At 38.4% G+C, this 72,089-nt stretch overlaps 1 protein-coding gene across 1 annotated transcript; it reads left to right on the forward strand.

The window, feature by feature from the left end:
• Positions 1-10,765: 10,765 nt before the first annotated feature.
• On the forward strand, positions 10,766-20,754 carry LOC125109757 (peptidyl-prolyl cis-trans isomerase FKBP3-like). The gene is made up of 3 exons (XM_047746915.1): positions 10,766-10,785; positions 19,637-20,277; positions 20,508-20,754. Exons 1-2 carry the CDS (start codon positions 10,766-10,768, stop codon positions 20,229-20,231), a joined length of 615 nt encoding a protein of 204 aa, XP_047602871.1. The 3' UTR covers positions 20,232-20,277; positions 20,508-20,754.
• Positions 20,755-72,089: the final 51,335 nt, after the last annotated feature.

The raw sequence follows: 72,089 nt of genomic DNA on the forward strand, positions 1-72,089 counted from the left end.
GAAGTTAACAGGCATGTGAAACTAATGAAATATATAAACAGAAATCACTTTTAAAAAATCTACAAGGCAATAAAACCTGCAGAGAGTAATATGGGAGACATCTACATTACTCAATTCTCCCAGAAAATTAGTCAGTAAATCATTAAATCATGCAGATCATGGTCTGCCTAATTCTAAGTATTTGAATATTTATATCATTCATAGCAAATGATTGTTTGACATGACCCAATGGACATTTTGTACATTCTCGATACTGTATTATCATGCAAATATCACTATACACTGGGGAGTGCCCTAGAATAAAAATCAAGGCAGTGGTGTAAAGTCACACAGGGTGTCCACTACTTGCTTCCAGAGGCATGATTTGCACAGACTATGAAGAGATCACACATATGGGTCCCTAGGAGTTGTGCAATGTAGCAGTCTTAAAACATTTGCAATACAATGACAAAGAAAAATTTATTTCATAAAGATTGGTATATGGTTGCATTATGAAAACAGAAAAAATTTTCAAAGTTACAACTTTATTAATTGACCAATGCCAGCATTACTACTTGTGACAATGTATTTGAAATACCAAGTATCACTGACCCCAAAATTACACAGGACAAGACACTGAATCTATATCCTATCTGAGGACTCCTAGGTTTTCAATTACATTTTCCTGTAGACACAAATGTTTTGTATATTTCTGAGATATCTTTGTTCTTCCTTCCATCCATATTTATAACCTCCATAGCTTTATTTGTATTATTTATATGTCTTCCCAAATGTTTTTAATGCCTTCAATTTAACATCACTGAAAAAGGCATTATTGTGCTTTGTGCTGCTTCCTGATCATTAATGAAGACATTACATTTTTAAAAAAATTCCACCCTTGTTAAACACAATTTTGCAACTTCAAATTGTATAAAGCCTAAAATATGAATAATTTGAAGACATTGCCACATATTATTATTCGTTGCTTACCATCTTTTAGCTCATTTTCAGTTCTTGAGGCTGAATTTTTCTGGTTTGATTTGAATCAATTTTGCCAGCAAAGTCTCACTGATGTTATATCAATTACTGTAAGAGGAGAATATAGGATGAGCACCATACATAATCCTCTCTTATTCAGCTCTGAATTTAGTTATTCTAACAAGAATGCTATTTAGGGCTGTGTGTGTGTGTGTGTGTGTGTGTGTGTGTGCGTGTGTGTGTGTGTGTATAGGGATAGTGGTATTGAGAGATGGAGAGTGCTTTTTAAAAATACACAATTCACAAAAATAGATTTACTATTCTGGGTGAAACAGAATTAAAGAAAGAAAGAAAGGAGCTCTGGCTCTGATCATCAGGTAAACTGACAGAAGAAAAAAATGTGGACATTAGAATGGTATTCCCCTTAGACCTAGGTAAGCATGGCCCTTGCTTCAGAGGGCCCGATGCTTTGAAGCTCCTTTCTCAAATTTTTCTAATTTCAGCTCTCATCACACCGTGGTCCCTAAGACTGGCTGGAGTTGGCAGTGCCCCGGAGTAGAGCACCCTGAGCCCTAACCGAGCCCACATGGGCTCCAGTCTGTTTCTCTCCTTTAGAGCATTCTCTCCTCTCCTTTGCACCTACCCCTCACTGCAGGGGGCCAACCAGTTGCCCAAATATGCTCAGGGATTGTAGAATATATGAGGTCATTTCAGGCCCCATGGCTGGATCTCAGTTCCAGGAAGGTGACTTGTTAAATTAGTTGTTCCCATTTGTGAGTTTTAGTATTTCTTTCACAGATTTGTGAAAGACTGAACTGAAAGAATGGAGCTGACATGATTATTTGGGGTGATGCAAATTGTTTATTATAGACAAGTGTCTTGAAAAAGCAGTATTCCTAGAGGTGGCATACTCTAAAGGATGCCCTGTATGATAATGCTTGGATGACAGAAAGCCCCTGTTAGTCACAGAGAATTCTACACAGGTCACTGGAAATCCTATACAGAAAACTTTGCTTTTCACAAATTTTAAGAGAACCTGGCTACAGAGTATCTATACTTGATTCAAAATCATAATATGAAGTCTTGGCACTGACTGGTTATATAAAAAAGGCTCCCAAACATTTTCCTTTCTTTGAAGAAGTTTGGAAATGCCCAAGCAGTTGACACCTGATAAGCAAGTTCAAGTGTATGTGTGTTTAACATGTATGATAAGTTGAATTCAAAAGGAAATTAAAAGGACAACATTGTTTCCAGTAATCTGGGTGAGCCTCATCTAAGCAGTTGAAGGACCCAAAAACAAAAGGAAGATTTTTCTTGACACAGAAGAAATTCTGCCTCTGAACTTCAGCAGGAGTCCACTCACGCCTGAGGTTTTCCAGTTTGCCATCTGCCTTCTAGATTTTAGACTTATCAGTCCCCACAACTATGTAGGCCAATTTCTTGAAATCTGTCCCTCCATCCATTCATCCATCTATCCATCCATCCATCCATCCTGCTGGTTTTCTTTCTCTGATAGGCACCTCAGTGATACATATCAAATGTATCCCTCCAAAATGTTCAAATCCATTTTCTGACATTGAGTCTCTTTGGGCTAATGATGAAGATGCCCTGCCTTTACTCAACCAGTCACTGTGCCCAGAGGAAGTGGAATACTCTGATGGCTCACAGGCCCATCCAACAGCCAGTGGTTAAGGCATCTCCCTCAACAGCATGACAGAAAATCAGGGAAAACAACTCAGCAAAGAAATTATGGATTCTTTTACCAAGGAAAGCAATGCTGGAAAGACATTCACACCAAATGTCCAACAAAGAGAACTTACATACCTTCTGTGTGTCAATACAGACATTAACAGGTGCCAAGCAGATTCAGGTTGAGTAAAACTTCTATTTTGAGATATTACTAACCTGGATTATATGTCCTGGTGGGAGTCAGATTTTCCTCCTAGAATGCAGTTTACTCATGTGTTAGATAACTTACAGTGGATACACCAGAGTCTTTCAATGTGTTCCTTGATTTTTTTTTTCTTTTTTCAACAAACCAATATAGAGCCATGATGGCTGAAGTTTACCTGCAGTTTTGCTGACACTGTTTTCAGCATCTGGCTTTATTTTCTATTTTACGCATTGACACATTGACCTTTGCTGTCTCATATCGGCACTGTGTTTTTTTCTCTTGCTCTTGAACCAGTTAGGACCAGCAGCTGGCAAATTAGCATTGTATTGGTGGGCTTGATTCTGTTCACAATGGAGTTACACTAGCTAGGAAAAGAAGAATCTGGCTCAGGGAAAGGGGGTGGGATTGGGAAATATAGCATGGCTGAGGAGCCATCTGGAAATGATTTTGCCGTTGAAGACACCACTGACCTAAATACAGTGTAGTCCCAGAAATCAAGAGGCTTCCCAGGCCCTGCATTTCAGAGGTCAAATTTTATCAAGGAGAGAGGTACTAGGGCCATAGTAAGGCCCCAAGGCCTGAGTAGGAGCTTGGGTTTGAGTTGGACCCTGTCCAGTGGGTTCAATTGGTTATGGAAAAGGTGAAATACAGGCATTTGAGGAAAGATCAGCATAATCAAAGGTACCATTGAGAATAATCTCTTCCCATATGGGATTGTGGGCTGCTCAGCCCAGCTAAAAAAAGGGGGTGTATTCTAAAATTGAGAGACAAGTATGGAAATAAAGGCTGGAGCCAAACCATGAAGGACTCTGGCTGTCACTCATATTAATATAAGACGAGGAAAGAGGAACAACCTTTTTAATCCAGGAAGGAACATGAGGAAATGGATGTTTTTTAGATTGTTTAGTGTCTCTGTTAGAGAGACAGCCTGGAACCAGGAGGAGCTTGCAGAACATTCTAACAAATGCAGCTTAAAATCGAAACAAATAATCATTACCATTCATTGGGGATTTGTGCTACTTTACAATGCTCAAAGAATCCTTTCAAAAATATGGGATCATAATGGAAAAATAATGGGAAAATTGAAATATATTATGAAAGCATCAGAAACATGCACAGATTTTCAGCACAGTAATGCTAGTGCAGTTACATGTATTGATTCCTCATTCAAATACAATTAAGCTTTGAAATCAACTGCATATGGATTCAGACAGTTGAAAATGATATATTTCTTCAGTACTTAATAGGTGTCCAAACTGGGTCTAGGAATGATAGAAAAATGGGTGAGTAAATTGCTCTATTTTACTGGTAGGCTAAATTAACTCTTTCTGGTTTCAGCAGTCTTTAGTTTGTACTCTTAGTTCTCACTGCCTGCTCACTCTGTGAATCTGTGGATCTTCCAGCTATTCGGTTTTACAGATAAGAAAACTGAAGTCCAGAAGAGGCAAGTCATTTATTTCACATATCATTTGCTCTTTAGTGGTAGAGCTCCAGAGAGCTTGGGCCTCTCGTCACCATTCAGTACAGAATGAGTTACCTGTCTGGGAGGAAACCAAGAGCTCAGCGGAAGGCAAATCAAGAGGAAGATGAACAGGTCATGAGGGCTGGGCAATGAGCACCTGAGCTAAGGGAGAACACCGAGCTGATGTAGGTTTGGAAATGGGCAGAATTGACTATCCAGATACTGCCAATTTTTTCCCCACATTCAGTGTACTTTCCAGCCAGTACAGATAGCTAGCTGACAATCCCCGGGGCAGGGGGAAGCAGTTCCCCTTTGCTCTGGTTACTCAGCACCAAGTCATGGTCAGATTCCCTGGATCAGTGCCTTGCACCTGGAAGGAGGATGTGGCACCATCAGAGGAGCCCAATGCAGCAGTGTGGCTACCTCTTACTCCATTTATTTGGGGAGGGGTGACATCAGCTTGCAGAGTACAGGACAGCTGGGGCTTCCACTATGCTTGTATGGGTTAGATCCTGCAGCGTGTCCAGCTGTTGGCTGAACAGGCTAATATCCAATCTGTGTGCTTCTCCCCAAGCCAGGCTTGCCTGCAGAGCTGTGTCTTCCCTTTTTCTAATGTGCATTAAGATGCCATCTGGGCTTAAAGTGACCCTGATATAAGGTAATTCCTGTAAGAGGCCTGGCCATAGTCTACTGTAGTACTGGACTCCAGTAAGCTAGTATCATGTATATGCGTGTATGTGTTCTGTGAACAGGAGAGAATAGAAGATAATCAGATGGGTAAAGCAAGGATTCAAATCTATAAAAAAAAAAATACATTATCCTTTTACAGAATAAAGTTTACTCATTTTACTGAAAAAAAATCTATAAGTGTATATGGTGAATTTATTTGTTTTACACAGAGACCCAGTGGGAAGACCAAGAGAAGAGAAACAAGTATCTCAGTGTATTTATTAACTTTCTTTCCATCCTGTGGTTGGGGCTACCAAAACATTTATAGGTTCTAGAATCTAAGATAATTATAGCTGGTTCTTCTACCTGCTCTCTGAATCTGCCTACTCTAGTTTGAATCCACCACTCAATCTCTTGCACTCTTCTTGGTCACTTTGCACCAGCTAATTCTTAACTCTGGGATCGTTCCTGGACACTGCTTAATGGGATTGCATTTGGACTAATATCTCAGGCTTACAAAGCAGCTTCATTCCTTTCCTGCATCCAGCCTGTACTCGGAATCCCTGCAAAAGAGACAGAGAACTGGCATTGCCCTTCTGAGTGCAGGCTGTGACAGTGAGCATTTTCCCACAGGAGGCCACTAGACTTGACCCAGATTAGATGTCTGAAGGTGTGTTTTGAGCACACATTTCTTCTTATATTTGGAAAACTAGTAAGCTGCCATTATGGGAATAAGATTACTAACATAGAAGGACAGCAACAGTAGAATATTTCAGAGGAAAAGCTCCCCATCAAACCAAAGCCCTCCCCTCATCACCTTGCCTGGGAGATCTGGCCACCCATGTGTGTGGACTATGAATGGTAATTATTTGAATGAGTGTGCACAGTTTGTGAGAGTCAATAAATGTCCACTTCGGTACACCTTGTCAGTTGCAATTTGCATCAAACCCTCCTTTCTCATCACAGAATGATCTAGGTTGAGAGGTAAGGAGAGGCTAAGGAATATCCAAGATTAATTAACAAGTATTTGAATGGAAGATGCTGTGTGCCAAGGGCAAGAGGTACATGAATGGGAGTCAAGAAATCAATTGAGGGAAATCAACAAGACATGTAATTAAATGAAAGACAGACTTCAGGACAGATGCCTGGGATGGTCTGACTTAATTCTAGGGAATGACAGTCAAGCTTAAAGCTAAAATTTAAAGGGCAGAAAATAGATCTGCCCACTCACTTGGTGCTTTGCATTGCTAGACGTGTGAGCTCAAGTGGTAATAATAGCAAAGTGACACTTATTACCTCCCAGGTAGTTTTAAATGCTTTCCATACTTTAGCTCTCATATCCTGTAAGGAGGATACCATTATTTCTTCTCCCTATCTTAAAGACTGAAAAATTGTGCTACAAAGTGGTTTAGTAAGTTTGTCTAAGACTACCTCACAAGGAAATGGCATAGTGAGCATTTAGCTCCAAAGTGTATGGTCTTAACTACTACAATATGTTACTCAGTTAGGAGGCATATATTTTTCCTTTGAAAAGCATGATAAACATATCAGAGATAGAGAAGGCTAACAATGTGAGAGTCCCAAAAAGCTGACACAAGGAAATGAAAGTAGACAGAAGTTAAACTTAACTATGGATAATATCTTGAGGGATACTGCCCCCTCCCACCCTTAAAATTTATTCTCTCTGCTCTTTCTGCCTGGAGTAACTCCACTGATTTATTGTCCAGGTGAAACCTTATCACCTCTGTGTTTTCTTTTACATCTTAGTTGGCTCCAACATGGATTATAAGGTTCAACCATCCAAATAGAGTCTCCTTATTCAGAGAAGGACCTGGCATCAGGAAAGAGAGATTTTGGAAGGCACAGGCAGAGTACCAGAGAAGGCAGAAAGACCTGGAAGAAAAGGGGAGGATCCTAGTTATAAAGTCTGTACAATAAAGAAAGTAGAAGCTGTTTTTTTTTTTTTTTTTTCATTTAAATTGGAGTCATGACACTGTGAGTCCAGAAATAAATTGGCTTACATCCTGAAAAGCATAGAATGAATCCCTAGATGGAGAAATAGTGATATCTATGTTTGAAATGCAAAAGAGAAAGTGTATGTTTGAGTGTAATGATTTTCCATAATTAGTATTTTTTCACCTTAAAATACCAAGGCAATAGGCAACATAAAGAATAATAATGGATAAATACTATTGCTCTCCAGATTCTATGGGTCAGGAAACTGAAGTTCAGAGAGATTAAGTAACTTACCCAAAGGCACTGAACGAGGGAGTGGCCGAGCCTTGGTGTGGACTCAGGCAGGATAATTCCAAAGTCGATTCTCAAAGGTCTACACTACACTCCCTTTTATGCGAAACAAGTGGGCAAAATGCTGGCTAGGTGAAGCCCAAAAACCATGATTGGGACTATAGCACATTATTTGGCTCAGGTTAAACTCAACACAATTAGAACAGAGCAACCCACATTTTCAACCCAATGCATACCCACGTATTTCAGCACTTCTTTGCATACTCCTGGGAAACAAATGTTAAGACTCAGCCCTTAATACAGGAAACACTCAGCATCTCAGACCAGGGGAAGAAACACAGCAGCAGTAGTACACAAATCACACAATATCCAGAGGGTCTAGACAATCCCTCTGGTTTTAGGGTCAAGTAGAATTAGTGAGTAGGAGAATTTACCCTGGGTCTAAAAGAACCTGTCAGGTGAAGGTGACTAGGGAAGGGCTATTTCTGGCAAAGGCAGGAGATCAAACAAAGGTGCACAGAATAGCCTATAGCTGGGTGTGTGTGTAGGAATCACTGCTCTGTCTTTCTAGAACATGGAGGCAAGGAGGAGGATAGGATATTCTGGAAGAGATTATGCTGAGTGAAATAAGTCAAGCAGAGAAAGTCAATTATATGGTTTCACTTACTTGTAGAACATAAAAATAACATGGAAGACATTAGGAGAAGGAAAGAAAAAGTGAAGGGTGGTGGGGAATTGGAGGGGGAGATGGACCGTGAGAGACTGTGGACTCTGAGAAACAAACTGAAGGTTTTAGAGTGGTTCGGTGAGACTGGTGATGGGTATTAAGGAGGAAACGGATTGCATGGAGCACTGGGTGTTATACATAAACAATGAATCTTAGAACACTACATTAAAAACTAATGATGTATTGTATGGTGACTAACATGACAATAAAAGAAAAAAAATTTAAAAAAAGAAGATGAAGATAGGAGATGCAACTGCAGATTATATTTAAAATTCTATACAAATGAGTATACACAGGTGAGTGAGGCAATGGCAGGTGATATAATGAAGTAAGAGCAAGAGTCAGACCCCAGCCCAAGCTGATAAGGGGAGAAGGTTTTATTCAGGTCAGAATTCAGATCAGTAGAGAAGCTAATAGTATGCAGTTTTATTCAATGCAAAAACTGTGATCTCCAAGTGCAAGTGTCCTTTCATGGCTGTTAGTAGAACCCCTGAAGAGTCACTCATGTAAAAAAGTGCTTCATTGCCATTGTTATCAGGCTCATAAGTTTGCACAGCCAGATAAGTAGACACATGCTCCATTGCATCTTGTGAATATCATAGCTTTTGTTCAAGTATCACATTGAAATCCTAGGACTATGTCATTTACCTTACCATATATTTTTTTTACTCAATTTAAAAATACAACACAAAAGAAATGCATAGTGGGAAAGCAACAACTCCCAAAGATTACAATTTAGTTTAAAAATGGAAATTGGGAGGTACCTGATATTTTCAGTTGATACCCACCATATGAAATGTGAAATACATAATAATTTTGAATTAAATATTCACAAATTGAAAGTTTTGTAGATTGTTCCTTTTTTCTTCACCCAGGTGAAGTAAAAATCAATAAATTCACACCTCTTTGTTAGATGACTTGGGAAATATATGTCAAGCAGAAAATATGTATTTTTGTCTCCAAGGACTTCATAACTTCCTTGGAAAGGTGAGTCTTAGACTACAGAACTGTAAGTTATAGCTCTATATTGTTGGATAGAAAGTGGAGTCACCAGTTTCACAGAGTTATATACTTATTGGGCAAATAGATACTTCTAAAATGCTTTAAAAATAGCTTTATTCAATAAAGAGATTTCCCTGAATGTATTTTTTGAGTGTCTGGTACGTCTTAGATACTGTGGAAACAGAGAAGACTAAGAACGGCTTCTGCCCTTAACAGTCCATCAACTTAAAAAAAAAAAAAAAAAAAAAGACACCACAATTCAAGTACCACATAAAGCCACATACAAGAGAGGGATGAACCATGTGCTGCTGACCTCTCTCTTTACCATGTATGATTTTATTACTCAAAAAATTTCTTCCACTAAGACTAATGCCAGGAATTTCCTGTCTTGCGTTTGCGGCCGTGATCACAAAATCCGTATGAGAAAAGTAACCCCGCTGACTATATTTGAATGAACAACATATCCAGTACTTGTCATTAATTTTAGCCTAAGATGTATTAGAGGGTAAAAATCATGTCCAGTTTCAATTTAATTCCTGAATAATTCTGATGACCGTTAGACATGATGATTTATCTAACCATAAAAGCACACAGCAAAATCAAAGCCCAGACTTCTGAGACTTAGATTCTTGTGGTTATGAGAATCTGGGTAAGGAATAATGGGACATAAGCAGGACAGCCAGGGTGCAAAATTTAGAGAAGTTCTCACTCTCCCCTGAACAATCCTGACAGTGGGCACCTCCTTAAAAATGTGTGCCTTTAGTACCTAGCTGGCCTCACTTAGCCCTGGAATGAATATTTTCAAAGGAGAACAAAATAAAAGGAAATATTAAAAGAAGCTATAGCAGGAGCACCTGGGTGGCTCAGTGGGTTAAGCCTCTGCCTTTGGCCCAGGTCATGATGTCAGGGTCCTGGAATCAAACCCCATATCGGGCTCTCTGCTCAGCGGGGAGCCTTGCTTCCGCCTCTCTCTCTGCCTGCCTCTCTGCCTACTTGTGATCTCCCTCTCTCTGTCAAATAAATAAATAAAATCTTAAAAAAAAAAAAAAAGGAAGAAGAAGAAGAAGCTATAGCAGCTAGAGAAAAAGACCCAGACCACCCATTTCAGAAAGGCCTTTCTGCATGCCGCATTGCCCCCTTCGGAAGAGCACCACAATAAGCCTCAGTGACTTCCTGTTGCAGACACAAGGCTCAGAATACATGCTGGGTGTCTTTCTTCTTTTCACTAAGCCTGGTCAAAGTCATCCTTGACCAAGTTCTTGACTTAGCTACTATAATCAATGAAGGCTACCACAAAACTGATTAGATCAGAGCTGCTTTTGAGAGATTCTTTACATACTCTAAAATGCACTTGGGGTTGCTGGAGGGGAGCAGGGTGGGAGGAACAGGGTGGCTGGGTGATGGACATTGGAGAGGGTATGTGCTATGGTGAGTGCTGTGAATTGTGTAAGACTGATGAATCACAGACCTGTACCCCTGAAACAAATAATACATTATATGTTAATTTAAAAAAATAAATAAAGGGGCACCTGGGTAGCTCAGTGGGTTAAGCCTCTGCCTTCAGCTCAGGTCATGATCTCAGGGTCCTGGGATCGAGCCCTACATCGGGATCTCTGCTAAGCGGGGAGCCTGCTTCCCCCTCTCTCTCTGCCTGCTTCTCTGCCTACTTGTGATCACTCTCTCTCTGTCAAATAAATAAATAAATACCTTTAAAAAAATAAAATGAAATTTAAAAAATGCACTTGGGATTTATTTTAATCAGATATGGTAACACATTCAGACACATGAAGGAATAAGTTTTTACATCATGGGTCCTAGAAACAGGAGGTAAGGCATGCCATCCAGGGCACCAGAGTTGGTCAGAAGGCAGAAACAGCAAGAGGAAAATAAAGGAAAGAGGCTTTATGGTGGTTTTTCATAGGTAGAAATGGGCAAGGCAGAGTAAGCAGGTTACATAAACTTAGGATGGGTGAGTTTGAGTAATTTCAGTAGGCTCCAGCACATCAGGGAAGCCTCTGGTTATCTGATACCTGGCTCTGGGGTGATTAGGGCAGGGAATAGTGGCTCCTAGGGTGAGAGCTTGATAAAGGAAGTATGAACTCTGGATTGGTTCCCGATAGCAAGTTGATTGCTATATCTAGGATGAGCTAACCTTGAGAGGGAAGTCTGTCCCTTCTAATGTCAGCAAGATTCCAAGAAGTCAAAGCATCAGAATTAAAGACATGCTAAAATATACCCATATTTTAACAATCACTGTCCAGTAAATTTCTAGAATTCCCAAGGCCTGTAAGAGAGTTAAGCTTTCTTCTCTTTCTTAGAAATGATGTAGAAGCATTAATGCAGCCAAGTTTGGGAAAATATACAATATCACTGCAGGAGCTATAATCAGAGGGCCTTGGCTTCCCAGAGTTTTCAATCCAGCATTATTCACAACTCTGAAACTCTTTTTAAAAAATACACAGAGAGAAAGCTCTTACTGGACTCTAGGTACATATTTTAACATTTACACTAACTCAACTCCCTAGGGTTTTAATCACCAAAAAGCATATATAAAAGGTGCAAAAACCATGGGCTTCTTTCCATGTTATGTTTGTGAAAGAGATGGAAAGACAAAGTATTCAATGCAAGGAAGAGCTAAGAAGACAACATTTGGGTTCCTGCAGCAGCTGGACACCAGGTTGCTGATGGCTTCCTGATGAAATTAAATGTGTCAGAAGTCCCTTCACAGATAATACAGGGGGCCACATCTTCATTCCCACTATGTGAGGTACATGGTGAGATATTTAGTGCTAGGAAAACTGCCAGCTGAGGAGAAAACTGAAGAAAAGAGCAGCTTACAATTATAGGAGTGCTGGAGGATCTGACTAACCAGAAAGGCCTAGAAGAAGGAAATTTTGCTCAGCTTGTGTTAACAATGTTGAAAGTGTGAGAAATGGAAATGAACTTAGTTTCAAGATATTTGAAAGGTGCAAACATCAAAGGGGCATAATTAGAAGCAAGTGTTTAGACTGAAAAAAAAAAAAAAACTGGTGAGAGATTCATGGCTGATAATCAAGAATTAACTTCAGGTCTCAATTTCTCTGAAGCTACAGAGATAGTTTGCCTGAACAATCCTTTTTTCTTCCCAGGAGACCTCCCTGATAATATCAGCATTCTTATTTGTAAACATTACCCGAGAAACAGCCCATTCTGAGTGTGGCTTGTATCCCACTCAGTGTATCAATGCTATGGGTTGAATTGCATCCTCTAAATAAAGATGCATTGAAGTCTTAAGCCCCAGAACCTCAAACTGTGACTTCATTTAAAAAGAGGCCATTGCAGATGTTTAGGTAAGATGAGGTAGTACTAGAACAAGGGCAGACCCCTAATCCATTATGACCAGTACCCTTTTAAGAAAATGGCCACATGAAGACACAGAAACACAGGACAAGGTCATGTGATGGTGAAGCCAGAGGTTGGAGTGACACAGCTGCAAGCCAAGGAACATCAAGGATTATGGGCAAAGCACCAGAAACTAGGAAGAAGAAGGAAAGAATTCCTCTACAAATTTCAGAGGCTACATGGCCCTGTGGACACTTTGATTTCAGACTTCTAGGCTCCAGAACTGTGAAACAATAAACTTGTGCTTAAAACGAAGTCACTCTGTTTTAGTACTTGGATGTGGCAGCCCTAGGAAACAAATACACAGGCTCTAACTACTGACCAGGAGTCTTGTAGTACATCCTCAAACCTTAATTTTGAACACAGAATCCAACCCTTTTTTTGCTATTTTTGAGAAGGAAAGCACTTTCTAGCTCTGATTTTGTTAGATATTATTGTAGCATCATGAATCAATTCCTAAAGAGCAGAGAGTTACTCAACACAGTAATGCTAAAAATTTGTTCTTTGAGAATCTGAGGTCTGGGCACTTCAGAGACTATTCAAGACCTCCAGCATCAACAAAGGGTTACCAAGGCTGAGCTTCTATAAGATAAGAATGCCAGAGCAGAATCATGAATGGCCAAGGAGTAAGATATGACATCAAAAGACTATTGAGGTGAATATGAAATCAATAAAGCAACCCTAACATCCTAGAGAATGTAATGATCCCCTAGCATTGGGAAAGAAAAATGATGAAAAAAATTCATCCAACTACCCACTAAAAATAGAGCAAAACAGAGCAGAACCAATTTGTATGTTGAGAACCACAAAGTGAGAATTTGAGCAATATTTGTATGTGATGAACAATAAATATTACTCAGTGTTCACAAGGTTTGGAGGAAAAGGCCATCTCCTATTTGCTGCCCACAGGAGTACAAATTAGGTAAGCTTTCTGGAACACAACCTAATAATGTGTACAAAAAATCTTTAAAACATGCATGCATTTCTCATCAGCCTAATGCAGCTCCTATCTTATTTCAGGGGTCTAGTCTACGGCCAAGACACTTCGCAGTGTATTCAGGTCTCCTAGTGCTCCAGAAAGTCTGAGGGCTGGCATTTTCTTTTTCCTCACCCCAAGCAGGCCCATGACCAATGAGAAAGTGCTCTTTCTTATAGAAGACTCCAAACACACTTTAAAGAGATCAAAACACATCACACACCAAATAATGGTAACTAACACCTCACTACTCACAGTGTGTGAGCAGTCATGTCATTTGCCTACCAGAAGTAAGAGACATCCCAGCCTATTCTGAAGTGTGTCCCAGAGCCAGAATTATATCAGTGGGGGCCCATCAAGACCAGGCACCCTACTGGGCATATTTCTTTCAGTGACAGCATATCATAAACATAATCACAGTGGTCTTTCCAGGGCAATCAGAACACCTATGAAATTTAGGGTCATTAATAAAATAATCAGCAAGAATAAAAGCTTACTCAAGGAAACAAATTCAGATGGGCAATTAGCCACACCCAGACAGTTGTGTCTCTTCCTCCATCATCAGCCATGATCCTGTTATGATGATGACACTTTAGTGCCACTGTATACATTTACTCAAATCCTACTCTTATCCTGAAATATCTTTACACCTTCTACTTTGAAAAGTTCTACCTACCTTTCAAAAACAACTACTGTGTGGCTCATCAATGTCACTCATACAAATGAATATACATGACCCCAAATTCTTGTATAAGAATGTTAATATCCTGAGTTTAATATTGTCTGTAATATATATATTTTATTTTTCTGTTAATATCAATGCTGTAACTCCTGGCATTTATTACTTATAAATTATAATTTATAACTCACTTTCTTAATCTTCAATTTTAGTAAAATAAATCTTGCAGGAAGAACAGTAAAAAAAAAAAAAAAAAAAAAAAAGAATGTTAATATCCACTAGATTCATAACAGCCAAAATTGAAAATAATTCATATGTCCATCAACAATGAAATACCATGCAGTAGTAAGATGGGACAAACAACTGATAAACTTATAAAAATGTGAATTAATCTAAAAAAATTACAGTGAACAAGAGAAGCCATATGTGATTTAATCTATATAAAGTCCTAGAACAGACATAAATAATCTAAGGTAAAAGAAATCAGAATTGGGGCGCCTGGGTGGCTCAGTGGGTTAAGCCGCTGCCTTCAGCTCAGGTCATGATCCCGGAGTCCTGGGATCGAGCCCCACATCGGGCTCTCTGCTCAGCAGGGAGCCTGCTTCCTCCTCTCTCTCTGCCTGCCTCTCTGCCTGCTTGTGATCTCTCTGTCAAATAAATGAATAAAATCTTTAAAAAAAAAAAAAAAAAAAAAAAGAAATCAGAATAGTAGTTGTGTCCTGTGGGGAGGAGTTCAGGATTGTCCAAGAAGGGGAATATAAACGTTCACTATATTGATGGGGTGTGGATGCACAGGGTATGTATTTGTCAAAGCGAACAAACTGCACTTAAAATGTCTACTTTCAATGCAGAAAAATTATATATCAATAAAAAATCAATAAATGAAAATCCTACTTCAAGTCCCTATTCTAGAAATATATACAGAGATTTTAATAAAATAGAGAATACCTTCTAGGTCAGGAAGAGAGAGAAGGATCCTTGACTATGTGTAAAAAAACAGTACAGTGATTTCACTGTCTCCCATCAGTTCTGGCCCAAGTATAATTAAGTAGAATGAAAACAGAAGGGCCTTTCTTGCTACTGGCCAGCTCTCAAGACCCAAAATTCAGACTTGCATTGATGAAGAGGTTGGCTGACCAGGGTACACAGCAAGGAGGACCTGTGATGATTACAGGGCTCCATATCCCCAATAAGGACAGGCATGTACTACTTCCCCATATCTCCTATCAGTATTAGATAATTATCAGATAATGCCCTTTAATATCTTTGAGAGGAGGTGGCCTGTAGAACTCATCTCTTGGAGACACAAGATACTAGATGGGTTCCTGCACTTTCTTACAGTGGCCATAGTGTCCAATTAAATGCAGAAAACAATTTCAGGAGGGGGTTAAACAGAAGCAAACATGAGTGAGGCCATTATAAATGCATTGGTGGCTTCAGGCCAAGAGGTTGTGTTGACATAGATTCAAACAAATGAGCCAATGAAGTTACAGGAAGGGCAGTATTTGATAGAGGAAGTTGTATTGTCCTAAGGGTCCCCCTTCACTCCACAGTTGACCAATAGTTATAATGGTCTCATAAGGCCCTTTATAGCATTTAATCATTATTTAGGAAAGGGGTAGTAGCAACTCCTATGTCCACACTGAGAAGGGGTATCTTGTCTCCAAGATCACTGGAAATGCATTATAGCTAAGTAGTCAGGAGTCCAGACCAAAGTCAGAAGGCTTAAGTCTCAGCTTGACCATTTCCAGCTGTTTTAACTTGGATAATTAACTTAATTTCTCCTTCAGTTTTCTCATCTGTAAAAAACGGAGATAATGTTTATATATAGGGCTGCTGGGAGAATTAAATGGGTTAATTAAATGGGTAGAGTGCTCAGAAAAATGTTGGGCAAATGGTCAGCGCACAATAAATACTCATGATTATTATTATTAAAGCTTGTCTTCTTATTGTGCATTTGTGCACAAATGTATCAATTCTGCTACAAGTAACATAGATTTTCAGACACTCAGAGATCTAGAAAGACTAAGAATCAAAGAGGCCCCTCAGGAAAGTCAGTTCTTAATTTCCTGATCCCACAGGATACTCTGCTAGGACTTCTGGCATTCCAAATACATGGGTCTGATTTCCAGACAACCATAGCCATGATTTGAAAACTCGAACCTACACCTAACACTCCCACCCCAACACTCACCCCCACTTATAACTTACAATGTTACCTAGTTATATGCAGATCCATATTATCCAGAATGTTCCACAAAGCATTTCCCTCTGCAGGAAGCCTATGCTAAAGAATTCTTCTTTTAATGCATGCTTCCATTTTTGTTGTTGTTGTTAAAGTTGTCAGAGTCTGAATTTTTTCCCTAAAGAATATTCTTTCTTTCTTAATTTTTGGGTTTGTTTACTTACAAGTTTCATTGACTTTAGCAAGTCCAATATACAACAGCTATGTTAGGATGAAATCTGTCTCACTGATTAAAAGTCTGCATCCTTCTCTCCAGATGAACAAAAGCAGTGCAGGATTAAAGCAAATAGCATTAAAAACATAATTAAAGGAAAGAGGTGAGAAAGTTTCAAAAAATCTATAATTTTAACTATAGTTGGGATTATTCCCTGCACTTTGCATTTAATTCTGTGTAGTCATTAAAAATCTGAAACTCAATTCTTTTGGCTCTCATTTTTACATGTTTATCCAGGAGCAAAGATATAAAAGTGGAGAATTTGCTTGGCCAAGAGACTGATTTCATTTACAAAATTTTATTTCTATGCTTCCCTGTTTCTCTTTTATAAACCATGAGGTGATCTGGTCCATGTTTTCATGAATGGTGAAGTTATAAGTGGACCACTCAATCCTGACAGTCATAATAATTTCTGCTCTATAGATTCAGCCTGATAAGACATAAAAATTCTAGACATTTTATTTTAGTGACAAACTAAACTGGATGCATGACTTTTGGCCTGCTGCTATGGCCTCCATAGTTTGTGTTGCTTTCCCAGAACTAATAATTTAATTATGATAAGTACAGGGTTCTTTTGATTTCATTCAAATGGTGCATGTGTACACACTTGCTAACTGCTTCTGCAATGTTATTAATAACTATGTGCTAATTATGTCAATAAATTAATTGGAACTGTACCCCTATTGGTACGGCCTCTACATCCCTCTGCTGTTACTCCTCCTGTGGACTTTTAACCTCAGCTCTCACAAACTGCCAGTTTATTCCTCGTGTAGAAGGTGCATTTTCCTGGATTATTATATTTTAATGCATGCTCTGTTCAGCATTAAATGACTTCTCCTTTAATTCATTTATTGACTGCTAGATGTTTTGCAAGAAACACTGCAGTGGTTTAGAAATTTATTTGATAAATCATTGATTGACCCTCTCAATCACCTAATTAACCACAAATGAAAGATTTAAATAGGTTTACTTTTCTTTTTAAATAAAAGTCCGTATAAATTACAAACCAGAGTCCTACAAATTAGCAATGTGGCTCTGTTATTACTGAATCAGCACCACTGGAATCATCAAATATCAGGAAATGAGGCAGAGGTTTGGCACCTTTTTCTAACATATATGTAATATTAAGCTCTTTTCCCTCAAATAGCTTTCAGATCATTGCACACACAGAATGCAATTACTGAAAAGCAGTAAAGGCATGACTTTTAAAGGACTATGATGCCCCGAGCAATCAGTCACTATATGAGATGGAATGAAATGCTACGCCTGCCAGTTCAACTTTGGGAACGAAGGAGAAATTTCTACAAAAGGCGCCATGTTCCTCTTACAAGGATATTTTCTTTAGCATCAAGTTGTAAGGTGTTACTGTCAGAGAACTTTTCGGTTTCCTCACTTTTTACATGCATTACATATAATGTCTATTATGTATCTTTACTAAAGTGGCTTATAAAGGAAATAGCAGTAGTTTGCTTTGTGCTGAAAGGCAGGCACTTAAGGAGCAAAGCATCCTTTTCACTTCCTCTAGCCTTCTCACCCTGGAACAATGAACTTGGCAAAAGAGCACTTTCCTTTGCCCCTTTCCTTCCCCTGAAATAGCCCTGCAACAGTAGAATTGCCCAAAGATGACTTCCTAAGCCTAAGGCAGAATTCCAACCTGTCAACCTTAACTGTTGAGCTGCTTCTGGGAGCAAACAAGGAAAGAAAGACAGCAAGGAATTCTGAGACCACGTGTCCCCACACAGAGTTTATGGTCTAGCGAGAGCATTGCTAGCCAATACCCCTTATGCATCCAGGGCAGAAATCCACTAAATAGTCTAGAGGGTCCAAAGGATTGAAATACAATACACCTTTTCTTATTTTTGCTTTCATTAGTGAATTTTCCATGATTCTGGTAAAAGTACCACTCAGGAAAGAAGACATATAGCTTGGAAGTCACAGACTGGTAATCCCAGGAGGACCAGAGGAGGGTTTCGTGAGTTTGTAGAGGCAGAGATTGACCGAAAATGGGAAGAGAGAAGATTCTTGCCAAAGTCCCAGGCTCTTACACCAGCTTCAACACTCCTGCCAAATGAAACATTTCTAAGATTGTCTGTCTGTAATGTAAAGCAACCATTTCTCTTGGTTATCATTCACATTTAAAGAAAAGACATTCGATAAGTACCAACTATTATTTTAAGTGTGTGATCACTTTAACCATTAAGATACCTTATGTCCTTCTAAAAGTACTTATAGAAGAATTATTCTTAAAATTTTTTTCAAAGCTTCCAAGTTTGGATCCTCCCACCCCATTCTCTGACCTATGAATCCAATAATGAAGATATATGCACTAGCTAGGAAATTAAAAACTCTACTAGATATTTAAAGACTCATAACTCTACATTAAAAACTTTACACTAGAACAAATACTATTATGTGTTCTCTAATCATATATATGTCCTAAATCCAAAAGATTTAAAAAATACTATAGGTTATTTATGTTTTTCATAGTAGTGTCTAACCTATAATTATCATTTGAACATATACATAAACATGACTGTTTTTGCTTTTATTTTCAACAGAGATTGTCACACAATAAATTCTATCCATCAGGCATTTAAAACACTTAATGGCTAAATCTGGGAATATTTTTTACAGCATCATAATTTCAAATGGCACGAGAAAACTTTCAGATTCTAAATTTAGAGGTTGGCTTTCTGGCACACAGTAACTTGAAGAGAGTTTACAAGGCAACATGGTATAATCTCTTGAATGAGGGAGGTCCCTTTGTTACAGTTATTTAAAAATATTTTTCCATAATATAAAGAGATACTTTTATCCACCATTGAAAATTATGGTATAACAGGGGCTACATGTGATTTATGTACATGATTATATACATCAAAAATATCCCAAAGGCAAAGTTAAGATTAAAATAAACTTCAGAATTCCAATTTCAATAGGTTCAGTTTGGGAATTATCAGACAAGAACTCTCAAATAACTGTGATTGTTAAGAGCTCTAATGGAAAATTAAACAAGGTACAAAATCACTTTGATAATATAATAAGAGAGATGGGAACTCCAAGGATGAATAAAAATAAATACATGCCCAGACTTTTCCTAGTGAAACTTCAGAAGCTCCTGGATAAAGAGAAAATATTAAAAGATATCACAGAGAACAGTCTTTAAACTTAATGGAAAAATAGAGTGACAGTAGACGTCAGCCACCCTAGTTGCCAGCACACAAGGACATCTGAAAGAAGTAACCTGAATGTGGCCCAGACAGCTAACAAGGACCATTTGGTTATAGCCTACAACCATCTTTTTGAAAGTAAGCATTTCAAGGGTATGGAAAGTATAAGTAAAGTGTCTAAGCAGGTGAAAAACATGAAGCTTAATGAAGATAAACCCAAAGAAACCAAGTCTGAAGAGACTCTGGATGAGGGTCCAACAAAATATATAAAATCTGTTCTTAAAAAAGGAGATAAAACCAACTTTCCCAAAAAGGGTGATGTTGTTCACTGCTGGTATATAGGAACACTACAGGATGGGACTGTTTTTGATACTAATATTCAAACAAGTTCAAAGAAGAAGAAAAATGCCAAGCCTTTAAGTTTTAAGGTTGGAATAGGCAAAGTTATCAGAGGATGGGATGAAGCACTCTTAACTATGAGTAAAGGAGAAAAGGCTCGACTAGAGATTGAACCAGAATGGGCTTATGGAAAGGAAGGACAGCCTGATGCCAAAATTCCACCAAATGCAAAACTCATTTTTGAAGTAGAATTCGTGGATATTGACTGAAATAGCAGCAATGCTTCAGATATAATGACATCAACAACAATAAAACATTGCAATTGGAAGGGGAGGTGAACCACGAGAGACTATGGACTCTGAAAAACAATCTGAGGGTTTCGAAGGGGCGGGGGGTGGGAGGTTGGGGGAACCAGGTGGTGGGTATTGGAGAGGGTACAGATTGCATAGAGCACTGGGTGTGGTGCAAAAACAATGAATACTGTTACACTGAAAATAAATTTAAAAATTTAAAAAATTAAAACAAACAAACAAACAAAAAAACACATTGCCTTGAAGAAACTTATATAACTAATTAGAGCTGGTTACTATTGTAAGGGAAGAGTCAACTGGAAAATTCAAGAGCTCAGATATTGTTTACCCAATCCCCAACTTTTAATATATGTAATCCATTATAATTCCCTAAAGTTTGAAATATTTTACTACAGCTATGTAAAATACTGGTTAAGGAGAAATGACTTTCCTTTACCTCATGTTGTAAACTAAAAGGCTCAATAAAAACATATTCAGTGTCTTGGAAAAAAAAAAAAAAGAAGTAACCTGAAGAAAAATAATAATCAATCTAAAATTTCATGTCTAGCCAAACCTTTATGCACGAGTTGAGATTAAAGAAGAACTTGCTGATACATACAAATACAAAAGGAAATTTTCCAACCACAGAGTCTCACAGAAACTACAATTAATTGAAGCTTTTTAATAAAAAGAAAAACAAACACAGAAGTAGAGTAAAGATAAAAGAAATAATGACTAGCACATAAATCAGTAAAATATATAAGTAATCCTAGTTAATATTTGAGGGTAAATGTAATAGTACTTTATGATAAAAATGGAATATTGTAATATTCTGCACTGCAATGATAAGAATAATGAGGGCTATTCAGTAGGTAAAAAGTACTAAGTTTCTGCCTTGTTTGGAGGAGGATGGAGACACATACTTAGACATCATTTTTAAAAAGTTATAGTGAATTGGGGTAAATTGGAGGGGGAGACGAAGCATGAGAGGTTATGGACTCTGAGAAACAAACTGAGGGTTTTGGAAGGGATGGGGCGGGGGGGCGATGGGTTATGGTGGTGGGTATTAAGGACGGCATGTATTGCATGGAGCACTGGGTATGCTGCATAAACAATGAATCTTGGAACACTGAAAAAAATAATAAATAAATAAATAAACAAATAAAAGAGTTATAGTTAGGAATGTATACTAGACATTTAAAGATAACAGGAAAAGTTGGGGAAACAGTACATTTAAATTGGAAAAGAAAAAATGAAAAAATAAAGTAAAAAGTCTGGTTAAGAAAAAAAGAAAAAATGTGAAAGGAATGATTGAAATAAATGGAAATATACATATTTAGTTGCAATTAATAAAAAAATTGTTAGGTTATTTAAGACAATAGATCACTAAGACACAAACATTTTTCTAAAACAAAATGACACAGAAAGATTGAAAATAAATGGATAGAGATAAATGTATTGAAAAATGCTGACTAAAATAAGATTTCTGTGGCATTTTATGTCAAAGAGAATTTAAGGAAAACATTAGTAGAGATGAGGAAGAACACTAATTCATAAGTGAAAGACACAAAACTATTTAATAATAAAGAACTTAGGTGCTCTTTGCAGCAACTCTTAAATATTTATAAGGCAAATACTAACAGAATTAAAAACTGAAATTGACAAAAAATACTGTGGCAGATTTTCTACATTTCTATTAGAAATTTTTCACCATAAAGGGTCTCAGTTGGTAAAAGCCTCTGCCTTCGGCTCAGGTCATGATCTCAGGGTCCTGGGATTGAGCCCCGCATCAGGCTCTCTGCTTAGCGGGGAGCCTGCTTCCCTCTCTCTCTGCCTGCCTCTCTGCCTACTTGTGATCTCTGTCTGTCAAATAAATCTTTAAAAAAAAAAAGAAATTTTTCACCAATAGACCAGAAATAAAGAAAAGAAGAACAGAATTGGTAAGACTGAATTACAAAGAAACTTGATATACAATATATATTTAAAATTTGATAGTCAAAATTTGAATAAGTACTAGACCATAAAATAATTCTTGAAACATTTCAAATAATTGATATCATATACTACATGATTTCTGTCCATGATATAAAAAATGAAGAATCAGTAGTATGTGATAGTTTCTCCCAAACCTTATATACTCCTGAATAACTAATGGATTTAAGAGGAAGACACAATGGAATTATAAAATATTTATAGAATGCAATGACAATAAATGAACTATATACTAACACTTGCAGAATGTAGCATGAGTGGAACTAGAGATCCATTATAGTAGTAAAAGCATTTTTAAAACAGGGCTATTAAAAATAAATGAGTTAAGTATTCAATTCAAGAAGCTTGAAAAAATAGTAACCAAAGGAATGAGGAAGAAAGGAAATAATATAGATAAAAGCATAAGTTAACAACTATAGAGAACACCAGAGATAATCAGCAAAATTAAAGCTGATTCTTTGAAAATAATCACAAGACAGACTATCCTGAATACAGGTGTGGGGGTGACAAATCAGAAATGAAAAAAAGCAGGATATGACTATATATAAGATCTTTTTAAAGTCTTGTGAAATTAGTTTGAATAACAATTGCCAATAAATTTCACAACTTAGAAGAGTGACAATATCATGAAAAAGTATAAATCACCAGAATTGACTGATGAAGGAAAACAAAATCTTTTTCTAGGATGCTAATAAGCTTTATTTTTTAAGGTATACAATGTGGTGATTTAATAGAAGTATGCATTGTAAAATTATTACCACCAAGTTAATTAACACCCTCATCACTTTGTATGTTCACCATGCTTGCATGTGTGGCAAGAACACTTAAGATCTACTATCAGAGCAAAATTTCAAGTATACACAACAGTATTATTAACTATAATCACCATGTTGTATGTTGAATCCCCAAAAGTTACTCATCTTAAAACTGAGAGCTTGACCAGTATCTCCCCATTTCCCTCATTCCCCAGCTCCTGGCATCATCTTTGTACTCTCTGGTTCTATGAGTTTAACTTTTTCAGTTTCCACATATAAAGGAGATTATACAGTATTCGCCTATGACTGACTTATTTCACTTAGAATAACATCCTCCAGATTCATCTTTGTCACAGATAGCAGGATTTCCTTTTTTTTATGACTGGATCATATTCAATTGTGTGTGGATATATACATATATATCACATTTTCTTTATCCATTCATCTACCTACATACACTGAGGTTGTTTCCCTATCTTGGCTATTGTGAGTAAAACTGTAATGAACATGGGACTGCAGGTATCTCTGAGATACCGCATTGTTCTTTTTGAGGGAACTCCACGCTGTTTTTCAGAATGGTTATACCAAATCACATTCCCACCAACAGTACTTAAGGGTTCCCTTTTTTCCAAACCCTTAGCAACACTTGTTATTCCTTCTCTTTTTTATAATAACCATCCTAACTGGTGTGAAGTGATAGCCCATTGCGGTTTGGTTGCATTTCTCTGATGATCAGTGACATTGAGCATTTTTTCATACACCTGTTGTGCACTTGTATGTTTTCTTTGGAAAGAAAGCTATTCAAATTTTTTGTTCAATTTTAAATAATTGGGTTATCTTATTTGATTGATGGATGGATAGATTGTTACTGAAGTTTTATGAGTTCCTTATATATTGTGGACATTAACTTTTTTTCAGATTTATGGCTTACAAATATTTTCTCACATTCCATAGGTCATTTTGTTGATTTTCCTCCTCTGCTACTGAAGGTTTTAGTTTGATGTAGTCCCACTTATTTATTGTTGCATTGTTGCCTGAGCTTTTAGTATCATATCCAAAAGAATCATTGCCAAGACCAATGTTAACAAGCTTTTACCATGCGTTTTTTCTAAGAGTTTCGTGGTTTCATGTCTTACATTTAAGTCTTTAATCCATTTTGAGTTAATTTTTGTGTTTCCTATAGGACAAGGGTCAATTTCATTTTTGCATGTGGATAACAAATTTTGCCAACACCATTTATCAAAGAGAATCCTTTCCCCATTGTGTAAAATCTAAATTGTTAAAAAGCAAAAACCAATTAGGAAATTAGATTGGTGGTTATAAAAATTCCATCCCCTCTGTTTCCTCTAAGGTCAGTAGCATATTTATTCAACAAATCATTCATTCCACAAATATTTATTGAGACCCTACTATGTATCAGACACTGTCCTAGGCACTTGGGCTCATCGATGAATAAAACACAACAAAAAAGTATATTGTCTTTGTGGAGCTGAAATTCTAGTGAGGGGAGCCAACAATAAACTATGAAAAAAACGAAAATTACATTATATTTTAGAAGGTGATAAAGACTGGAAAAAAATCGAACAGGGTAAAAGGGAGATAGAAGTATAGGATGGACATGGAAAAAAGCAAAGTGGGTGTGATGGAGGGGCTTTCCTGATATTATTTTTTTTTTGTCTTAAATAAATGGCTCTTTAACCCAGTTCAATAATAACCCAATAGTGAAAGAAACTCTCTCTGAGGAAACAGGACATAAAAAGTGCTAGAGAAAGTAACTGAGCTCCAACAGTCTGGAAACAAACTCCTGTCCTCCCTTTGCTGCCCCACTCATTACTGGCCCAAAAGGTATATCAGCTTTGTGGAGAAACCACCAGATTATTTGCAACGACTCTCTGTGGGCTGCTGGTGATTTGAGACAGACATTATTTTGCCTGATATTTTAAGTTGAAGGTCAAAGTAACCTGAGAAGGCAGGTTCAGAAGCTAAGAAATCAGCCATGTTGGTATTTGGGAGAACATTCCAAGCAGAGAAAAGAGAGAAGAATGTCCGTGCAAACAGGTTTCTGGCATGTTTCAGGTACAGTGACACTGCATCAGAAGGAATTGAAGGGGAGGAGGGAGTAGAAGTGGTCAGATTGTTAAAAGAATTTTACTGGTCAATTTTCTATAAGTCTCAATGAAGAGATAATCCTCAAAGCAGTCTCAAAGAACAGAAAAAGGTTTAAAAAAAAAACCCAACTTCTTTTATGAGACTGATTTAATCTTGACACCAAAATTAGATAAGTAGGGAACTAGATAATTATAGACCTATCATACTTATGAACATAGATGGAAAAATCCTAATACAATATTGGCAAATCAAATCTAGTAACGTGTCTAGATTTAATCTTGCCCAAAGAAAGATTTTCTTAAGAATGTAAGGCTGGTACAGCACCAGAAAAATTTATCAATGCCTATATGCATATCAGTGCTTAATATTTTAATAAGTTAAGGAATAAAAAAATAGAATCATCTTAACTGACTATCCATAGTGGCCAGGATAGCTGTCATACACATACTGAACAATGTGGATTTGCCTTCATCTTTGCTGGGATTGCTCCTGTCCTACTTGAATGCCTGCATTTGCAAGCAGCACTGATAAACAGACCTGCATAAATTACCAACCATCAAAGGGCAGGCTGATCATATGGCACTCTTGTGTAATGGAAGAGGGATGCGTCTTCACTCGAATAGGGTTTATTTATTTACTATTACTTATTTACTTATTACTTATTTACTATTTCATAGGGTTTACTTATATACAATTTGTCTTCACTCGAAGTTCATTCACAGTGAATGCCATGGTGAGCTGACTGAGGCCTCCTTTCCCCAGCTGAGGGTCAGCTCACAACAAATGATCTTTCTGGAAATTACTCCCAGCCAAAAGATATGCCTTGTCCAAGCTTATATCTCTTCCCCAGTGACACCTCAACAACAGGTTGAGGCAAGGCTACAAAGGCCCAGCTATCCTCTTGTCTTTGGGAAAAGCCACCCTAGCTCTGGAGCTCCCTGAAGGATAGGCTGAGGCCTCTAATTACAACTGCTTTTTGGTTGAATTTCTCCCCGTATGTAATCCTCCTCCCTCCCTCGTCACGCGTGTTCTAGAGAACATGCTCCAAGAAAACTTCTGCACAAAACCTGCTGTCTCAATATCTGTCTCCCAGGAGACTTGATCATATAAAAATGCCCCCTTTTGCCGTCTTAGCACTTCATATTATAGTGTCTCTGACCAAGGATTCTATTTTATGGAAGGCAAGGTAAGGTGACAGGCTAGAGCTCACGGCATTCACTGGGTCTGCTATGTGTCTCATCTTGCACTAGAAATTGGGCTTAAAAAACAGCGGGCTTGGGCCGCCTGTGTGGCTCAGTGAGTTAAAGCCTCTGCCTTCAGCTCAGGTCATGATCCCAGGGTCCTGGGATTGAGCCCCGCATCAGGCTCTCTGCTCAGCAGGGAGCCTGTTTCCTCCTCTCTCTCTGCGTGCCTCTCTGCCTACTTGTGATCTCTGTCTGTCAAATAAATAAATAAAATATTTTTAAAAACAAGCAAACAAACAAACAAACAAAAAAAAAAAACAGTGGGCTGGCCAATTGAACACTCAGTTACATTATCAGCTGAAGAACGTCACCTTGTAAAAGAATCTCTTTCTCCTACAGGATTTTTTTTTTTTTTTAAATGGTGCTGCTTCTCCCACAGGGAGAACACAGGAGTCTGAGAACTAGGGATAGAAATGTGAGTGACACCTGTCATTACTGTACCTAGTGATCAGGCACAATATTTTTACTTTTCATTTAATGATTCTAGGTGCTTCAGTTTTAGAGAACTTAGTACCTAAGAGAGGAATGCTTTGCAAGGGGGCCCAGTGATTTTTCCAGGGCATAGAAGCTGGGCATATCATCTTACTTATTTAGATTCTTATATCATTGGGTGAATAAGAAAGAAAAAAAAGTGGAAGCACTGACTGGGTTGAGTAACCTTGATTTATCAAGGTAAAATAAGGTTGCTGCCTATCGTAGGCATTACGTAAGCTCTTCCCAAATATGATCCTTCTCCTTCCAGGCACATGGTAAGACTGAACTTCCCTGTATGTGTGAATTTAGTCCTGGCCTTGTTTTGGCAATTTCTAGACAATGAACTCACAAATAGGAAGCCCACATCTGAGTGCTCTTTGGAAGTTGTACAACTTTGATCAGATTAACCTTTTTGATTAGCTGTGTAGTTATCTAAATTGAGGAGGTACCACGGGGTTATCCTGAAGAAAACTGGGTGATAAGAATGTAAATATTTGTAAATACAACAAAAACAGCTGACATTTACCGATTGATCGTTATATGCTAAGTGTTTTATGTGCATTTCTGAACTTTACCCTCATGCTATCTTTATGAAACTGTCGGCACTACAAGCAATACCCTATTTCACAGATGAGGTAACTGAGAAGTTAAGTCCTTTGCCCACATTCCCAGAATTAGGTGGCAAATGAGGATGCACATCCGGTTGGACTCCAAGCACAAGATCTAAACAGTGGGTTGTATATTTACACAGTGTAGGGCAATGTAAAAGTATCCGGGGGTGCTATGCAAGCCTAAGTGTCCTTTCAGAGTTTCTATGGGAAGTTCCATTGGAGGTCCTCCCGCCCTTGCTGTCTTCCCTGTCTCATTCTGGTTCTAGTGCATTCACGCAGAGGTTCTGAGCCTTAAGAAGCCAACAGAAGAGTCCGAGCTCCATTGTTCTTTTCTGGGTTCCTCATCATCAGTAATCTTGGGCAGCCTCTTCCTGCCTCTCCTCTTTCTTCTTTCTTTTGTACTGAAGCCTCTGCACTTTTCCTTCCTCCTTTCCCTCAGGGGATTTTATCTTCTAATTTCATTCATGATTTAAGAAGCTACGCTTTCCTTAAAGAAAACTCTGAAATTTCTAAAGAGAAGACAACTTTCTCACAGTATCCCCAGAAAGATAATGCTCTGAAGAGTACTCATCCCTCACACACTCTTGTTCTTGGGGGACAGGTTTTAGCAGGTCACTTTGTTTTAAGTTCAGCTACAGTTTTGTCACAGGGAACTAAGACTAAAACAAAAACCAGCACCAGAACTGATGATTCCTCTTAAACCAAGCCAGTACTGTCCACATTTTGAATACATGTTTGTAAAGTCTGTATGAATGTAAATAACAGTCTCTTGAATTTAGTAGACTCATAATTTTTACTTGAAGTGTCCCATGCCAGCTGAAATCCTACAAGGGATATATGTGGAAAGGAGCTTCTAAACCACACTGGTGACACTTTTTCTTTTATCAGAAAGGTGTGGTCCATGATCCTAGATGGCTCAGAGAAGGTATCTCAGCTTCTGCCAGTGTTGGCAGTCTGAGAGAGGTTGGCTACCTTCCAGGTCAGGGAGTGAGCACAGTTCTGAGAAGAGGGCAGGATTAGCATGATGGATACTTTTAGCTCATTGCAAGCCAGAGTATGTTTCACCTAGTAAAGCATCACGGCTTCATTATTTGGCTCAAAGCAGCATTGCACAGCCTATATTATGCAGAATATATTGATCCCATTACATATTCTGTGGGAAAGGAGTTGTCTCTTAGAGACACGCAATGTTGAATAGCATATACAAAACCATAAAAACCCTCCCTTAAAATCTATTCAGCTTGGGTTATGTAGTATTCCCCAAACTTATTTGATCTAGGAATTTATCCTCTTATTCCACTTTTTTTTTGCATTCCCAAAGGAAGTATTTTGGAAATCCCAATAGCTCTCAGTGCCCAGATATCAGACAGTCATATTAAAATATAAAATTAAAAAATTACTTCTTTCTCACTAAGCTACTCACTAATTATACGTATCTCAGATTCTATTCATGAATAACTAAACAATATCACAATTATGCAGCTATGTACATGGCTACATAATTATGCATTATCTCCTTATAAAACATTTTATGTCTGTGCCTAATTTTTATCTTTCCTCTTTGGATATACACTTAGGCAGACTCCCTTTGCCTCTTTGGATATAGTCTTTGGCAGATTCACTTCCTTAAAATGATATGACATTGATTATGGAGACTTGTGAAATGTTCATTTGAATTACAATAAAAGCTAAGCTGCTTTTACTTTTTAAAATTTTCTATAAAGAGACACCAAAATTATTGTCTCAAGTGAGGCAGTTTCTCTCCACACCCCCACCTTTCTCTCTTTTTCTCCCTCTCTCTCTCTTGTAACTATCCAGGGCAGGTAGGTCGTTTCTGCACTATTATGTCATATATTATGACATATATTATGTCATATAGGTATCCAGATGAGAGAGGCAGCTCTACTATCCTGAGCTGTGGGTTTCCATATTTGTTCTGGTCATCTCATTCCAGTTATAAGGAAGGAAAGGCGGTGGAAAATCCAGGACAACGGCCTCTGCAAAAGTAACACGAATGTTACCTTTAGTATTTAGCCTCACATCCCATTAGCAGAAACTTAGTCACGTGGCCACTCCTGGCCAAAAAACCTGGAAAATGTAATATTTTGCTGGTGCCCATGGGACAAAGAATAGAGAATGGGACTGTAAGTGGCTGCAAACTGCAGTCTGCTATAGCCGGCCACACAATAATCTGCACTGTCCTCCCCAAATATAGACTCGTTGCCTCAAGGGAGGCAAGGCCCCTCTAGTTATTGCCTCTATTTCAAAATCCTAGACCTTTAGGCGAAGCTTGGTCCTCTTCATCAGGTCTAGAGATATCCCTTATTGTATATAACATTGTGATCTAAAAGATAATTTGCCCCTTTTCCCTCCATAATATGCAATTGTGGAGTAACAAGAGGAAAACCCCAATAAAATCTCCCATTCAGAAAAGGAAATAATTGCAAACACAGATAGTCACTGATTATAACAATGAGTAAATTACTGCTGGATAGGAACTGGAGAGGCTCCCTGTCCTGGGAGGTAGAGTATGTTAGTAGGTTAGATATGGTCTCTGGTTCTGGGATGAACTGCCTTGTCCACTGTCCTTCATGAGTCTTAGCCATGCCCTCTGGGAGGTTCTCCCTAGTCTGTGTTCTTGCACGACATCTGAAATGGGTGCTAGAGGGCATGCTCTCCTTGGGAACTGCATAGTTTCCTTTGCACACTTTCCACTAATGCAGTTTAGAAAGCCTGGAAGTTTTTGTAGACCAGCCCTGTGGCCTGCAACTCCCTACAAATTCAGTAGCTTTTTGATCTATTTGACACCAGTCAGTTTCATGTTCAAGTAACCTCACCCAAGTTCTTTTTTTTTTTTTAATCTATTTTCAGCGTAACGGTATTCATTGTTTTTGCACCACACCCAGTGCTCCATGCCATCCGTGCCCTCTCTAATACCCACCACCTGATTCCCCCAACCTTCCACCCCCCGCCCCTTCAAAACCGTCAAATTGTTTTTCAGAGTCCATAGTCTCTCATGGTTCACCTCCCCTTCCAATGTCCCTTTCTGGACATCTTCTGAAGTCTATCTTATATGTCAGCACTGGTGTTGAGCCCATTTCTTTCTCCCTTGTTTTAATGAGAATGCCTTACAGAAATATGAACCAAAAGGTCTTAGTGAGATACCAATATTAATCTGGCTTTCTGGCACACACAAGGCTATATCCTTTAATTTGGTTGAAAGTCTTAATAGCAGGGCTTTGTGAAAGGCTTTACATAGTCTTATTTCTTGTTTTTTTTGTGATATGGAAGCACTTCTATTTTCAAACACTGCTTACAACTTCCCCACTTTTGTTTGCATTCTTTGTTTTCTTGCTATGCCTTACTAAAGGCAGCAAGGTATATATATCAATATAATGTAACAGCTCTCCCCAACTGCTTCCCACACAGTTATCATCTCCACAGGCACATGGTTGGCTTTCTAAGTTGGTAAGAATGACAGTTTTATCAAGAATTTTTAATGGCATAATAAGTCCCAGCAGCTTCCAGCATGCAATATCTACTTCTTCACCACCAATACCTAGCCTCTGGGCCAATAACACATGTTTTAGGTTTTTGTTATGTCGGAACCCTACTTTTAGGTACTAATTTTTTTATTTTAGTTAAGGTCAAGTTAAAGCTTCTATCTCAAAACTAAATGGCTCAAACAAGTTTATTTCACGTCCATAAAAAAAATCAGTATTGATAGGCAGTCTGCTCTATGAGGTGATCCAGGTATTACTGGGACAGTTCTGCCTCGGCACGTGTGTCTAAGGTTTGTACAGTGGCTGCCACATCTATCCAGCAAAAAGGAAAGAAGACCACCAATAGAGAAATATTGGTAAGTGTATCCATCAAAGTGCCCATGTGCCCAGGAAGAGTCAACAGATTCAAGAGGAAGACCTTCAATCTGTATGCACCTCAACATGCCAAAAAAAAAAAAAAAAAAAAAAAAGAAAAATTTCTCCCAATTAATGGGAGAAATTATGAACAGACATTAAATAGACATCTCTCCAAAGGAGACATCTAGATGGCCAACAGACACATGAAGATGTTCAACATCACTCTTCCTCAGTGAAATGCAAATCAAAACTACAATGCGATATCACCTCACACCTGTCAGAATGGCTACAATCAAATCTACAAGAAGCAAGTGTTGGTGAGAAAAAAGGAACAAGTGTTGGTGGACAGAAAGGAACCCTCTTGCACTGTTGGTGGGAATGCAAACTGATGTAGCCACTGTGGAAAAACAGTAGGAGTTTCCTCAAAAGTTAAAAATAGAACGACCCTATGTTCCAACAATCACACTACTAGATGTACCCAAAGAACATAAAACACTAATTCAAGGGGATACCTGTACTCCAATGTTTATAGCACCATTATTTACAATAGCCAGACTATGGAAACAGCCCAAGTGTCCATCTATAGATGAATGGATAAAGAAGATGTTTGTGTATACACACACACACACACACACACACACAGACAATGAAATATTGTTCAGCCATTAAAAAAGAATGAAATCTCACTATTTGCAACACCATGGATGGAGCTGGAGGATATAGTGCTAAGCAAAATGAGTCAGAGAAAAACAAATAGCATATGATTTCACTAATATTTATAATTTGAGACACAAAACAAAGGAGCGAAGGGGGAAAAAAAGGAGAGAGACAAAGAAACAGACTTTTAACTACAGAGAACAAACTGATGGTTCCCAGAGGGAAAGTGAGTGGTGGGATGGGTGAAATAGGTGATGGGGATTAAGAGTACACTTACTGTGATGATCACCGAGTAATGTGTGGAATTGTTGAATCACTATATTATATACCTGAAACTAATATACCACTGTATGTTAATGGTACTGGAATTAGGGGGCCTGGGTGGCTCAGTGGATTGGGCCTCTGCCTTCTGCCTAGGTCATGATCTCAGGATCTTGGGATCAAGCCCCACATCAGGCTCTCTGCTCAGCAGGGAGCCTGTTTCCCTCTATCTCCCTCTCTCTCTGCCTGCCTCTTTGCCTACTTGTGATCTCTCTGTCAAATAGATGAATAAAATCTTTATAAAAAAATACTGGAATTGAAAGAAACAAAGAAAGAGAGAATAAACAAACACTAGTATAAGAAAAAAGAAGAAAGAAAACCTGTAGTCTACTATAGCTTTAGAGCATATGATCAAAATCATATACATAGAAACAATGTGATTTAATATATGATATGCTATATCAAACAATGACATAATAAGCTATGATATGTTCAGATGAACTGCTATAAGCCCTACTAAGATTTAACAGATTAATAAATTCATGTCTATATCCCAGATGTTTAGTTCTTTGATGTTACAAATAGTACTGTGGCATTTAAAAATAGAGCACTACTTAGCCTGAATAACCCATAAAACTGTGTTTTTGGACACCAATACAGGTAAACAGTAATAGCTTAACCTTGAAATAAAATCAGTAACTTCATTCACTTATGAAAGTTTCTACATTATAGACATAGAAAAAAAAAACAATGAAAAAATGAGATATTTTGGCATTATTTCAGAAAACATTGGTTTGGATGCTTGTCATATGACCCAACAATAGACCTATATAGTAACTTTGGCTAATATGAGTTGAAAAAATTAATCAAAATTTAATAAAAATTAATCAAAATTTAAAAAAAGTTAATGATGTCATTGGCTTTCCAAAGCACTCAAACTTCTGGTTTTAGTACTACTTGGAAAACTTTGGTAAGATTTTGGTGACTAACAAACCATACTTTACTGAATCAACATAAAAACTTACATGATTAGGTTATTTTAAGTAATTCATTTAACTGATATTATCTGCATCTTCACATATCTTTTCTTTCCTCCTCCACCCTTTGAGTAACCAATCCTCTAGCTCTGTTGGGGTTCCTTTCACCAAAGGAATGTTGAAGTGTTTCTTCTTTCATATGCCTTTCCTCAGCCTTTCCTCTCCTGGGGGCCCTCCCATCTGCAACTCCAGCTACTGCTAGAGAAGTTCTCTTCTTCCAATCACTGACAAAGTTCTCAAAAGAGTAGTCTTTATTTCCTGAAATTCCTTCATTTCTATTCTCCCCTCACCTTTCTACAAGGTTGCCTCCATCCATAGCACTCCCTGAATTTTCTCCCACATGGTCAACAGAAAGTGCCATTTCCTTTAGTCCTGACCATACTTTATTTGTTCTCATCTTACCCAACTCCTGAGAAACTCTGACTATGGTCAACCCATGACCTATTCATTGGCTGCTATGATACCTCATTTTCCTTCTTTTTCTTCCTACTTTCTGATCATTTCTCCCCAGTTTCTTTTGCTGGCCCATCTTTATCTACTTTTGGATGCCAACTTCCCTCATGAACTAGTCCTTGGCCATTTTGAATTCTCATGCAGTTCATTCTCTCTAGTCAATCCTATCCTTCCCCATTGTTTCCATTTCTTTCTGTGTCTGGATGACTAAAAAGTGTATATATCGGGTCCAAGCCTCTTCTGAGCTTCCAGGTCTTGTATCCATCTGCCCACATGATACCTTCTTATGGACCTTTCTATGACACCTCAGACTCAATATGTCCCAACAATATGGGCATCTCACCCAAGCTTGATTCTTTTTCAGCATTCCTTATCTCAGGAAATGGCAACCTTCTCTATCAAGGGGCTCACCTCATAAAACTAGAAATGAGCAAAATTTTGTGGCACTGTATCCAGGATATTTGACACCTGGAATAACACCACATTTCTCAACACAACAAAATTATTTTCAGTAATAATCATGAAATGGAATAAATAATAATCAAGATTACAACAGAAACTCAGACAGTGAAAACTGTTTTTCTTGAACTTTGCATATACACAGTCATGCTAGAAATTAAATAATGTATATGATTAAAATTAAATTACATTTATAGTAAAAAAAAAAGGAAAAAAGTAATTGCTTCATACATTTAAAGTACCTTAATTTATTTTTTTGTAAAAATGGGGAAAACTTCACCTATATATTGGTTGTTGCAGCAATGAATAATAATGTAGATTCTGTTGCTGAGCCTTAAATTCTGCAAATTTGTCAAAGCAAAAATGATCCTCATGTATTCCTGCTTAATAGACAGTACAGCAGATTTGCCGATCTTTCTTCACTCAGGGTTAAGGAACCTTTTAATTAATTTTAATTTTCAAACTTTTCTTTGACATGAAGCAACAGATATACAAATAAGTTGAGGGAAGTCTTAAAGGACAAATTTGGTGGAGATTCACAAAGAAACTCACATTTTACATACACAGAAAAATGCAGTTCTGCCTGTGTCACTGTTTCTTCAGAATCTATATGAGCAGGGCGCCTGGGTGGCTCAGTGGGTTAAGCCGCTGCCTTCGGCTCAGGTCATGATCTCAGGGTCCTGGGATCGAGTCCCACATCGGGCTCTCTGCTCAGCAGGGAGCCTGCTTCCCTCTCTCTCTCTCTCTCTCTCTGCCTGCCTCTCCGTCTACTTGTGATCTCTCTCTGTCAAATAAATAAATAAAATCTTAAAAAAAAAAAAAAAAAGGAATCTATATGAGCAGATTTCAATTGTTCCATAGTCAAAAAACTTTAAAGACAAGTGAAAACTCCAAGTGGTCACTTAGAATAACAGAATTGAAATAATTCAAGTTCTTTTTTTCTTTATCTTTACAGTCACTGTGCCGTCATTCTTTATTTCACATCCATTGTGTAAAGGCAGGCACATGTAGTGTGGTTGGGATTGGAAATACAAAATGAGCCCAAAATGAACAAAACGGATTATGAACCTTTAGGAACTTACTGCCAAATGAACTCATATAATTGTATTTAAACATGTGAGGTGCAGGAGCCAGCCTTGTAACTGGGAGAATTCCAAATTAACCTTCTCTTAGACAGACTATAAAGGACAAAGTATAAACATGTGCAAACTTAAAGTTACATATACACTATCATCAACTCAACAATAACTACAGGAATTGCTAGAACTTAGGCCAATAAAAGATTTCTCTGGAAAAATGTTTTATCACAAACATTGATTTTTGGTATGATGGAACTATTTGTATCCTGATTATAGTGATGCTCCCTGACTTGATATGGATCTAACAGTTCATAGAATTGTATCCCAAACAAAAACAGACATAAAACCCTATGAGAAACTTATATATATATATATATATTTCTCATATAATATATATATATATTACACATGTTAAATTACATATATGTGTGTGTGTGTGTGTGTGTGTGTATAATAGAGATCATTACACAAGTGTAATGCATTTGTTAAAACTCATGGAACACTTAAAATAAGTGAATTTTGGAGGGAGGAGCAAGATGTCAGAGGAGTAGGAGACCTAAATATCATCAGGTCCCAGGAGTTCAGCTAGATAGCAACCATTCTCAACAGCTACAAAGTCAATAGGAAAGCGAAGAGGAGAAGAAATTCTATGAACAGAAAAACAACCACTTTCCAGAAGATAGGTCATGTGGAGAAGTGAATCTGAGGTAACATTTGGGAAGACAGACAGTGGGGGGAGGGGCCAGCTCCCAGTAAGTGATAGAGCAGCAGAGCACAAAATCAGAAAGCGCTTTTTTTAGAAGCATTTTAGAAGTTTTAGAAGAACTTTTAGAAGCCTGCACCACTGAGGCCATTGCTCCAGAGGCTATGTGGGGGTGTGGGGGGAAAGTCCTCACGGGGACAGTATGGTCTCAAGACTCGCAGGGTCACAAAAACACCAGGAGTGTCTGGGTGTGGCAGAGCTCCCAGGTATTGGAGCAGGGAAGCCAGCTACAGAGATGGAGACAACCAGTGAGCTCTCAGCTCGGGGTTACCTTAAACCATAATCCACAGCACAGTCAGCCCACCGCTCTTTGGGCAGGGACCCAACAAGAAGTAGATACAGGAGATTCACCTTCCTTCACCAGGAGGAGTGACGTGGAATAGTGCTGTAGAAATCTGCTGGGTTTGGAGACTACAAATAAAGCCATGGGCCAGAGATAGAAATGCTCAGTCACAGGCCGGGTGAGCTTGGAGCAGGGCCATAGACCAGAAAATCGGGAGGGATTGACTGCTTTTCTTCGAGGGTGCACCGAGGAGTGGGGCCTGAGCTCTTGGCTCCTCTGAGCCAGAGATTGGGAGGCCACCATTTTCATTCCCATCTTCCAAAGCTCTACAAAAAGTGTTCAGGGAACAAAAGCTATTGAGAGCAAAACCAAGCAGATTACTTAGCCTGGCCCCTGGCAAGGGTCATGCAATTCTGCATTGGGCAAAAACATATGAGAATCACTGCAACATGCCCCTCCCCGAGAAGATCAGCAAGAACATCCAGCCAAGACCAAGTTCACCAATCAATGAGAACTCTGGAACTCCAGAGCTAGGGTAAAGCAACACATAGAATTCATGGTTTATTTCTCATGATTCTTTAGTTCTTCAAAGTTAATTTTTTAAATTTTATTAATTTTTTTAAAATTTTTTATTAAAATTTATTTAAAAAATTTATTTTTTTCTTATTCTATTTTTTAAAATTTTCCCCTTTCCTATTTTAATGCTTTTTAACTATTTTATCTTATCAATACTTTAAAAAATATTTTTTTAATGATTTTATTTATTTATTTGACAGACAGAGGTCACAAGTAGGCAGAGAGGCAGGCAGAGAGAGAGGGGGAAGCAGGCTCCCCGCTGAGCCCAAAGCCTGATGCGGGGCTCAATCCTAGGACTCTGGGATCATGACCTGAGCCGAAGGCAGAGGCTTTAACCCACTGAGCCACCCAAGCACCCCTAAAAAATTCTTTTTTAATATTAATTGCTATACTCATATTTTATCCCCATTGGACTTAACCTTATTTTTTGTATACATGTATGGTTTTTTTTTTTTCTTTAAAATTTAGGGATACAATTTTTTTGATAAATCTATTAGAAATCTAATAGAAATCTAAATCTAGCACATGATTTTGTTCTACTCTCCAGCCTGATCACATTCTTTCCTCCTTTTTTTTCTCTTTTTTGAACCAACTTCTTACCTTACCAATTCCTCTTTTAGAATCTTTTTAAATTTTCATCTTTACAGTCATATTTCATTCCTTCATTGTGTTTACCCTTATTTTTAAATATATACATAAGTTTTTCTTTCTTTAAAATTTTAGGAGGTAGTTTCTTCTAAGAGAACAAAATAAACCCAAAATCAAGTGTGTGGCTCTGTTCCGTTAACCAGTCTAAATTTATATATATATATATATATATATATATATATATATATATATATATATATATATAATTTTCCCTCTTTCTTCTTTGCCCAGTTTTGGGTCTCTTCTGATTTGGTTAGTGTATATCTTTCTGGGGTCAAGGCTACTCTATTAGTATTTTATTCTCTCATTCATCTATTCTTTTTTTTTTTTAAGATTTTATTTATTTATTTGACAGACAGAGATCACAGGTAGACAGAGAGGCAGGCAGAGAGAGAGAGGGAAGCAGGCTCCCCGCTGAGCAGAGAGCCTGATGTGGGACTCGATCCCAGGACCCTGAGATCATGACCCGAGCCGAAGGCAGCGGCTTAACCCACTGAGCCACCCAGGCGCCCCACTCATTCATCTATTCTTATCTGGATAAAATGACAAGGCAGAAAAACTCACCACAAAGAAAAAACAAGAGACAGTACCGATGTCTAGGAACCTAATCAATACGGACATTAGTAATATGTCAGAACTAGAGTTCTGAATGATGATTATCAAGGCACTAGCTGGGCTTGAAAAAAGAATAGAAGATATTAGAGAATACCTTTCTGGAGAAATCAAAATCCTTTTCTGGAGAAATAAAAGAATAAAATCTAACCAAGTTGAAATAAAAAAAGCTATTAATGAGGTGCAATAAAAAAAATGAAGACTTTTTCTTCTAGGATAAATGAGTCAGGAAAGAGAATTAGTGGTATAGAAGACCAAATGATGGAGAATAAAGAAGCTGAGCAAAAGAGAGACAAACAACTACTGGACCACAAGGGGAGAATTCAAGAGATAAGTGATATCAAAAGATGAAACAATATTAGAATAATTGGGAATCTAGGAGAAGAAAGAGACGTGGGGAAGAAGGTATATTGGAGCAAATTATAGCAGAGAATTTCCCTAATATAGCAAAGGCAACAAACATCAAAATCAAGGAGGCACAGACAACCCCCCCTCAAAATCAATAAAAATAGGTCCAAACCCCATCACCTAATGTTAAAACTTACAAGTCTCAGTGACAAAGAGAAAATCCTGAAAGCAGTTTGGGACAAGAGGTCTGTAACATACAATGATAGAAATATTAGATTGGCAGTAGACCTATCCACAGAGACCTGGCAGAGCAAAAGAACTGGCATAATATACTCAGAGCACTAAACAAGAAAACTATGCAGCCAAGAATACTATATCCAGCTAGGCTATCATTGAAAATAGAAGGAGAAATAAAAAGCTTCCAGGACAAACATAAACTAAAAGAATTTGCAAACCTGCCCTACAGGAAATATTCAAAGGGATCCTCTAAGCCAAGAGAGAGCCTAAAAGTAACAAAGCAGAAAGAAACAGAAACAATATACAGTAACAAGCAATACAATGGCAATACAATGGTACAAAATTCATATCTTCCAATAGTTACCCTGAATGTAAATGGGCTAAATGCCCCAATAAAAAGACACAGGGTATCAGAATGGATAAAAAAATAAAACCCATCAATATGCTGTCTACAAGAAACCAATTTTAGACCCACAGACACCTCCAGATTTAAAGTGAGGGGATGGAAAATAATTTACCATGCTAATGGACATCGAAAGAAAGCTGGGATGGCAATCCTTATGTCAGATAAATTAGAGTTTAAGCCAAAGACTATAGTAAGAGATGAGGAAGGAGACCATATCATAATTAAAGTGTCTGTCCAACAAGAAGATCTCATAATTTTAAATATCTATGCCCCTAACATGGGAACAGCCAATTATATAAACCAATTAATAACAAAATCAAAGAAACATATGGACAATAATACAATAATAGTAGGGGACTTTAACATCTCCCCTTACTGAAATGGATAGATCATCTAAGCAAAAGATCAACAAAGAAATAAAGGCTTTAAGTGACATAGGGGACCAGATGGACATCACAGATATATTTAGAACATTCCATCCCAAAGCAACAGAATACACATTCTTCTCTACTGCACACGGTGCAATCTCCAGAACAGATCACACTCTGGATCATAAGTCAGGTCTTAACTGGTACCAAATGATTGGAATCATTTCCTGCATGTTTTCAGACCACAATGCTTTGAAACTAGAACAAGTTTCAATGCTTTGAAACTAGAACTAGAACTTTGAAACAAGAGGAAAGTTGGAAAGAACTCAAATACCTGGAGGCTAAAGAGTATCCTACTAAATAATGAATGGGTCAACCAGGAAATTAAGGAATTTTAAAAAATCATGGAAACAAATGAAAATGAAAACACAACTGTTGAAAATATTTGGGACACAGTAAAGGCAGTCCTGAGAGGAAAGTACATAGCAATACAAGAGTTTCTCAAGAAACAAGAAAGATCTCAAGTACACAACCTAACCCTACACCTAAAGGATCTGGAGAAAGAATAGCAAAGAAAGCCTAAACCCAGCAGGAGAAGAGAAATAATAAAGATCAGAGCAGAAATCAATGAAATAGAAACCAAAAGACCAGTGGAACAAATCAACAAAACTAAGAGCTGGTTCTTTGAAAGAATTGATAAGATTGATAAAATCCTGGCCAGACTTAACAAAAAGAAAAGAGAAAGGACCCAAATTAATAAAATCATGAATGAAAGAGGAGAGATCACAACCAACACCAAGGAAATACAAACAATTATAAGAACATATAATGAGCAACTATACGCCAGCAAATTTGACAGTCTGTTAGAAATGGATGCATTCCTGGAGACATATTAACTACCAAACCTGAACCAGGAAGAAACAGAAAACCTGAACAGGTCCATAACCAGTAAGGAGATTGAAGCAGTCATCAAAAATCTCTCAACAAACGAGACCCCAGGACCAGACAGCTTCCCAGGGGAATTCTATCAAACATTTAAAGAAGAATTAATTCCTATTCTCCTGAAACTGCCTCAAAAAATAGACAAACTCATTTGATGAGGCCAGCATTACCTTGATCCCTCAAACTGGTTTTAAACTATTATGTTGAAACTGTTACCTTGAAACTGTTCCAAAAAAAAAAGACAAACTCATTTTATGAGGCCAGCATTACCTTGATCCCAAAACCAGACAAAGACCCCATCAAAAAGGAGAATTACAGACCAATATCCTTGATGAACACAAATGCAAAAATTCTTACCAAAATACTAACCAATGGTTTCCAACAGTACATTTAAAGGATTATTCACCATGACCAAGTGGGATTTATTCCAGGGCTACAAGCTTGGTTCAACATCTGCAAATCAACTAATGTGATACAATACATCAATAAAAGAAAAAACAAGAACCATAGGATACTCTCAATAGATGCTGAAAAAGCATTTGACAAAGTACAGCATCCCTTCCTGATCAAAACACTTCAAAGTGTAGGGATAGAGGGTACATTCCACAATATCATCAAAGCCATCTATGAAAAACCCACAGCGAATATCAGTCTGTATATAGGAAAAACTGAGAGCTTTTCCCCTAAGGTCAGAAACATGGCAGAGATGTCCACTATCACCATGGCTATTCAACATAGTACTAGAAGTTCTAGCCTCAGCAATCAGACAACAAAAAGAAATTAAAGGCATCCAAATCGGCAAAGAAGTCAAACTCTCAATCTTTGCAGATGATAGGATACTTTATGTGGAAAACCCAAAAGACTCCACTCCAAAACTGCTAGAACTGATACAGGAATTCAGTAAAGTGTCATGATATAAAATCAATGCACAGAAATCAGTTGCATTTCTATACACCAACATCAAGACAGAAGAAAGAGAAATTAAGGAGTCAATCCCATTTACAATTGCACCCAAAACCATAAGATACCTAGGAATAAACCTAACCAAAGAGGCACAGAAGCTATAAACTACAAAGTACTCATGAAAGACATTGAGGAAGACACAAAGAAATGGAAAAATGTTCCATGTTCACGGATTGGAAGAACAAATATTGTGAAAATATCTATGCTACCTAAAGCAATCTACACATTTAATGCAATCCCTATCAAAATAATGTCAAAGAAATGGAACAAATAATCCTAAAATTTATATGGAATCAGAAAAGACCCTGAATAGCCAAGGAAATGTTGAAAAAGAAAGCCAAAGTTGGTGGCATCACAATTCCAGACTTCAAGCTCTATTACAAAGCTGTCATCATCAAGACAGTATGGTACTGGCACAAAAACAGACACATAGATCAATGGAACAGAATAGAGAGCCCAGAAATAGACCCTCAACTCTATGGTCAACTAATCTTTGACAAAGCAGGAAAGAATGTCTGATGGAAAAAAGACAGTCTCTTCAAAAACTGGTGTTAGGAAAATCGGACAGCCACATGCATAAGAATGAAACTGGACCCTTTCCTTATACCACACACAAAAATGGACTCAAAATGGATGAAAGACCTCAATGTGAGACAGGAATCCATCAAAATTCTTGAGGAGAACAAAGGCAGCAACTTCTTCAACCTGAGCCACAGCAACTTCTTCCTAGAAATATTGCCACAAGGAAGGGAAGCAAGGGCAAAAATGAACTATTGCAACTTCATCAAGATCAAAAGCTTTTGCACAGCGAAGGAAACTGTCAACAAAATCAAAAGACAACCGAAAGAACGGGAGAAGATATTCACAAATGACATATCAAATAAAGGGCTAGTATCCAAAATCTATAAAGAACATATAAAACTCAACACCCAAAGAACAAATATTCAAATCAAGAAATGGGCAGAAGACATGAACAGACATTTCTCCAAAGAAGACATCCAGATGGCCAACAGACACATGAAACAGTGCTCAACATCACTCGCCATCAGGGAAATACATATCCAAACTGCAATGAGATAGCACCTCACACCAGACAGAATGGCTAAAATTAACAAGTCAGGAAATGACAGACGTTGAGGAGGATACAGAGAAAGGGGAACCCTCCTACCCTGTTGGTGGGAATGCAAACTGGTGCAGCCACTCTGGAAAACAGGATGGAGGTTCCTCAAAAAAGTTGAAGATTGAGCTACCTTACAACTGAGCAATGGCACTACTGGGTATTTACCCTAAAGATAAAAATGTAGTGATTCAAAGGGGCATGTGCACCCTAACATTTATAGCAGCAATGCCCACCATAGCCAAGCTATGGAAAGAACCTAGATGTCCATTAACAGATGAATGGATAAAGAAGATGTGGTGTATACACACACACACACACACACACACACACACACACACAATATGGAGTACTATACAGCCATCAAAAAGACCCAAACTCTTGCCATTTGCAATGACGTGGATATAACTTGAGAGTATTATGCTGAGTGAAATAAATCAATCAGAGAAAGACAATTATCATATGCTCTCTCTGATATGAGGATTTGAGAGGCAGGACGTTGTGGGAGGTAAGGAAGGAAAAAATAAAACAAGATGGGATCGGGAGGGAGACAAGCCATAAGAGACTCTCAATCTCACAAAACAAACTGAGGGTTGCTGGAGGGTGAGGGTAGGGATGGGGTGGTTGGGTTATGGACATTGGGGAGGGTATATGCTATGGTGGGTGCTGTGAAAAGTATAAGCCTGACAATTCACAGACCTGTACTCCTGGGGCAAATAATAGATTATATGTTAATAAAGAAATGAGTGAATTTTATGTATAAATTGTTACCTAAAATGTTCTTCATTAAAAACTTTCTGGAGCATAATGATAATGAAAAAGAGATCAGTTTTAGTGGGGTATATTTACATTTTAAATTCTCTACAAAAAATATTCCTCCTTATTACCTAGTCCTAGGGTAGATGGTTCCCATAGTCCCAAACTTAGTACACCACTGGATCCTTAACATCTCTTATCACTACCGCTGATACCCAAATGAATCTTAAAGACAACTAAATCTAATAGATTAAGTATATGACAAAACTGTCAAATGTCTCCATTTCTTTTTACCCTGAGCCACTATCATATCCTGCTAAGACTCATGCAAGAACTCTGTATGTGGGAATCTCTCCACATCTGTTCATGCCACTCTAATCCATTCTACACAAAGCATCTCAAGCAATCTTTGTAAAAGGCACAATTTGCTATGTCATATCCCCTTTCAAGATTTTCAATAGTTTTGCAATAGCTCTTACAAAAGAGTTAAAATCCTAACCAGAACCTAAAATCCTACATTACCTGCTCTTTCATTTCCAACCCAAATCATTCACTGCCTTATTTTGTGAGTTCATTGGGTAGATCTGTGGGCTCATTGGACCCTAGGCCATCTCTCCATTTATCCCCTGGTTTCCTTAAGTCCCTATTCTAACAGAAGGGTGGTAACTGTTCTGTGGAGCTCTTGGGTTAAGTGTCAGCTCAGGCCTGATATCGAATAAACCAAATATTTGGGGATTCTCTTTCCAGTGTACAAGCATGTACACTGCTAAGCAGGTACATAACTGTGCCACTTTGGGAAAGATCTAAAAGAATAATTATTATATGCACTTGCTGTGTCATTGTAGCATTCTTCCTCAGAAAGATCCAACCTTTCCCTTAATTAATGAACTTTTGATTCTGAGAGCTAAGTAAGATATAAAAACTATTTTAGGCATCATGTCTTATAACCAGAGCAACTGACATCAGCATTCTACTCATCCATTCACACACATATATACATATGCACCACACACACATATTCTTTTTTATTGGTTGACCAACCATCATTTTATCTTGCCTCTAAGAATCATATGGGGCTATTTATTTATTATTGTCATAGATTGACCAACCATCATTTTATCTTGCCTCTAAGAATCATATGGGCTATTTATTTATTATTGTCATAGATTGACCAACCATCATTTTATCTTGCCTCTAAGAATCATATGGGCTATTTATTTATTATTGTCATATTCTTGCAGGCCTGGACTTCTGGTTGCAATACTGACCTTGATGTCCATCATAGCATTTTATTCTACCTTGCCTCCGATGGTTAAATGCTACCACGGGCACTGGCTTCTATATGTTCAGAATTCTATAATGTTTATTAACTTCAGGGATCTCAGAGTCAGACTAGGCTAAAGAAGAGAGTACTAAAATTCCTGGAGTTGCTGCTGCCTCCTCTCACCAGCATATTTCTTGCTGCCTTAGTTAAGGTAATATCCTCTGGTCTCGTTTAGTAATATAGCCATCTAGTGTATTTGAGTCTCATATAATAAATTCCTTTTAGCATGTTCACTTCTTCTAGCACCTTGGCTCCTTCTTTAACGTTTGCCTGCACAGTTTTTGGATCTCACTTAATTTAATGAGGGCCATCATTTTTGCCAATTTTCACCAGTTCAGAGGACAGATACAAGTGCCTTTGCCAGAGCATTCAATTCTGAATCACAGTGGAACAGTGGTCCTCAAGCTTCAGTGTCCATTATAGTCACCTGGAGAGTTTGTTAAACTGTAAATTTCTGGGAATCATCCCCAGAGTTGCTGATGCAGGTCTGTGTGGGACCTAAGAATATGCATTTCTAACAACTTCCTTGGTGAGGCTGATCCTGTTTATAATGAGGACCAATCTTGAGAACTAAGGTACAGATAACATCATATCAACAAACTCTTCCTTTTTCCAGCTTCATATTGTCCATTACCTCAGCAAGCACCCATAAGATCCATTCCCAGGTTCTGCCAATAAATGCCATAAGGTTCAGGGAGATCTGAAGTTTCAGTATTATCAGACCATTAAATATCAGAATAAAGAGAAGAACAAAAGTATAACAAGATTTTGAATTTTCTACAGTGGTGCTATTCCTAAGAGAAAGAAAGGCCATGGCTAAGATTGGGAGGCGAGGTGAATATGGCAGGGTCAGGTTTGTACCTGAGGGGTATCAACTTAAAGATATGCAGTAAGTAGAAGGATATAGGAGACTTGAGCTAAGCAAGAAATATGTCTAGGAGATACAGGGTAAGGAGTTGGAATAAATGGGTTCAACATGATTGGAGTCATGGGAGTAAATGACATCACCCAGAGAAACTATGGATATAGAGGAGAGGTAGGATAAAGGATAGGGATGGAACACTGGGGGAAATACCCAAAATTAAGATGAATATTTGTACAATGGGGAGTCTTGTAGTTTAACCAGAGCAAAAACTTTGATAGCTAGGAATCTACAGAGAAGGGACTAGCCTACAATGTTAAAAGCTGAAGAATAGTTAAGGAATATGTGCACTCTGGAGAGTAACTGTCAATGGAAGAGATTATGACACTGGGATTAAATTTACCAATACAGTTTCATAAAGTTCAGGTTTGGGGAAGACTGGTATTGAAACCCGACCCCAGGGGGTAGATGGGGCAATAAAAGAAGTTGTACAGTTTTTGTTTTGTTTTGTTTTGTTTTTAGAGATGTTTGGCTCCTAAGGAAGCTACTGGGAAATTAGAATATTTGGAAAGTATCTTTTATTCTGAAGTCAGATATAAAGGGAAAAGAATCTCAATGGCTAGAGTACAAGGCAAGAGTTGAAGACAACAGGCTGACTCCTTGGAGTTTACAGAGAGAAAAGGAAAGTAGAATCAGGAGTGGTTCCAAGGACTGAGCAATACACAGTCTCAAAGAATTCTGCAGTAATTTTTTTTTGTAGCAATTTTTAATATAAAAATGAATAACACTTTTTAAAGATTGTAAAAAAAAAACCTTAATGGTTAATATTATACAGAAAATCTCAGCTTATTATAAAACACCAGGATAATTTCTCCTTAAAAATGTTAAATATAAAACTATATTAAATTTTCAAGGAATTTTAGTAGCCTAAATGCCACTGGTTATATGTCTGGGGCCTTTGAGATGTCTTTCCTGACCTTCTTAATTTGGTCCTTTTATCAGTATATGACTTGAAATGAACTTACCTGGAACCTATTAGACTAGCCTTATACAAAAACCCCTTTACTACACATTGTTAAATACTGTATCCTTGCCTTTTTGTCAAGGGTCAATAAAAATTTGCCACATAAATGCATGTCAGCATAACTTGCAAAAGCATCATTGAAGATAAGTGTATATTTTTACCCTGATGTGAGGACACAAACTTTACCTTTTAATATTTATTTCTAGGAGAAGTGTTCCTCTACTCTAAAGATATTTTATCTCTTGTAATCAGACAATTCATTCTGTTACTGTGCTGAATAGTTCACTGTTAATTCGTACTTGGTATGTCATTTCTCCTTCTCATTCTTTTCTCAATTTCAGCACTGTTACTTTAAACCTCTCATTCATTGTGAGCTCTTTCAAAAGCTTTAAAAGCAGAACAAATATAAATAATACATAAATAAATTCACTAAGGATAGATGTAATGTTAAACTTAAGTCTTAGACAAGGTTGCCTATTTCTAGTCTGGAAGACTTTGATAAAGTACCATTCGATGGAGATTGTTAGGTTCTTTGGGTGCAAAATGTGGAACTACAAAAATTATGACCAGTCTTTCTTCAACCATGTAAGATAGATTCACCAAAAAGGTGAGATTCATAATACTTTGGAATGAATTTTCCTGGCTCTTAGGAATTACCAGATGTGAATGCAATGAATTCACTCCCCAGTAACTTCAGGACTCACAGAAATCCATAGAAGTCTTTTATGTACAGAAAGAAAAATGGAAGATTAAAGAAGATAAAATAAAATAAAATAAAATCTGAGTACACTCATTGTGAATTGTGACAAAGATAGAGACCTTACATTATGCCAATTATTTCTTCAAAGCAATATTGTAACGTCCATTTTCCTTATATATGCCCAGAGGGCTTAGAGAAAGGACATGCCTCCTACTATTTTAAAAATAATTTTAAGGACTTCAGACAGTAGAGAGGAAAAAACTAATTGTATAAAGATAAAGCCTCTAGAGAGTTTTTGTTGATATTGCCTTCACGGAAGAGAAGTTTAAGACACAGTGATTATTAAAACAGGAAAACTCATCCACGCTCTCATTAAAGTAGATAACAAAATGATTTTGCTTAGAGCAACAAATGCGAAATCTCTTAATTTTCTTCCTAAACCATGTGACTCCTTAGCAGCTTAGATAAAAGAAGCAGTTAGAGCAGATGAGGCTCAGATCTCCCATTAATGCAAAGTAAATTGAATTCTAGAGAATCTTCGTCCTTTCAAGTTGGCTGAGGGTCCTACAGTTCAATACAAAAACCATTATACTTACTTACCACACTACAAAGTCCTCCAAATCATTTATAAGGGCTGAGCCCGAATGGATGGCCTCAAGCTTACCTGCTTCATTGCCAATAAATCCAAGTCCTCCTCAGACATTATTGAATTGTTCTGATAGTCATACACAGCACGTATCTCCTTTCTCCTCTCTTTTCAAATCTTATAGTTGCCTTTCTCACTAACATTTTTTTTCCTTTACCTTTATCTGCAACACCCCTCATTCTGGCTTCCAATCTTCACATTCCTATAATGCTTGACGCATACCCAGCTTCCCCTGTAATCAACCCTGGTCTTTGGAGAAGACCCAGCAACATATCAAATGTAACCTCACTGCGCTCCACCACCTTCTCCTTGGTTCACACCTGGCACACTCTCCACCAGTAAGATTTAAGATTTCACCCCATTCTGTATACTCTTAACGCTTCTCTTTTCTAGAGTCAGGAGAGAGGACATACTGGAGCACTCTGCTTTCCATTTATTCAAGCTAACTGGCTAGAGTGAGACCAAAAGTAATCCAAATAGAGGACAACTCACAAAACATTTAAATTTACTTTCTGGGATTGCCATAAAACTCCTCCTATCATCAAAGTAGTATTATTTTATAGTTGAATTAAACTTAAGTCATAATCCATAAGGGGACACCAAATGGATGGGTCCATACTGATTAAAACAGTACAGTTTGGATATTGTCTATCACAAATCTTTGAAATGGGTTACATCTGGTATGCTAGATTTCCTGGGTCAACCTGGCTGTAGCACCTGCCTAAGCCTGGGAATTATGTTTCCCTGAATCCCTCTTTTATGAGGATTTGGGGTAGAGTGGGCCAGTGTTCACATGAGATTTTTGGGGGCTCAACTACTCCAGCCTGCCCAGGATGGAAGGGTTGCCAGGCATACTGGGCATTCAATGGAAAAACTTTGCACAAACCAAGAAGTTGGTCACCTGAGATTTAGAAAATGGAAGTGATATCAAGATTATCTTGGACTATCATGGGTGTCAGAGTAATGAAGAGATGCAGGCATTTCCAGCAGGACTGTCCTTGTCCTTGCTCCCCTTCTACCCTAGTTCCAGCTAGTCTACCCAATCTCTGACCCTGCCTCCTATTGGTCAGTGGGAGACACAAGCCTAACACCATTGCTTGGTTGCAAACTCCAGACATAGCATTCCCCATAGGGGCAGGGGATGCCATAGAGGCAGCAGTTTCTAGAGCTAACTGCTACTGCAGACCTCTCCACATGCTTCCCTTTTGTGGTTCTGCTTCCACAGGCAGATGTGACGTGGTGGTTCAGAGATTCCCACAAGCTCTGACTTGCCCAACTGCACTGGTGCTTCAGAAAGAAATTACTGTTTGATCCCCTGATGCTCACCTTCTAGAATTTACACTTCGCAGCTCCTCCTACTTCAATGTAAGCTCTGGTTCCTTATTAAATACCTATTATTTATTATATATTAAATATATATATTAAATACCTTATTCCTATAACAGTTGTGGTGGCTCAGCTCTCCTGATTCAGCTCTGACTGACATGCCTGAGTAGAGAGTAATCACAGTGTGGTACCAAACAGTCATCACTAGGAGTCAGACGTATGTATCAGGAGCCTAATTACACAGTCAACAACAGTAACAACGGGTGCCACTAAAAAGTAACTCAACCATTTTTCCTCAGAGAAGTTAATGCTACCATTCTCTCGTCCCACCTCTTCCCCCACCTCCAGTTTTTCTTTTCCATAACTCATTTTTAAAAATTTTGGCACTTATCATAATTTAAGTTTATTTGTGTGATTATTAATTCAATGTCAGCTCTTCCTTGGTACCCCACGAAGGTTTGAATCACCTTGGTGTTCAACACCACATACATTGTCTAGGAGATTATAAACTGTCTGGCACATAGTGGGTGAAAAATAAAGTACAATAAATATGTTAAAGCAAATACATTTAAAGAACTGTGATTTGGAACCTAAGATTCTCTTAAAGGAACACACACTTGCTGATTTGGTCTTTGAAGTATTAACCACAATATGTGTCTTAGAAGGAGGAAATAAACAATTCTCTAGTTCTAAACATTGAGAGCCTTTTTATATTCCATCAGTAACATAACCCATGACCAGGTAAATACTTGTCTTCTTTATTTCCTTCAACAAAGAGAATCAATTACAAAGTTCTCTGTTAATCCCCTAAGTACAATGCAGAGTCCATTAAAGTCTCAGAAGTTAGTAACCCTGGGATGGAGAGTAATGTTTATACTATTAAATGAATAATGGCTCCACATTGTCTCGAAGAGGAGAATTTTCCTAGGTTGCCATTTGGTTTGTTTGTTAGTAGGTTTTAAATCATTTAACAGGTCAAAAAGATACTATGCCTGGCATGAATAATTATGTTCCAGCAAAGCTAAGGAGGAGCAGCAGGCTTCAGCAGAAGTTACTAACAATTTGCTTTCTGGCTGTCACATTGAGATTTTGCCTTCATGAAGTTTTGGAAGTCACTGTAAAATTTTAACACTGCCATGTGCTACATGGATTTAAAAGGCCATTTCCCAGTCAAGAGGACACTGGGTAAAGGTAACGGCCAAACCCAAGCTTTCCTCAGCAATCAGCTGGGAAGTACAATTCTTTTTTTTTTTTTTTTTTTTTAAGATTTTATTTATTTACTTGACAGAGAGAAATCACAAGTAGGCAGAGAGGCAGGCAGAAAGAGAGAGAGGAGGAAGCAGGCTCCCTGCTGAGCAGAGAACCCGATGCGGGACTCGATCCCAGGACCCTGAGATCATGACCTGAGCCGAAGGCAGAGGCTTTAACCCACTGAGCCACCCAGGTGCTCCGGGAAGTACAATTCTTGAGGCTGAACATTTTCTAAGTCCACTTCCTATGTCATGTTCAAAGCGAGTCCATTTTGGAGATCACTCCCATATTCCTCTAATCAAAGTTGATAATCACTCTGAGAGTATTAGCCAGTAACAGAGCTTTCTCACTGTGTCCTGGGACCTGGGCATCAGCCCAATCTCCTAGTCATCTCCATTCATCTGAAGTTCTCAAAACGGTGGGTATCCAGAATGACGACAGAAAGTCTTCAGAGGTCTCCATCAGCAAGCCACGTTCAACAGTCACCACATTTCTTTTATTGAACAAGGAAGTTAACAAACACACTTTTCCACAGAAAGGTAACAGCATGTCATGCTGAGTGGGTCCATGAAGCAACCATTGGGCATCAGAGGAAGGACAGCCCTCTGAGAAGTCACCCAAAAACCGCACTCACTTCACAGATGGGAAAATGGAGATGTGAGCAAAGAAGGGGATAGTGACAGACTTTTCTTTCAAAACAAAAAAAAAAAAGGGAGGGGGGAATGAAAGCCGTATATTTTCTTGGGTCATTATTCTCAGTGTTAGAGAGAAACCTGCTTTGTGGGAACCATGGGTCACCCAGGGAGATGAAAGCACTGAAGACAAAAATGATGTGAATTGTTAGGGTTTTCTCTGGGTGTTTTATGGCTCCGTGGACCCGCACACCTTTGCTAGATTGAGCAAGTCCTGCTCACATGGGCCTCACATAGCAGAAGTCAGAGCGGGCCCAGGTGCTCTCCATCTTCCTGCTCTGGGCATCTAGGTTTCAGGTCTACTGCCTCACCTCAGCCTGTCAGCTGCGCCTGCCTGGGATTTTGGATCTTTAAGGAACAAAAATTAAAATGCAGGGGTAGTTGAGGAACGATTCAGTAAGAGAGCAGAGTGGTGCCAGGACTGTGAGTCCACAGGGAGGAATGGGGTCCGGGGGCGGGGGCGGAAAGTGCCCAGTGCCAGGGCAGCATCTGAACCAGACGATTCCGAAGCATGACTTGTTTCAGACTGGGATCTGCCCCAACCTGTCCTTCTAAATGCTTCCCCATTCTTAATTCCTGCTCTTTTTCCAAATCTGTTCTCCAGCTTTTACTGGATTCAGAGATAATATATTCCTCTTCTACCGATTTTGCTAGAGCAGACTTGTGACTTCACATTCTGGCAGTGGCAGTTATGGGGAGGCAGAGAAGAGCTTCTTGAAAAGATAAATGGGGTCTAGTGTTGGCTTTGCTGCCCCATGGCTATGTGGCCTTGGGCAAGTCAGTCTCTTTTGCTAGAACTCAGCTTCCTCATTCTATCAGAAAAGCACACTGGACAGATAGTTCTTGTCACGACTGTGGTGTTGGTGCCATCTTTTGTTTAGGACCCTCTTATTGATGCCTAAGATGATGTCCCTACTGTTCTTGATACCGTCAATGAATTAATTCAATTTTGCAAATCTACTGAACACACATTCCACATCAAGCATGCTAAATACTGGAAATATAACAATGAATAGATCAGTCATGGTTTCTGTCCTCGGGTTTGTGAGGAAGACAGAAACGAATGCCAGCCAGTTACCATGGTGTGGAATAAACATCACACTCTAGCAAGGACAGGGTGTGCTCAGACAACATTCAATGGGGCCTTACCCAGACTCTGGGAATCAGGGAAGCTTCTGCAGAAATTGTGACTTCTACGTTTTTCTGGCAAAACCGAAGGATGGTAGATATGGTGGGGAGACAAACTGTTCAGAACCTAAGGGACAGCACGGGTATGGAATGTCATGAGGAATTGAGAGGTGAGAGCCACTGGACTAAAGAGATGCTGATGATGCAAAAGAGGTAAGTTGAGGCCAGATAGGACTGGACAGGCCGAATTTGGGTTTTCCTGTAAAAATTAAGAGACTGCTTTAGAGATCAACTCTGCTCCCTTCCTTTCCTCCCTTTGCCAAGTTAAGAAAGTAAACAGATATGTCTTAAAATGATTTGCATCAACAACGGAGCATAAAAACATATTTTCAGAGTTAACCAGAAAAATTAAATTCTCCGATCATTGAGCCCCTAATTCCCTGACTTTTCTCTGGGGGTGCGTGTGGAATCTGTTCCTGGAAGAGCGTACATATGACCCTCGGTACTGAGCTTCTCAGCCGGCCAGGAGGCGTACCTTTCTGCTCCCCTCCTCACGCTGGGGTTATTTGATGCAGATTTCAAAACTGGCTACTGGATTACAAAGGCACGAAACTGACAAGGAACCTCACTGAAACAAAGCAGTTTTAACATCTGCTTCCCTGGGTTCCCAAGAGTGCCTTTTGCCCAGAGGGTGCTGCCCTAAAATATCCACTCCCCTTTGATCTTCAGAGCAGATAAGAGTTTTGCTACAAGAGAAGTAGAAACATTTCAACAAGAATGAATGTTGCCATTTTGCCCTGGAATGTGCTCTGTAGAATCCCTAAACCAACTTAAAGCACTTAAAAGTCCTATTTTCTTAATCAATCCCCATGTTCTTACGAGTCCGCTTTACCCATGAGGTCTTCTCTTTATAGAAGGACAGAGTCTCTCTGCGTGTCTCCGAACACCTGACATTCAGGACCACACATGAGTGAGATCCGATCTTGCCCGGTGAGAAAGCACTGCCATCCAGCTTGCCCTGGAATCTGCCCTCATGGCAATGCCATTGGTTTCCCCCGGGGATTTTTGTCATTCACAACACACTGTGGCTCCCACTGAGTCTGCTGTCAGTGAAATCTCTAAAGCTTTATCCCGTGTATCCCAGTTTAACTATTTCTCCCCCTCCCCCCATGTACAATTTGACTTCTGAACCCAAGTGCAAGACCTTCCATTTATCCCTATTAAATTTCATCTTGTTAGATTCAGGCCATTGTTCTGGCCTGTCTAAATCATTCTGGATCTTGGCCCTGTCAGCTGTCTCCCTCTTTGCTTTACATCTTCTGCAAATTTGATCATCATGCTTTCCATGTGTTAACCTAAGTCATCAATGGAAGAGTTGGGACAGAGACAAGGACATGGCCCTCTAGGTCACTGGAGATTGCTCTCCAGGTTGACGGTGATCAATCAATCAGTATTCATTGAGTGATGTCTTTCATCCAGGTTCCGGTTCACTGAGCTACATTATCATCCAGCCCGCATTTCTCCATTGCGTCCCCTCCGATATCAGGGGGTACTTTGTCAAACATCTTGCTGCTATCCAGATGCACTATGCTAGAATGCCCCTTTATCTAATAATATAGGAAGTCTAAGTGCAGAAAATCTATGAGCAGTAATGCAAACATTGATCAGTGAGGCTTATGTAAAGCAGGATTTCTAGAACAAGGTAGCAACAGATAGAGTTCTGTCATGCCACCAGAACATGAGCTCCTTGAAGCCAGGAATGTTTCTTTTTTTTTTTTTAAGATTTTATTTATTTATTTATTTGACAGAGAGATCACAAGCAGGCAGAGAGGCAGGCAGAGAGAGGAGGAAGCAGGCTCCCCGCTGAGCAGAGAGCCAGATGCGGGGCTCGAGCCCAGGACTCTGAGATCATGACCTGAGCTGAAGGCAGCGGCTTAGCCCACTGAGCCACCCAGGTGCCCCAAAGCCAGGAATGTTTCTCTGTGAGTTTTGCTCATCACTGTTTTTCCAGCACCTAGAGAAATAGTTAATGATAGCACACACTCAAAAATGTATTATATTGGGGCACCTGGGTGATTCAGTGGGTTAAAGCCTCTGCCTTCGGCTCAGGTCATGATCCCAGGGTCCTGGGATCGAGCCCCGCATCGGGCTCTCTGCTCAGCAGGGAGCTTGCTTCCCTTCCTCTCTCTCTCTCTGCCTACCTCTCTGCCTGCTTGTGTTCTCTGTCAAATAAATAAAACCTTTTAAAAAATGTATTATATTATTTCATTAATGAACACAGTTTGGGGTTAGCTATAATCTAACCAATCCAAAAAAGCAAAACCTCTGTGTATCTGTAAGTGAAGAAATGATAAGATAGGATGTGGAGTTTACTTCCTGTCACCTAGATCAGGGACTGCCAAACTACCGCCCACAGGCCAAATCAGGCCAATTTCCGAGTTTTGTAAAGAAAGTCTCATTGGAACACAGACACATTCATTCATTAACACATTGTCTGTGGCCCTTTCACGCTAGCATGGTGGAGTTGAGTATTTGTAAGAGAGACCGTTGTCCAAAAAGCTGAAAATATTTACTATCTGTCTTTATACAGAAAAAGTTTGTCAGCCACTGGCCTAAGGAATTAAGTCTAAACTCCTTATCACTGAGACTCTCCATGATCTTAGTTTTTGCTAATTTTGCTACTGATAAGAGTAATGATCAGAAAGATATCCCCAGATATAGCATGCCTATTATTCATTCTGTGCCTTCTCCCACTGCTGGATATAACCAGAAGACCATGGTCCTCTCATTCAGGTCTTTTTCAACATTGTACATATACACATGTAAGGATCTATATGCAAGACAGACATAATTGTGTACAAATCTTTGCTGAATGTCTACAATAGGCTGAGCACTCTATTAGACCCTTAACAATTATCTTCACAATAGTCTCGCAAGGTAAATAATATCATCTCCTTCTTTTTCTATTGAGGAAACTGAGGAATTAAGCAGCTTACCCAACGATTCATAGAGAATAGAGGATTTACCTGAAGTTTGAGCTAAGGTTTAGAAGACTCCACTTGTAAGTTGGTTTATTTTTGCTTATTGTACATTTGGAAATAAGTCAGTTTACAAAAGGGGAAAAGGGACATGTCCGATTTTATAGAAATCTTGATTTGGGGCTTAAAATACAATTGAATTCATTTTTTGAAATCTTCTATTGATGTTTAAGTCAGCCAAAGTCAATTTTATTTTGAAAAGCCATTAACTACCGTGAATTAAACAATAAAATCAATTCAGAAACTATTCATTCAGTTAAAAATCTGAGACAGCCACATTAATGCAATTGTATTTGAACTATCCTAAGTTCATTCATATCCACACTCAATCACACTGCACTCTTCACTCTGGCAGCTCCCATCCCATCTGCCAACGCACAGATGGACTGGTCTGTGCACACGGGCTTTTCTTTCTATGTTGCATGCGATGGCAACAATGACGAACCTGGGGTGTCTGTCAGGAGCCTAGCACATAGTTTAGCTCTCCCTCCCGGTATCTTTGGGCGGTAGGTAAGTGACCGGCATTATCCAATCACAGTTTCTATTTTGGTCCCTCTACTTCAGATCGCTTCTCTGGCCCAGGCTGGTGCTTTCTCTGCACTCATAACTGGATTTGAGCTTTCCCTTAAGATCATATTTCATCAGCTGCTGGCACATCTCTTCTGCCGTTAATGTCACACTGATCTTCTTTGGCAAGTTTCCAGACCTCCTTTGCTCACCTTGGGGGCTACATCCTAGCCAGGCTTTTCTCTCTGCCCCTGACCCTTCCATATGCCCTTATCCCCCACAAGCTCCAGCATCAACCCCCTGGCCAGATTTAATTTCTTACGCATGTCTATTCAAGCAGACATGAAAACAAAAATAGTATTTCCCTGGAAAGAGCTTCATTTCCCATGGCCAAACGTAGCACTACTCTTACCATCAGGAAGCACTTTCCAGGGTTCGGCTGAATCCCTTGAGTGGACCTGGAGAAACAGTGAGACAGATGTAGAGAAAGGGAAAGAAGTCCGATGTGAAAACACGCTTAGGATCTTCTGGGTATTTTGTTAAATAAACACCACGGGGTAATTCGGTATTTATGTAAGGATAAAACCCAACCTTAAAGATGATAGGGCATCAGCGAAATTTAATTACTCCCTCAGGTTTCTACTGTGCAAGGAAGTGTTCACATGACAACTTGGGTGGCTTGTTTTTTTCTTCTGGTATTGCTTCTCTCCTCACATGAAGGCACAGATAAAAACGGCTCGTGGCTAGAGGTGAGTGCCTATTATGAATAGAACCCATCCCACCCACACCAGTTCTCACTCAGCAGAAAGTAATCCACGCCAAGTCTACGTGCTTAGCCCATGGGCTCCAGGGAGAACGGACCAGGAGGCCAATTGCCATGCCACACTGATGCCATGGCAGACACTGGCAGAGTCCCACAGTTTCTGAGGAAATAGGAGTGAGGGCTTCTAAAGGAAGGAAGCCACGGCTAATCTCCCTTCTTCTAAGTGTCATTTGAAGGGGATTATGCCAGATGGGTAAAGTAGGCAGCATTCTCTCTCCCTAGCAGAGAAACCCCAAAAGAGCATCTTGTAATTTCTCAAAAAATCTTGGAATCACTTCTGAACCACAGGACTTTGACTGAAGGACTGAAAAAGGTCTGCAGCAGTTTTGTGCACACACTCTTCCATCTGAGCTCTCTAGTCCCCGTCTCCAGTGAGCAGTCCACACACAAGGCTACATCCTGACCCACAGTCTGGATGGAGCCTGCTTGAGTCAGAGCTTCCCTAAACGTAGATCAGCATACTCCATACCACATTCACCCTGAACACCATGTCAGGTCAACACCATGTCAGAGTCCTTTGTTAGTTAAGTGGACTCAAAATGAATATGATATTCTCTCTGCTTCCCAAAATTAGAGAGAAGTTATGTGGTAATGGATGGTTGCTTACATTTAATTTCACAGAGAGGTCAAGAAATAGATCTCTTCTTGGGATGATGGGCTTTCTGGACAGTTAGTATGGTATTTCTTTGAGAATTCAAAATTTCATGCAATTAGGAAGTCAAGGTATAAATGCTAGACCAGTGACTTCAACTCTGGTGAAGAGAAAAATAATGGGGGGCAGGGGTTTGTGAAATGACTGAGCACTAGGTAACTCAACTGGACCCTGTGTCCTACAGCCCCACCCCCCCAACGATTGCTTTCTTGCTACCTGATCACTGAAGGCTCCACTATGCCTCTAGTGACTGAAGACTGGAGATAGTCCTTGATTCCTGCTCTTCTTTGCTCAAGACTCAACTATGACATGCCATTGATCCACCGCCTGGGTGTTTCTGAGTGTTTCGCCCGTCACTATCCCTGGAGCTTTTACCTTGGTGGACTAGTCCCTTATGTTTCTCCTGGTTGGTAGCCATCACCCTCTATCTGGTGTCACTCTCTAAGGTGTCCCCACCCAAGTCCTAAACACCCTACTTCTTCAAATCAATATGACCTAGAAAAAACATGACTTTTCTAAAATACAAATACATGCACCCCAATGTTTATTATAGTATTATTTACAAAAGCAAATATTATGAAAGCAACCCAAGTATCCAGTGATAGATGAGTAGACAAAGAAGGTGTGGCATACATACATACATACATACATACATACATATTATTCAGCCATCAAAAAGAATGAGATCTTGCCATTTGCAACAACATGGTTGGAGCTAGAGAATATAACTCTAGGTGAAGTAAGTAAGTCAAAGAAAGGCAAATATATGATTTCACTCGTATGTAGAATTTAAGAAACAAAACAAATGAGCAAAGGAAAAAAGAGTGAAAGACAAACCAAGAAACAGGCTCCTAACTATGCAGAACAAACTGATGGTTACCAAAGGGGAGGTAGGTGGGGGAGATGGGTGAAATAGATGATGGGAATTAAAGAGTATACTTATTTATGATAAGTACTGAGTGATGTATAGAATTGAAAATCACTATAGGGGCGCCTGGGTGGCTCAGTGGGTTAAGCTGCTGCCTTTGGCTCAGGTCATGATCTCAGGGTCCTGGGATCGAGCCCCGCATCGGGCTCTCTGCTCAGCAGGGAGCCTGCTTCCTCCTCTCTCTCTGCCTGCCTCTCTGCCTGCTTGTGATCTCTCTCTGTCAAATAAATAAATAAAAAATCTTAAAAAAAAAAAAAAAGAAAATCACTATATTGTACACCTGAAGCTCATATAACATTGTATGTTAACTACCCTGGAATTTAAAATGAAAATTAATTTTTAAAAAGTCTGACCATAATATTCCTCTGCTTAAAATACTTCAAAGCCATTCTATAGCTAGAAAATAAAGTCCAAGTGTCTCCTCAGATCTATTTCTCTCTGTATCACAGAATCTAGCTAACTTACATATGATTTAGACTTTTAAAAAGGGATAATACATTGATTAAATGGAATTTTTAAATTTTGGATAATAATAGCTTTACATGCACTTTTAAGAAATACTAGACAGACCCCTTGACTCCTTACACAGTTCATAGTGGTAATATCTTACAAAACTAGAATACAATGTCACAACCAAGATACTGACTTTTTACTTTTTAAAGATTTTATTTACTTATTTGACAGAGAGAGACACAGGGAGAGAGGGAACACAGGCAGGGGGAGTGGGAGAGGGAGAAGCAGGCTTCCTGCTGAGCAGGAAGCCCAATGCAGGGCTCAATCCCAGGACACTAGGATGATGACCTGAGCCAAAGGCAGACACTTAACCACTGAGCCCCCCAGGTGCCCCAAGATACTGACTTTGATACACTTAAGATAAAGAACCTTTCTACCACCACACAAATCCCTTTTATTGCTCTTTCATAGCGATACATACCTACTTCCTCACCCTTCCCCAATCTTTGTCTCTAATCTCTGACAACCACTAATCTATTCCCCATTCTCATATTCTATACTTTCAAAAGTGTTATATAAATAAAATTATACAGTATGCAACCTTTGGGGTTTTGTTTTTTTTTTTTTTTTACAAAGTTTAATTCTCTGGAAAGTCATCCAAGTTTTTACATGTACCAATAGTTTGCTTCTTTTTATTATTGAGATGTATTCCATAGCATGAATATGCCACAATTTGTGTAATCATTCATCTGGTGAAGGGCTTTTGGGACGTTTCCAAATTTTGACTATTACAAATAAAACCGCTATGTGCATCCATGTACAGATGTGAGTATAAGTTTTAATTTCTCTGGGACGACTGGCCTCAAGTGCAATTTCTAAGCTATATGGCATTTGCATGTTTGGTTTTATATGAAATTTCCAAACTGTTTTCCTTTATGGTTTCAATATTTTATATATTGACACTAGCAATGTATGAGTGAACCAATTTCTCTATATCCTTGCCAGAATTTGATGTTGTCACTATATTTTTTAAAGTTTTAGATTTTCTTATAGGAATACAGTATATCTCACTGTGGTTTTAATTTATATTTCTCTCATGATAAATGGTGAACATCTTTTCATGTGCTTGTTATTTCTTACTCACTTTGATAAAATGTCTGTTCCTGTCTTTTGCCCATATTGTCATTGGATTGTTTGCATTTTTTTTTAACTGATGAGCTTTCATAAGTTACTTGTGTACTCTAGATACTAATTCTTTATTGGATATGTGATTTGTAAATATTTTCTCACAGACTATAGCTTGTCTCTTCATGCTGTTAACAGGGTCTTTTACAGAGAAAAACTTTTAATTTTGGATAAGGTCTAATTTATCAATTTTTTCTTTTATGGTCTGTGCTTTTGGTGCCGTGTCTGAGGTTTTGTGCATAACACTCAATCCCAAATATTTTCTACTTCTAAAAGCTTTTTAGTTTAACATTTTACATTTAGTTCCATGATCCATTTTGAGTTAATTTTCATAAGGTGTAAGGTTTAGATCAAGAGTCTTTTATTCAGGGGCGCCTGGGTGGCTCAGTGGGTTAAGCCTCTGCCTTCGGCTCTGGTCATGATCTCAGGGTCCTGGGATTGAGCCCCGAATTGGGCTCTCTGCTCAGCCGTGAGCCTGCTTCCCCCTCTCTCTGCCTGCCTCTCTGCCTACTTATGATCTCTCTCTCTGTGTCAAATAAATAAATAAAATTAAAAAAAAAAAAGAGTCTTTTATTCTTTTCCTTTTTCTCTCCCATCATGTCCCCCACCTAATAAATGTCCAAACTGCCCAGTACCTTTTATCAAAAAGGCCTGGCAAAAACTTGTAAATGGTGGTGTCTCCATTCCTTTGCTTCCCTATCAGGTGAGAGACATCCTTTCTCTGGCTTTCATGATTTCCCTCCTTTTTCATCCAGACTTCCAGAAAGGCTTAATTATGGCCTAGAGTCTCTGGGGCCTCCCAACTGTGCAGTGTCTCTTCAAGAAGCTAGGTACATCCATGGGGCAAGCCTGTGAATCTTAAAAAGGCACCAAGAATTCCAACCAAAACTACCATCTACACAGCTGGCTCAATTTTCTTGCCTTCTCCCCCACCACTTCCTCCCATAACCCCGATCTGTTTTTTTTTGTTTGTTTGTTTGTTTTTTTAAGATTTTATTTATTTATTTATTTGACAGACAGAGATCATAAGCAGGCAGAGAGGCAGGCAGAGAGAGAGGAGGAAGCAGGCTCCCTGCTGAGCAGAGAGCCCGATGCAGGGCTCGATCCCAGGACCCTGAGATCATGACCTGAGCCGAAGGCAGCGGCTTAACCCACTGAGCCACCCAGGCTCCCCCATAACCCCGATCTTAAAGAACTAAAGAAATAACAACCTTGCCTAGATGTGACAACTCACTTGTGGAAACAGGATTTTTAATCTAACATTTCTGGATTTCCCTGGACTTGGTTCCCCAATTTCACAGTATATCAGACTGTGTCCTGGCTCCTTGTTACTACTTCATTTTATGGCTACCATATTGAAAGAATTTGTCATGCTCAGATATCTGGTTCATGTAATAGACAAATACTTGTTATATGCTATAGGAAACCATGTGGGATCTCTTTTGCTTTCTTCCATTTCCCAATTATCATATATGTCACAGCTGTACTCACCCTCAGAATACAAACAGCCCTGATTTAAAATCATCTAAATCTATGTGCGCTTGAGGTAATGTTTCCACAAAAGAATGTCAAGGACCATACTTTTCCTGACACATTCTTGAGGAAAACAGTTTAAGCTGAGATACCATGTGGAGATAAGATGATTATTCAGAAAATGCCCTGGGAATTCATGGTCTGGTCTTAGCACAATTCAGTCCCTTAGGCTGTAAGAGCATGGCCTCTGAGGTTGATCCTGAATCAGACTATGACCGTTTCTGGTTTTATTTCACTAAATCCTGGATGTAGTAGAGTGGTAGAGCTGAGAGTCCTCTTTATCCGTAGGTCCATTTTAATGGGCCCTGGTTTTTCTGTCCCTGTCCATTTTTATTCAGTGTCACTATCATCCGTGAATTTGATCATACTTTGCCTGAGGTGCTTTAAGCAAATTGGACATTTTTTTAATAATAAAAAGCTGACAAATGAAATGTTTAAAAATAGGATGGTGCTGATTCCGAGAATGTATCTGGAGTGGATGTGGGAGGAGAGAGAAAGCTTCTGTTGGGCTTTTTTAACACTCTTCCATGACCCTTAACATTCTATATTCATTAAGAGGTGTTGCCCTTCAGTTTTTTCAAACTATTCAAATGCTTCTTTAGTGCAGCTATGTGGAATACTGTCATGGGCCCCAGTTGAGTGGAGAGAAAGGTACATGTATGTAGTAGCCTCCATCCCTAACTCTTCAACATCTTGAGACTCATACCTCCCTTCAACACTTTCTCTGTTCTTGAGAGGTCTCCCCTGATCACTATTATGCATATTTTTCCTTCTTCAAGTGCTTCATAAATTCAGTACCCATAACAGCTATCTGGCATATAAAAGGTCTTCTCTGGAGACTCTTTTGCAAAATACCTGTGCAGCATTAGTGAAATCTTTTACTGTTTTTGCATATTCCTGGTAGGAGTTCTATCTCTGTTTCTTCCTCTCTCCTCAAATCACAAATTGTCTCTCTGTCCAGGCCATTTTAGCATCCCTACAATTTGAGCCATTTACTTACAAGTGCATTGACTATCTGGTCAAACTTTTGGTTTGTTTATCTAGCTTACTTAACTTGTTATGTAGTGCTTGCAGCTAAACAGCTTTGTTTACAAGTTGGTTGGAAACTTTCAATAAAATAGAAGTTCAGTTCCTACATCAGAGTCCTTCTCGATGCATGACTTGGTCACATCTCTTTCTCAAGCTTTCAAAATTATATAATCTATTCTAAAAAATTTAGCAATTTTCATTGCCCTTAATTGCATTTTCTGGAATTTGATAAGGAATCTTCCATGGTCAGCATAACTTTACTTGCAATTTTTTTACAATATAATCTTCTAAAGGTATTAAAAGCAATCATTAGGGATCCAAATTTACATTTAAATCAATCAAGTATAATGTTACCAACACAAATTAACTGGGGTGTAAATCAGGTAAATAGTTACCTGCAAAATGGACTAAGTTTTTATTTATTTAGGCAATTTAAAAAAATGTTACTGTAACTTACTCCTTTGCTTGGCCACTGGAAAGTTGCTCTTGACCTAATAAGATGCATCCCAGCTTCCAAACTGCTAAAATTTGAAGACAAAACATGAGTCTTAGAATCAAGAAGTTGTTGCATATTTATCACTCTGACACCTCAATGACACTCCAGACATTGGTGTGAAAAACCACACCACCAGTTAATTCTGGTAGAAAATAAAGTACAGAAATTCCCTGACAGTTGACTTTGTAAATAGTCTCATCCTTATGTAGATAGAATATATCTAGATTTAAATATTATTTAGATAGAAAACACCCAAGTAAAATACCTATAATAATTGTGCCATAAAATCTTTTCTTTCTTTTCAGGACCCATTTTTGTTCTTTCTGCTACTTGAAATTTTGTCATGTTTGGAAATGATATGAAACAACATAGTAGAGTGGCACAAGCAGTAGATTTGGAGAAGGAGGTTAAAAAAATGAAACAAATACATGAGTTTGCATGGGATATGCACATCTCACCAGTTCTGTGCATTTAATTATTTCTCTGAGCTTCTGCTTCCTCAAATATAAAATGAAGGTTTTTTTAAAAACTGAAGGGGCATTGAAGTTATGTAAAATATCCAGTATACAACAGAATTCAGAACATAATAGGTGCTCAATAAGTAATTCATGAAACTATGTGTTCCCTATGATCCATTCTTTTAAAATTTTATTATTTACTTATTTACTTATTTACTTATTTATTTGAGAGAGAAATAGAGCATAAGCAGGGGGAGGAGCAGAGGGAGAAGGACAAGCAGACTCTGCACTGAGTGCAGAGCCCAATGTGGGGCTTGATCCCATGACCCTGAATTGTGACTTGAGCTGAATCAAGAGTCAGACATTTAACCAACTGAGCCACCCAGGTGCCCCACTGTCATTATTACTGAAAATTTGTTCATGTGGTGGTAAGATGTGGGGAAGGGGTGTCCCGTAACCTTCTAACTGAGGCCCAGTCTTTAGTGAGTCTGGGATGTGGACTTCTGAAATGTCTGTCCCTCTCCCAGGAGTGGAACTTTGTCCCTTAGTCTCCTTCCCAACTCTCCTTCCCATGATCTCAGTCTAAAGCCTTAAAACCCTTTCCCCTGTTGACCAGACTTTTATTTATTTTTCTTTAGGGTGAGATAGGAAGACAGAAGTAGGAGGTAGTGGGGCAGAGTTCTCTTCTCCAAGCTGGGATAAGGTTTCAGAATTGCCCTCTAATGAAGTCCTCCACCCTGGAGACTGGACCTTTGCTTGGAAAAAGGTACCATAGCTATTCTTCCTTCCCCCCACCCTTGCCCTGCCAAGACTATGTAGAAAAGCTTTCTCAGATCCTCCCCTTGAAAACTGATAGGGTTCCTGAAGGAAAATCCTGGAAAACCATGAGGTCCCCTTATGACAGGAGCTTCTCACTCTCATGCTAGTCCAGACTTAGACTCCAGTAATTTGTCAAAATTACCATTTATGTGTTCCTACCAGTTTATGCTCCCAGTGACTGCTCCTCTAGGTAAGCAGATCTCAGTTGATCTATCTCTGCAGATGCATCTGACTCTCCAGATTTCAGGGTTGTGGTTTGCCCCAAAATGTTAGTCCTCTGATTGGTCCAAGAAAGTCATTGATTTTCAGCTTGTACAGTTTTTCCTCATTTTAAGGACAAGAGGAATGACTTCCAAGCTCTTAAGGTAACAAAGCTGAAACCAGAAATCCCTCCACCTGGGTTTTGAATCTTGTCTATCCTGCTTTCTCAGGAACCTTACCCAAACCCATTAGTTTCCAATCTTGGCTGTGCATTGGAATCACCCAAAAGGCTTTAGCAATCACTGAGGACTGGGGTCCAACCCTAGAGGGGCTGATTTAATTAGTCTGGGGCTGAGCACAACTGCCCTTATGATCATACACTTTCCAGATCAGAGTAATTTTTATCAAAACTTAAATCAGATCACATCAGTCCATCTGCTTAAAATCCTCCAGTGGCTACACCTAGTGTTTTTAAAAAAATCCTTATGTGGTCTACAAAATTCTGTACAGTCTGGCTGCTGCCTAACTCACTAGCTCCCCAACATCAGTATCTGTTACTGAACTTCTTTCATTTCCTAAAATGCACTATGCTCCCTTTCACTACACTCATCCATTTCACAAATGTTATTGAACACCACTGTGGTCTAGGCACTGATTGAGATATTGAATTTATAGTAGTGAACGTAAAAGACCTAATGCCTGTGATTAGGGAGCTTTTTGTTTCTGGAAAGACAGACATTAAACAAACAACATATCTCAAGAGCTCAATAAAAATATTTTTATTAAGTTCAGACACTGCATTGTACAGCACATCTCTAGAACTGATTCATCTTATTTAACTGAAACTGTATCCATGAATAATAACTCACCAATTCTACCTCCCTCTAGTCCCTGGCAACTACCATTATCCCCTCTGTTTCTATGAATTTATTTTGATACCTCATATAACTAGAATCATACAGTATTAGTCCTTCTTTGACCGGCCTATCTCAGTATGATGTCCTCCAGGTTTATCTATTTTGTCACATATGGCAGGATTTCCTTCTTTTTAAGGCTGCATAATATTCTATTGTGTGTATACACCACTTTTCAAAAAAAAAATCCACCCCTTTGTTGAAGGACATCCAGGTTGTTTCCAAATCTTGGCTACTGTGAATAATGTTGCAATGAACACGGCAGTGCAGAAATCTCTTCAAGACCCTGATTTCAATCCTTTTGGATGTATACCCAGAAGTGGGGTTGCTGGGTCATATGGTAAGTTTTTTGAGGATCTTCCATACCATTTTCTATAGTAGCTGCAACAATTCACCTTCCCACCAAGAATGTACACGAATTCTAATTTCTCTACATTCTCACCAACACTTATCTTTTGTACTTTTGCTAATAGCTATCCTCATGAGTGTGAGATGATTTCTTACTGTGATTTTGATGGCTTTTCCCTGATTACTAGTGATGGTGAGCATTTTTTCACGTTTCTGTCAACCATTCATGTATCTTGTTTCAAGAAATGTCTGTTCAAATCCTTTGTCCATTTTTCAGTTGGGTTATTTGGGGGCTTGGGGTTTTTGCTATTGAGTTGTAGGACTTCCTTATATATTTTGGATATTAGCCCCTTATCAGATTTTGTCTTGCAAACATTTCCCTTATTCTGTAGGTCGCCTTTTCAGTCTGTTGATTCTTTTTCTGCATAGACATTTCAGTCTGATATAGATCCGCCTGTCTATTTTTGCTTTTGTTGCTTGTACTTTCAGTGTCATATCTAAGAAATCATTGCCCAGACCAATGACATGAATCTTTATAAAAACAGGCTAAGGGAATATAGAATAGTGAAGGTAGTGGTGCTATTTTAAATAGGAAGAACAGAGAAGTCCTCCCTAACAGGGTGACATATAAGCAGAAATCTCAATGAATAAAGAAACAAATCACTCAGATGCTAGGAAATGAGTGTTCAAATCAGAGGGAAGAGCAAGTGCAAAGGTCCAGGAGGGGACCAGAGTAGCTACAGCAAAAGGAGTGTGGTACAGAGAAGTTGGGCATGTGATCATAGCGAGCTGGTCAGAGAGAGAAAATCACAAAGGTACTTGCTAGCAATGGAAAATATCTCATTCTGGGTGAGATGGAGATGTTAGCCATTGGATTCTTTTGAGCAAAGTGGTGACATCAATAAGTTAGGTTTTCAAAATATAACTCTCTGTTCTTTGGGTGTTGAATTTGATAGGTTCTTTATAGATTTTGGATACTAACCCTTTATCTGACATGTCATTTGCAAATATCTTCTCCCATTCTGTAGGTTGTCTTCTGGTTTTATCAACTGTTTTTTGGGGTTTTTTGTTTTGTTTTTTTGTTGTTGTTGTTGTTTTGTCTTTTTGCTTCACAAAAGCTTTTTATCTTGATGAAGTCCCAAAGCTCATTTTTGCCTTTGTTTCCCTTGCCTTTGGAGACATGTCTAGCAAGAAGTTGCTGCAGCTAAGGTCAAAGAGGTTGCTGTCTGTATTCTCTTCTAGTATTTTGATGGATTCCTGTCTAATATTTAGGTCTTTCGCCCATTTTGAGTTTATTTTGTGTATGGTGTAAGAATATGGTCCAGTTTCATTCTTCTGCGTGTGGCTGTCCAATTTTCCCAAGACCATTTGTTGAAGAAAATTTCTCTTTTCCATTGGATATTCTTTCCTGCTTTGTTGAAGAAAAGTTGGCCATAAAGTTGAGGGTCCATTCCTGGCTTCTGTATTCTATTGCACTGATCTATGTGTCTGTTTTTGTGCCAGTACCAGGCCATCTTGATGATTACAGCTTTGTAATAGAGCTTGAAGTCAGGCACTATGATGTCATCAGCCTTGGTTTTCTTTCTCAACTTCCTTTGGCTATTTGGGGTCTTTCCTGGTTCCATACAAATTTTAGGATTATTTGTTCCAGCTCTGCAAAAATGTTGATAGTATTTCGATAGGGATTGCATTTAATCTACAGATTGCTTTGGGAAGCAGAGAAATTTTAACAATATTTGTTCTTTCAATCCATGAGCATGGAATGTTTCTTCATTTCTTTGTGTCTTCCTCAATTTCTTTCATGAATGTTTTATAGTTTTCAGAGTACAGATTTTTTACATCTTTGGTTAGGTTTATTCCTAGGTATCTTATGGTTTTTGGTACAACTTTAAATGTGATCAATTCCTTAATTCCTCTTTCTTCTCTCATTGTTAGTGTAGATAAATGCAACTGATTTCTGTGCATTGATCTTGTATCATGCCACTTTGCTGAATTCCTCTGAGTGCTCGCAATTTTGAGGTAGAGTCTTTTGGGTTCTCTACATAGAGTATCATGTCATCTTCAAAGATTAAGAGCTTGAGTTCTTTACCAACTTGGATGTCTTTTATTTCTTTTCATTGTCTGAGCTAGGACTTCTAGTACTATGTTGAACAACACTCAAGAAATGGGCTGAAGACATGCAGATATTTCTCCAAGAAGATATACAAATGGCCAATAGGCACATGAAAAAAAAAATGCTCAACATCACTCAGCATCAGGAAAGTACCACAGTGATATACCACCTCACACCACTCAGAATGGCTAGAGTTAACAAGTCAGGAAACAATAAATGTTGGCAAGGATGCAGAGAAAGAGGAACCCTTTTATACTACTTGTAGGGATAAGAGCTGGTACAGCCATTCTGGAAAACAGTACAGAGGTTCCTCAAAAAAGTTAAAAATAGAGCTTCCCTATGACCTAGCACTTGCACTACTTGGTATATCCTCCAAAGATACAAATGTAGTGACCTGGAGGGGCAACTGCACCCCAATGTTTATAGCAGCAATGTCCACAATAGCCAAAGATCCCAGATGTCCATCAGCAGATGAATAGAAAAAGAAGGTGTAGTATGTGTATACACACACACACACACACACACACACACACGCATACACACACATATACATACAATGGGGTATTACTCAGCCATCGAAAAATGAAATCTTGTCATTTGTAATGATATGGATGGAACTAGAGGATATTATGCCAATGAAAAGAATAAATCAGAGAAAGACAATTATCATATGATTTCATTCATATGTGGAATTTAAGAAACAAAACAGGAGCATAGAGGAAGGGAGGGGAAAAATGAAAAAAGATGTAATCAGAGAGGGAGACAAACCATAAGAGACTCTTATCCATATGAAACAAACTCAGGGTTCTTGGAGGGGAGGGAGGTGGCAGATGGGGTAACAGGATATTGGGCATTAAGGAGGGAATGTGATGTAATGAGCACTGGGTGTTATATACAACTGACGAATCACTGAACCCTACCTCTGAAACTAATAATAGTCTATATGTTAATTAATTGAAATCAAATAAATAAATAAATAAATAAAAATTACTCTGGCTACTGTGTGAATAAGAGACTCTAAGAATATAACAGGTCAAGGACAGAAGAAGAAGGTATTCACAGTAATGGAGGTGAAAGCTGATAACATCTTGAAGAGAATATGTAGGAGAGAGGAGAGAAGGTGGCACACAGTGGTCAGTTCTAAAGGTAAAGCAGAGACAGTTCTCAAGTGCACATGATGTAGAATTTGAATTTAAAAAAAGAATTACAATCATCTATGTGTTAAGGACAAAGCAAGAGCATGAATGAAGTTAATTTTAACTGACGATAGACTGTTTTACTAAAGGGAGAAAAGGGCAATAGTCTTTTGGGGAAAGAACAAGAGTTAATATGTGGACAGGATGAGTTTGAGGTGCCTACCAAATCATGAAGTGACAATTTCAAGAAGACAGTGAGATTTCTGATGCTAGAATTCAGGGGGGGGATCTAGTCAGAGAAAAAGAAAATGTAAATACACAGTATTTACAACCAGGTACTACATGAGGTCAATTTGAAAGTGTTGTAGATAAAGAACCAAAGGAGCTGCAGTTCTGAACCCTGATGCTTTCTAAAATGTTAAGGTAAGAATATGAGTTGGTAAAGAGAAGGACACCAAGTAGCAACTAGTGAAACAGAAGACTAAAGAGTATTTGTGTCCTGACACCAAGTGAAGTCAAGAGGGAGAAAAGAAATAACATGGTCAAATGCCATTCATACATCAAATAATAAAAGGACTCAGAAATGACCATTGATTTTGTCAATGTGGAAAATACCAATGACCTTGATTAGAGCAGTACGAGTAAACTGGAGAGGACAATAGTCTGACTTGGGTGGGTTGAAAAGAAAAGCAGGAGTTCTATTTCTGCTAATGGTAAAGTAGATTGTATTGGACTAATCCCTCCATGGGAAATAATTACAAATTCACAAAATATAAAGTACATGAAAGTAAAGCAACCAAAAATCAGGAAGAGACTGGAAAGAGATCTGTCACTTATAAGAGAAGTACCCTGGGTAGAGTTTGTATTTAATGGCTCTTCTCCTGAAAGATCTTCTCTGTAAGTGTAGCCTACATTGGCAAGAACTCAGGCAGAAAGTTACAGTGTTACTAACTTGAGACATCTTAGAATGGAGATTAGAGCTTCCAAAGTACTTCAAAAGTGAGGAAAGAGAAAAGACCCATAGTAAGAGAGGAAACCTCAATATCTGTATATATCTACCCAAATCCTTGGTTGAACCCCAATTGTGAATATCTTGGGAAATGCCATCGACCCAAAGAAAAGCAAAAGGTAGGATATTGAATGAACTGAGCAGAGATTCTGGATACTACCCATCACATGGGACACAGAGTTTGGAGTCTGCGTCTAGTCAATTTAACTACCAGCTAGAACAAAAATAGACACTCTTCAGAGGATGATGATAGAATCCAAAATTTCTACAATATATCACATATCATATCCAGTATAAAAAAAATTACTAGACATGTAAGGAAACAGGAAAATATGACCCAAATTAATAGGAAAAAGAAATCAATAGCAATTTATCTTAAAATATTCCACATGTTGAAACCAGCAGAAAAACTCTTTAAAGCCATTTTTATCAATATGTTCAAAGGCTTAAATGAAAATATGGTCATGATAAATAAACAGAAATATGGGTATGGGAACTGTAAAAGAAAAACCAAATGGAAACTTTAGAATGAAAAGAATATTAACTGAAATATGAATATTAAATGAAATATTTCACTAGATAGCATTAAGGGTTATTGGTGATTAAAGAGTAAAGACTCAGGGAACTTAAAAAGGTATTAATAGAAATCACCTAATTTGAAGAACCAAGTAAAAAATGATATTAACACAGCCTTAGTGACCTATAGAACAATATCAAGTTATCTAAAATACATGTAATTAGAATCCTAGAAGAAAAACAGATTGAATAGAAAAATGATAGTAATACCTGCAATTTTCCCAAATGGTGTAGAAAACACAACTTCCAAATCTAATAACTACAATAAACCCAAAGAAGGATAATTGCAAAGAAAACTATTCCTAAGAATATCATAGTCAAATATCTAAAAGCAAAAGATAAAATATTATGAAAGCAGCTAGAGAAAAGTAGCACTCTTCTTACAAGAGAATAACAGTATGAATGGGAAACTTCTCATCAGATACAGTAGAGGTCAAAAGAGAGTATAAAGTATTATTTATAAAGTATTAAAACAATAAAACTTTCAATACAGAATTCTATATTCAGTGAAAAAAATTTATAAAATGAAGACAAAATAACATGGATAAAGGAAATAATTTAACAGGGTTCTACTTACTTAATTTGGAACATTATGAGCCCCCAAATAAGTCAGTATTAAATTATAAAACATAGGAAGTAAAAAATAAAAACCTACAAAATTCTTGTAATAATTAATTAGGAAGACAGGAAGAAAATAAATAAAAGAAGGAAGGGAGGGAGGGAGGAAAAGGACAGATGGGACTTGTTTACAATACAATGTGGAGGACTGATAGGTAAATATATAAAATGTACTCAAGTTGGAAAATAATATTGTGTAGTTGTCAAAGTAAACACAGGTCAATTCAGGCAAGAATCATCAATTGATCCTAAACCTAATATGAGATATTAATGATCATCAAGATATATGCAAGGCTATGGTTTTCCTATTAGTTATAAGGAAAAAAACAGAAGTCATGCACTGGAAAAATCAAACTGGGTGATCAAAATAAACATCAGTAGGGAGAGGACAAATGGCCGTCATATGCCTCAGAATGATATCCTGAAAAGGGACATATCTCTTACGTAATATTGTGCTCTGGAAAAATAAACTAAACATAATCATGAGGAAATAGCATCCTAACCCAAAGTGGAGAATATTATATTCCCCCCAAATCATTAATGTCTAAAAAATACACACACCGAGACACAAAATGGCCAAGAAACTCTTCCAGATTGAAGAATACTCAAGAGACATGAATATAAATCTAATCCTGGAACAACTGACTGGATTTTCTTTTGGAGGAAAATGCTTTAAAAGCAGTTGGGGGCGGGGATTAAAAATAAATAAATAAATAAAAAATAAATAAATAAATAAATAAATAAATAAAAGCAGTTGGGGGGCGCCCAAGTGGCTCAGTCTTAAGCGTCTGCCTTCAGCTCCAGTCATGATCCCAGGGTCCTGGGATGAAGGCCTGTGTGGAGCCACTCCCCCTGCTTGTGTTCCCTCTCCCTCTGTCTCTCTCTCTCTACCAAAATAAATTTTTTTAAAAAAAGGCAGTTGGAACATGGACGGTACACTAAAGTATTGCATCAATGTTCAATTTACCAAATAGGTGACTATTCTTTGGTTATATAAGAGAATATCCTTCATCTTAGGAAACACACACTGAAAAATTT

The sequence above is a fragment of the Lutra lutra genome, chromosome 9, assembly GCF_902655055.1.
Source record: "Lutra lutra chromosome 9, mLutLut1.2, whole genome shotgun sequence".
NCBI classification, from domain to species: domain Eukaryota; kingdom Metazoa; phylum Chordata; class Mammalia; order Carnivora; family Mustelidae; genus Lutra; species Lutra lutra.

Coding starts and splice junctions, on each gene's coding strand:
- LOC125109757 (XM_047746915.1), top strand. CDS start 10,766: ATGGGTCCTAGAAACAGGAG. Junction 10,786..19,636: donor ATGGGTCCTAGAAACAGGAG/GTAAGGCATGCC, acceptor ATGGAAAAATAG/AGTGACAGTAGACGTCAGCC.